Source organism: Phragmites australis, chromosome 22 (assembly GCF_958298935.1).
Source record: "Phragmites australis chromosome 22, lpPhrAust1.1, whole genome shotgun sequence".
NCBI lineage: Eukaryota > Viridiplantae > Streptophyta > Magnoliopsida > Poales > Poaceae > Phragmites > Phragmites australis.
This window is the reverse complement of record NC_084942.1, coordinates 4,036,030-4,108,118: the sequence shown is the minus strand read 5'-3', so window position 1 is coordinate 4,108,118 and position 72,089 is coordinate 4,036,030. Positions and strand designations below refer to the sequence as shown.

Sequence of the window (72,089 nt, the reverse complement as noted above, 5' to 3'; positions counted from 1 at the left end):
GGAGAGCCCGGATAGGATCGTCGGTGGAATCCAACCAAATCAAATCATACGAAATTGTAATAGATATCTGGAATATTCTATTCAAATACCGAACCGATCTGTACAGATCTGTCAACTCCGCTAACTATATATGATTAGTGATAATTAATGATTATTAATAGTTATTAAGGATTTTTTTAAATATTAGTTACAATTAGATATTATTAATCATAACTAATTATTATTGTGGGTATTTAGTAATAATTAATTAACGAGAATTAGTAATGATTAGTACTTAAATAGCCGTTTGTTGATAATATAATATATGGCTTTTAAGCAACTAAATATATTCTTGCCTCATCATATACATCCAACAATTAAGTTATATATGGAATAATACATGGCTTTTAAACAATTAAATAATTAAGTTATATATGAATATAATACAAATATATTTTCGTACCATTATATGCATCTAACTAATAACATATGTGTACCACCTTATCTAAAATCATTCCATTCAGATAGGTCCCATATCATTCAACTTCATTCAACCAACCAGACATTACCTAATCCGTTAGTCTTCCTTCTCCCAGATTCTAGATTTTTATTTTTATATTTTAATTTATCAAATTTAGTAATTTTAAGCAACCGTTGGAAAAAGTAACCACTATAGATGTCCACCGGCCGTTGATTGGATAAAATGTTTATTTTTTAAATATGTCGTTCATTGAAAAAGCAACAGGTGTGTATCGCTTCTCTATATTTTTTCAAGTGGTTATCTAAAATTATAAATTTAAAATATAAAAAATAAAAAATCCAGATTCCGAGCACGTTCCTGGGCTGGGAAGTCGGCTTCTGCGATGGTGGTGAGGTTATTAGCCAAGTTTTGTGACTATAATAAGTAGGCTTTTTAGTACTGTTCTTTAATGGGCGGGATTATATCATAAAGAACACTCTTGGAACAGGGTTGTCAAAAAAATCTTGAGATTCGTGAGTTATTTGAACTGGACTTGCTAAAAGCTCAATTCCAGATTGCTTGTCTAAGATTCAAGTTAAACTTGAGCCTGGCTCAAATCTTGCGAGCCTAAATGAGCCAAGCTCAAATTTAGCTCGTAGTTTACGAGACTCTTATTCTATTTAATAATTTAATAATTTATATATTTATTAGGAATAGAGAAGAAAATTTATAAATTTTAACTATTAATGGGTCTACTCAAGCTGAGTCAAACTTTAGTCAAGCTAAACCTTGCCTCTAAACTCGGCCGGCAACCTAGGGTCGCTCGAGCTCAGCTCATTTACAACCCTACTTAGGAATATAGTAATTAGAGAACACGGATTGGGAATTTTTTTTACCGGACGAAATATCACATATTATCATTTTTTGCGATTACATAGTGCGCACACCAAACTCATACACCCATAAGTGTATCTATCGCACACCTATAGATTTAACAAAAAAAACACTCGTGCGTGTATAAATTATATACAACAAGGATTTGAATCCACCGGCTCAGCATAAAGTGGTTCCCAAGAATGCCATATATTATCGAAACCTACATGATTTCAAAACGCATAAATAGGATATAATCATATGTACATTGTAAGATGCTTTGGCACAAGTGCTTAATGAGAGAGAACGTTGATTTATCACTAAGCACTTGTATAAAAAATTCTTCTATTCAACGCAACAGGTGCTTAAATAGATCGAACCGTCCTTGTTACACACCTGAAGCAAACTGAAGCATCCTTTCTTCGTATAAGCACCCACCCCATATAACAAGATAAAATAAAACCGCTTTTTTTAAGCACCTATTTTAAGCATCCTATTATACCTGCTCTAAAAATGTGTCATATCTATTGTCACATCCGGTTTCAAAAGAACAAATCAGATATATTCCACATATATGCTATGATCAAATTTCATACATACGGTGATTTCATAAGTGATAACATAACAATATTATTATATAATAATAAGATTCATTACAAAAGAACACGTAGGTATTAAAGAAAATACTAAGGTAACTTCTAGCGGTAGTAGGTCCTTTATCAATTCATAGGCGTTGTTCGGAGGAACGCCAACCTAGAACATGTTCATTCGCCTAAAACTCAGCTCTATTAGTCGGGATATCCTCGAAGTCCTCACCTTCTGAGCAGCATCAAGAGGTTGAGAGAAGGTAAGCGTAAGTACATGGAGTACTCGGCAATTGTGGAAAAACATAACATGAATACTTAAGATAAAAAAAGGCTTAACTCATATTTACTGCATCTATATCATCCTATTCTAGGACTCAAAAAGGACTTAGCAATCCAATTTACTTTATGTGACCACACCAACATTAAAGAAACAGCTCATCGGATTCTATCAAACTACCAGACTCACCAGATATTCCATATCTAGTTACCAACTTATTGGGATACCACCATCCGACTGCCCAAAACTAACCATCCAAAATCCCCACTAATCATGAAGAAATCTAAGTCCTCTCTTGACCATGAGCACGACTGATCAATCAGGGGTAAATTCTGCAGAGGTTGCACACTTTACCCACGAGTCGTGATTCCTGTTTTGCTTTACACTTCCGGGGTGTAGAGCCGGGGTCTCGGTATAAGACATTTACAAAGCGTCTCTAAATCCATATGCATCCTCTAAAGTTTCACCGCTACCAGGGATTTTATCCACTCCAGAGGCCCCCTCTTATACTACTCAACCTTCCATGGGTGCGTACAAAATAAGGAGAACATCTAATTAATTGGTCTAGCCGTATCCATATAAGCCTCATAGTTGCGCTGTTCAATCGGGTTACATGCTTCAAGAACCGATCCTTAGGATCTAAAGAAGGTACTCGCACATTTACAATGTGCACACAATAACCATACCAACCAAACCAACCTGCCTAGATCTATATGATCTGTGTTGCTACAAAAGATTACATAACTTGGTTCATGTTGCATAGACCATTAATCAGATTAACACTCAACCCACCCTACTTGACAACATGACTAAGCATTGCTACCCGTGACACATAGACTGCAACACAAGAGATAAGGATAATCACAAAAAGTACTAATAAACCATAAATATAGGATTCATATTGACAAGTATGCATGTAGAAAGTAAAAGATACACTTTCCTACAATAGGATCAATGTGATCAAGGACATTTGCTTTCAATAGCGGGTTGCTCAAACTCTTAAAGTCTGGTCCTGCAGGTTCACGAACTGCTTGTCTCCTATTGCAATAACGCACACCGTAAATAAGTAAGCATAAACATCTAAGAACAATACACCAATCAGTAGCAAAAAAACTACAAAAATCCTACTAACGAAGAGTACTCACTGCTACGATCGCGTGAGCGCAAGAATCACCTAAAACGGAGCTATAACAGAAAAGTTATGATAGTTTGAAGCTTTAGGGGCCTTTCTGTAAAAGAACAATAGCTAAATTGTAAAGATAGAAAGTTCCAGGGACTTATTTGTAAAATTTTAGGGATATATTTCTACTTATATAAAAGTTTAGGGGGCTACAAGTAAAATGACAATATTAACAAGGGATTTTTATGAAAACAGAAAAGTTTAGGGACCTAAATATAAGATTACCTAATTTTAGGGAATAAAAGGGTTTAAGTATTGAAAAATATATTTATTGTGTAAGCATGATGTCATCGTTGATTGGGCTTGCTGTCCAGGCTCAGGTGTGTCGACGTGGCTTGCCACATCGGACAAAGCTGCTGATGTGGCTACGACATGTGGCGCTGATGTGGTAAGGCCGACTGGGCTACCTCTATTTAAATTTAATCTGTTGATCTCACGACCGACGGCTACGATTCAAAGGGGTGAAGGGGTATTTAAACCTCTAATATTAACCGCACGCGATGGATCCGACAGCTCAGGGCGATTTTGGAGGGTTTAGCAGCCGGTGGTGATAGGAAAATGGTGGTGCCGCCATGGGCATTGCCGGAGCATCGCCAATCCAGCTATACGAGCTAGGGGGTCTCACTAAGAGCTTCGAGGCGGTCAGAGGTGGCTCGGTGGTGGCCGACGACGGTGAGATGGTGGCGATGAGGTCGGAGCTCAACGGGGGCTCGGCTGCGATAACAAAGAAGCGAAAACGGTGGTTGGGGAAGCTTTCTCGGAGTCCTACGGTGCCGAAGAACCGGTCAGTGGGCCTCGAGGTGCAACGAAGAAGGCGTGCGACAGTGCGCGGTAGTGAAACTCATTGGACTTTAGTGAAAGAGGTCATGCAGTGACGAAACATAGTTGAGGGGCAGTGGAGAAGACTCTTCGCGCTCCTGTAAATCCAATGATGACCTTAGAAGCACCAGCACCGGAGAGGGCTTGGCTACGGCGGTTGATGCTCGACGGAGCTCAGTGGCCGGCAATGGCGATGGTGTGATTTGGGGCGACGGGGTGAAGGGAGAATGGGAGGGTGACGGGGTGCTATGGAGGCCATTTTATAGCGCGAAGAGGGAGCAGGGCCGTTGTGGAGTCGTGGGGTGTGGAGGCGGATAATGGGCATGGCGGTTTTGGCTGGCAGTTGCAGGCGTAGCAGCGAGAGTGAACGTCAACGTGGGTGCGAAGGGAGCAGGAGGTTTGGGTTGACAGGCAGGCCTGGCTTGCTAGTGAGAGAGCGAGCTGGGGAGTGGGCTGGGCTTTGAGTGCAGGGAGATGGGTCGAGACGGTAGCAAAGAACGAGCGTCACAAACCTACCCCTTATGATGAATCTCATCCCCAAGATTAAAAAAAAATCAAAGAATAGATGGGGAAACCCTACCTTCAGATCCTCTTCCCTTTCCTATGTGGCTTCAATTTCTAAGTGATATCTCCACTTTACTTTGCACATGTGAATCCTTTTATTCCGGGTGACACGTTCTGTCATTTCGAAAATTTTATCGAATATTTTGAATAAGAAAGATCCTCTTTCACATTTAGCTCCTCTATTGGTAGCTACTCTTGTGGGACTCTCAGGCATTTCTTTAACTGTGAGATATGAAACACATCGTGCACACCGAAGAGCTAGGGTGGTAATTCCAGTTGATAAGCCACTTCTCCTCTTATTTCCAATATCTTGAACGGTCCAATGTATCAGGGTGCCAGTTTACCCTTGACTTTAAATCTACGAAGACCTCTGAACAGGGATACCTTGAGATACATAAAGTCTCCAACTTCAAAGGTCAACTTCCGACATCGATTGTCCGCATAACTCTTCTGTCTTGACTGCGCAGCCCGCAGATTGTTCCAAATTTCCTGCACTTGCCTTTTTGCATCCCTTAAGACTTCTGGGCCAAACACTTGGCTTTCTCCGGTCTAATTTAGGAATATTGGGGTTCTGCACTTCTTTCCATATAGTGCTTCAAAAGGGGCCATCTATAAATTTGCTTGGTAACTGTTGTTATATGAGAATTACGCATAGGGGAGATTCTTATCCCAACTCTTGTCGTTACTTAAAGTGCATGCTCTCAACATATCTTTTAGAACCTGATCAGTCCTTTCCGCCTGTCCATCAGTCTGCGGGTGATAAGCTGAGCTAAAGTTCAACTTGGTGTCCATGGACTCATATAGACGCTGCCAAAAGCGTAATGTGAACTGGGTACCTCGGTCAGAAACTATCCTCTTAGGTACTCCATGAATATAGACAATCCTAGATATATACAATTTTGTGAGCCTTTGTCCCTTATATGTCTTCTTGACTAGTATGAAGTGAGCTACCTTTGTTAGCCGATCTACTACAACCCATATGGAATCATATCCGGACTGTGTTCGAGGTAATCCCACTATAAAATCCATGCTAAATTCTTCCCACTTCCCTCGGATACTTATAGTGGCTGAAGTAACCCTGCTGGTCTCTGGTGTTCGGCCTTAACTCGCTAGCACATATCACATAAGGCCATATATTCCGCTACCTCACGTTTCATTCCGTACCACTAATAATGATCCTTAAGATCCTGGTACATCTTGGTACTTCCCGAGTGAATAGAGTAAGCTGAGTCATGGGCTTGTCTTAGAATTGACTCCCGAATAGACTTAACATTAGGAACATATATTGTTTTCTTATACCACACCACTCCTTGCTCATCTTCCGTGAATCCTGGAGCCTTATCCTCCTTAATGAGTTATTTGATATCTAGAATCTTCTCATCTTCTTATTGACCCTTGCGTATATCCTGCTCCAAGGTAGAAACCACTTCCATTACAACTACTTCTGTGCTGGATACAATTCCCAAATTAAGCTTCTCAAACTCTTTACATAATCCATGTTGTCTTTCTTGTATAGTCATCATACTGACATAGGCCTTTCTGTTCAAAGCATCTGCCACTACATTTGCTTTTCTTGGATGGTAGTTGATTCCAAGATTATAATCCTTGATGAGTTCTAGCCATCTACGCTGCTTGAGATTGAGATCGGGTTGAGTGAAGATGTACTTCAAACTTTGATGATGTGAGAAGATCTCGCATCTTTGTCCTATCAGGTAATGTCTCCAAATCTTGAGTGCATGAACTATAGCAGCTAATTCCAAGTCATGGGTAGGGTATTACGTGCTTCCTTAACTGCCTTGAGGCATAGGCTATTACGTGGCCTTCTTGCATTAACACACATCCCAAACATTGGCGCAATCCATCACAATACACCGAGAATGGCTTCTGTATGTCAGGCATGATTAGCATTTCTTTAATTCATTAAAGCTGGTCTCACAAGCAGGGGTCCACTTAAATTCTTTCCCTTTCTCTAGCAGTTTCATCATTGGCTTGGCAATCTTGGAGAAGCCTTCTATGAAGTAACGGTAATATCTTGGTAAACCTAGAAAACTCCAAATCTTTGAAATGGTCTGCGGTGTCTTCTAGTTTAGAACTTCCTTCACTTTCACTGGGTCAATAGATACTCCTCCTGCTAAGATGATATGACCTAGGAAAGAGACTTTTTTTTAACCAAAACTCACACTTGCTCATCTTGGCATACAACTAATTCTCCCTGAGTTTCTGTAGAACCATCCTCAAATGCTCTTCATGCTCTTCCTCATCCTTTGAGAAGACCATGATGGCGTCGATGAACACAACCACAAACTTGTCCAGATAATTCATGAAGACCTTGTTCATGAGGTATATAAAGTATGCTGAGGTATTAGTCAATCCAAAAGACATCACTGTAAACTCATACAAACCATAACAGGTGACAAAAGCGGCCTTGGGAATGTCCGATGCTCGAATCCTCAGCTGATGGTAACTTGACTTGTCGGAGGATTAACTCCTGTAGCAGGGATCCCGAGAGACCCCTTTTTAGAGATTCGGCCGGGGGGATGATCCTGAATAAGTTCGTCGGAGAAATAAATGGAAGTGGAAGTAAATGCAACGGGCGGTGGTGGGGGATGATCGACCTAGTGCAAAGGGAAGTAAATGCACCGGAGTTTAGACAGGTTCGGGCCGCACGGGGGCGTAATACCCTACTCCTGTATGGATGCAATAACTATCCTGGGGGTGATCCCTCAAGGATGTAGCTGGTTACAAGAATATTGTGTCTAACTGAAAGCTTGAAGCCCCTTGCTCTTGGGCAGGGACTACGGTTTTTGTTCTTGGTGCTTCTGTGCTCGATGCTTATGGTCTCTTCTTCGTTGGTTGCGGCACGGTCGAACGCTTGGGCTTGTTGATCTCTCTCTCTTTTTCTCCCTGTGTGCCGACCCTTTTATGCACTTGCCGGCCGCAACATACCCCGAACGGGAAGGAAGGGGCATAAGTTCCAAGACGCCATGACTGAGAGAGGCGTCATCATTTGCTCTGGGCGAAGTGACTGGGGCGGTGAAAAAACGCGGCGCGCGTCCGGTCACTTGTCACTGTGGACGCCCTGGCAACGGGCGCCGTCGAGAGGGCCCACCGGGCAGCCCCAGAGCCACCCGGCATGCCCGCCCTGTCTTGTTCCTCTGCCACGGCAGGGCAGCAGGTGGAACGCCTTGATCCTGGCAACGTTATCCCGAGATACACCGGATGATACGGGACGGGACCCGTGCAATTAATAGCCCCACGCCCCTCTGCCAAAACATGGCAGGAACTGACGCCGCGGTGGGAGCAGTTGGATATGTGAGGCCACACGCGCTCATTTAATGCGGCCTTGGACCTCTGACGGGCGGACACCTCATCTGTGGGCCCCTTGGGGCCTCTTTGGGTCATCGGGGAACCGAGTGCTCGGGGGTACCGTTCACCTCCCCGAGCACTCTCTCCCGGGAATGCCTATCTTTGTCTTCGGGGTACCGGGTGCTCGGGGGTACTGGTTACCTTCCCGAGGACTTTTTCCCGAGCATTCGCGCATGATCCTCCAGGGAACCGAATGCTCGGGGGCTGCCACGAGCAACCCCGAGCACTTTTGCACAGACCCTTCGGGGAACCGAGAGCCCGGGGGTTGCCACGCGCAGCCCCGAGCACTCGCTCCCGAGAATTCTCACGCTGGCCCTCGGGGAACCGTGCGCTCGGGGATTGCTGCGCGCGGTCCCCGAGCACTCTCTCCCGGAACTTAGCTCTTCTGATCGTCGGGGGACTAGAGTGCTCGGGGATGAGCGGGCACCTCCCCGAGCACTTTCTTCCTGGTACTTGGACTCTGCGGGTCATCGGGGAACTGGGGTGCTCGGGGACCAGAGACTGTGGCCTCGAGCACCTTCTCCCGGAACTTAGATTTTCCTCATCCTGCAGGAGGGACCTCGCGGGATGGTGACACGTGGCGGACGGCTGGCCTGGCCTCGGGACTCAGGGACCCCCGGTTCCTGATACACCGACATGACCGAAGACCAATCTTGGAAAAGATGCATGCTCCTTTTAGCTGATCAAACAAATATTCAATGTGAGGCAAGGGGTACTTGTTCTTAATGGTCACCTCATTAAGTGCACAATAATCGATGTACATTCTTTGAGTTCCATCTTTCTTTGGCATGAAGATAACCGAGGCTCCTCAGGATGTGGTACTGGGGTGAATAAACCCCTTGTCTAATAGCTCTTGGATTTGCTCCTTGAGCTCAGCCAACTCGTTGGCATCCATTATGTATGGTCTCTTATATATGGGGGCAGTGCTAGGTACTAATTTTATAATGAACTCAATGTCTCAGTCTGGTGGCATACCTGACAACTCTTCGGGGAAGACATCCAGGAACTCATTGACTACTCTGACTTCCTCCACTATCTTGGCCTGGTTGAGCTTGATATTCTCTCCTGATTCTGTTGTGACTTTGAACTCCACCTTGGTGCCACATGTATGTGTCAACTGAATTGTCTTGGTGGCACATCCTATCACTCCATTGAACTTAGCCAACCAATCTATTCTCAGAATAATATATATCCCTTTAGATTCCAAGATGATAAGATTTGCGGGGAATTCCACCCCTTTAATGGCAAGGTTATCTTAGGGCATACATACCCCGATTCTATTTCTCCGCCAAGAGAACTGACTATCAACCGATTTTTCATTATGACTATCAGCAGATTATGCTTTTCTACGAACTTAGTTGAAATAAAGGAATATGTTGCTTCAAAATTGAATAAAACTGCAGCAGGGTGAGAGTTGGCGGGGAATATACCAAGTACCACTTCTGGGGCGTCCTAGGAATCCTCCGATACAACGTAGTTGACTCACCCACTCATGAAGTTCTAACAAGGCTGTTGTTGTGGTTGACTTCCGAGGCAGTTCTGCTATTGGTTTTTGGTTTGACCCTACTATTTCTTGGGACACTTATTTGCAAGGTGCCCAAAGTTTGCACAGGTAAAGCATGGGCCAATGTTACTGGATCCCTAGCCAATGCTACCCTTTTGTTGTTGGTTCTGGTTCACTGGGCGTGGGGCCTAGTAATTGGAGCGCTACTGCTGCCTTGGCTGACTGAAAGATCCCGAAGTCTGGTTGGGTGCCCTCTGTTGCTGGTTCTGGCCTGCCTAACGGTACACCTATCCTGTGGGTGGTGGGTTGAAGCGAGAACGAGTGTTACTGCCTGAATACTGACCCTGCATCATCTGCTTGCGTTCATCTCCTAAATTATGTTTCTTCTCTAGAATGAAGGCTCTGTCAACAAGATTCTGGAAGCTTGGGTACTCTTTGGTTGAGAGGGAATACTAAAGTCCAAAGTTCAACCCTTCTAAGAGATAGTCTTGTTTCTTCTCATTAGTGTCCACATCTCCAGGGGCATAATGGGATAGCTACATGAATTTGGTAAGGTATTCACGCACTGACATGGGATCTTGCTTTAATCCAAGAAACTCCTTCTGTTTCAGTTTCACTTCCCCTGCTGGCACATGGTGCTTGAGAAAATTGTCCCTGAATTCTCTCTAGATGATATCTTTGGGTTCATCATGGGTTGCAGTGTAAGCTACCCACCAATATAAAGCGGGTCCTATAAGCTGGTGAGAAGCGAAGAGGACTCTTTTCCTGCCTGTGCATTGAGACATCTACAACTTGCTTTCAATTGTCTTTAACCAGTCATCAGCATCCATTGGCTCGACTACCTGTGCAAAAGTACATGGCTTGGTGCTCACGAAGTCCTTTAGCTTGTTATGCGGCTGCATTTGCGGTGGCGGTGGCAGTGCCTAATAAGCTGGGGGTGCCTGTTGAAGTCTTGCCACGTCATGCGCCAGTACCTGTAGAATCTGAGTCTCCATGGCCATCATCTGCATTGGGTTCACTAGGTTCCGGTTGGTCCGCCTGTTCTATGAGGGAAACATGTCCTTGTTGTCGTCATGGGGGTGAGCATTGGGGTTGCTGCCTTCGGCGTTGTTCCTGTTGGTGCCAGCATTGTTTGTATCCTTGTGTTCACCATCTGATGGTTGCAAGAACACGATATTGGAAAACTAGAACATGGCAAAGATAGATGAATAAAAACAGATACAACTGTGAAAGAAAAAACTTTCACATCGCATCTACACACACAAAGCAAACCTAATACACAAGTTCATAGCATAGAAAGCAAACATGTCCATTACATCATGAAACAAACCACTATAAATGACACTAAGCTTCTATTGGGGTAGACCACTAGCTCAGGAACTGTCTCCACCCTCAGAAAGGTCTTGTGGTGCAACACACAGAGCAGCATTGAGGCGGAGCTTATTGCGGGAGGGAGAGCGGGGCAACTCTAGCCTGGGCCCCTCCTCTGGGTCCTCCTCTAAGTCATCAGTCATCACAGCCTGAAGGGTGCGAATCCTCTCCTCTGCCTTGGCGAGCCTTAGGTGTACGTCGTCTAGCTCGTCAAGGGCTATGTCCAGCTCCTGGGTCAAGGTGTCGGTGAGGCGAATCTGCTCCACCAGTCTAGCGTCCCTATTGGTGGCGGCAAAGCTGACCTACAAGCTGCCACTCCTACGCTACGGGTACAAGCTATATTGTGTAGTTTGAATAGTACTGTGGTACTCTTCGTAGAGGACTAAAAACTGCCTGGCGAGCTGCATCACAAATCCCAGCTATAAAGGTCTCTCTCGGGGCTAGGGCTGAGTGGATCCTATACACCTTGTGGCCATCGTCGCTCGAGTGCTTCTCAAAGATTATCACCTCTACCATCCAAGCATAACCGTAGTTGTTGAGCGGGGTCCTGATTCATTTATAGATCGGGGCCTCTTGGTAGCCCAAACTCTCGAGGATCGTCCAAAGCTTGCGAGGAAACTTCCCGCCCGAAGTCCAGAAAGTGAAACTCCATGAGCAGCTGGAGCGCCCAAGTAGCCTATGCGGGAGCTCTAGCAGGAATGAAGCCTCCAACTTGCTTGCGGGGCGTCTGCTTCATGCAGGCCATCTAAAATTTTAAAAGAGAGAGAGGAGTCAGTAACAGTAACATCCTGAGCTTTAAGCATGTTATTTAATTACAAATTTCACTCCAAATTAAAACTTTTTATGATTAATTAAGCTAACTAAAGATAAGGAAGTATGTGTATGTATGCATTCATATATGTAATTGGACTAAGTATTCCAAGTTGAGCCAAAATTTATTCTAAACTAATCCCTGCATTGAATTCAAATTGGATTCAAATCATCTTCCAAAATCTCAGAGCTTTACTTCTAATTCATAATTCAAATAATTCCAATTGAATTGATCCTAATCCAAAGTCAAATACTAATTCAAATATCACATTTGAATTTATCCTAAAACCATTCTCTTTTTCCCTTTTTCCTTTTTTCACCAGGCTCAATCTCCCCTCGCCTTCTCTGTTCCAGCCCGCGAGCCATCTGCCCAACTCCCCCTCTCCTGCACGCTCCCTCGGCCCATCCCCCTCCCACCCCCCCCCCCCCCCCCCCGCGCGGCTTCCTGGGCCTGCCCACCCCCTGTGCCAGCCTTCTCACACACACACGCCCGTGCGCGAGCGTGGCCGTCCACGTGTCGACAATCTCGCCTGAAGCAGTAATTAATTACAAATTTCACTCCAAATTAAAACTTTTTATGATTAATTAAGCTAACTAAAGACAAGGAAGTATGTGTATGTATGCATTCATATATGTAATTGGACTAAGTATTCCAAGTTGAGCCAAAATTTATTCTAAACTAATCCCTACATTGAATTCAAATTGGATTCAAATCATCTTCCAAAATCTCAGAGCTTTACTTCTAATTCATAATTCAAATAATTCCGATTGAATTGATCCTAATCTAAAGTCAAATACAAATTCAAATCTCACATTTGAATTTATCCTAAAACCATTTTCTTTTATCCTTTCTCCTTTTCTCCTTGGGCTCAATCTCCCCACTCCTTCTCTGTTTCGGCCCGCAAGGCATCGGCCCCCCTCTCTCGTACGCTCTCTCGGCCCACCCCCACGCCCTCCCAGCCTACCCGCCCGCGTGCTGGCCTACTCACACGCACGCCAGCGCACGAGCGTGGCTGTCCATGTGTCGATGATATCGCCATCGCTCGCCCAGGCTCTGTCTTCCCTCCTCTAGCGCAACGCCGTGCCACCACGACGGCGGAAAGCCACTTGCCTCTCTCATCTGTCCCGTCGCGTTCCCGCTCCAACTCCCCCTCTCTCAGCTCACTCCCCCGCAACCCAAAGCCCTGGCACCCGAGACTTTCATGCCCGACACGCGCATGGATGGTGCAGAGCACCCACGCTTGGGAAAATGGTGGGTGTTGCCCTGCCACCTCACCACCACACTTGCTGCCCATGCCGCCGACATCACGAGCCGCATTGCCATGCTGTGCCTCTCCCTCTATAAATAGCACGCCTGGTCTCTCTCACTTTCCCCATTTCATCATCCACGTCACCGCGCCGTCATCGCCATTTATGCTGCCGCACCTCCGCCATTGCCAATCAGCCGTCCACAAGCCATCGAGGAGCTCTAGGGCCACATCACCATCCCAGTGCTGCAATCTGTCCACCCGGAGCCTGACGGGAGCTGCTTGTGCATGAAGCCGAGCCAACACTGTCACCACTGCAGCTTCTCACCACCGGCTGCCTTCCCGTTCCTTCGACCCAGATGCCGGTGAGCCTCCCAGTTACCCCTTGCGTCCGTGTAGATAGCATGTCGCTGCCCCGATCTCTCTGTTAGTGTGTAGCCACGCGCTGCCGTGCAGTGGTCACCGCCGGCGTGCTGGTGCTGCATATGTGTGGCTGGCTATCGTGCCATGAAGCCTAGAGGCCTCATACCCCTTTTTCTTTGTAGGTTGACACCTCCCAGTACACGGGAGGTGCTGCCCAATTTTGGCCGCGTCGCTACCCTTCTTCAACCGCCGTCTCGTAGCGCTCTTGCCGCCGGCCACCGTCGATGAGCCCACCGTTGAGTCTGCCTTGTCGTGTAGAAGCCCGGCGTCCGCTCATCGTCATGAAGCCCTGGCGGGAAACCAACTCTAGCAAGCTCTCCGGTGTCGTTTTGCCTCGATTCCTTACCGCCGCCCACTGATCCCCCTTCGCCATCGTGTGCCCCCACGCAGGTAGCCGGGCCGCTATTGCGCGCCGCATGGCTCGGCCAAGCTGTGCAGCCCAGCCGCGAGTGGGCCGGCCTGTTAAGGCGGCCCAGCCTCCCAGTGGTCGCACCCAGTGGGTCGGCCTAGCCTCAAAGCCCACCGCTAAGGTACGATAAACCACCAACCTAGTCCCGAGCGGGCTGGGACTATGCAGCCCGGTACTGTGCAGCCCAAGCCCAGCCTAACCCATCCAGGCCCGGACCCGGCCCAATCCAAGCCCATCTCAGCCCACCTGGTACTGTTCATGTAGGCCCATGCTACTGTTTAGTGGGCCTCAGCCGTGGGTCCCACCTATGAATAGTATTATTTTCATAATTTTCCAATTTTATTTTAGATTTAATCTTTTAGGAGCCATAACTTCTTCGTTCTGGCTTGATGATTCTTTCACCAATTCTTTCACCGAAATTCATTTAAATTCGAGAACTACCCATCTATCATGATGTGATATCTATTAGGGCTTATTTGGTTTTCCATTTTGTGTTAAATTGGTTCTTCTTTAGTATAGCCCGTATTGATCGTAGTCACACTTGCAGAGCCGCTAAAGTTTTGCGAGTGCTGCGCAGGAAGCATCATGAGTGAGGAAGATCCTGATTTCAACCAAGATTTTTAAGAAAACTCCGGAGAAGGCAAGTCCGATTTCCTTGATCATATTGAACCTATATTTTAAATAATCTATATGATCAACTAAAACTAGACTTATTATCGCATGTGCTATGTATTACGTTTTCTTTCAAACTATTTATAATAGTTAATCCTATCAACACTGCCATGCCTTACATGTCATCATCCAGAATACATATCACCCTAGGAGTATCTGTTGTTAAATATATTAACGATGGATGACGCCTTAATATCTAGCATGCTTAGGATTGAATACATATCCTCGGAGACGTCGCTTTTAAAACACCTCACCTTAGAGATAAGATTTACTATTATCAATAATAACTCATATACCATGAATCATTGATGGTTGTGAATTCCGTGATGAGTGTGAAATCCTTAATGTCACGTGGGATATGGTGGGAGATGTGTAAAAATAGGTGAAAACTATTTTGGTGGAGGCAGGTGGAGTAGTACTGTGGATGAGAATGCTCCTGGGGGCATGAGTCACCTCTGTGGTGTTCATTGCCGGAATATACCGGCCCTGGCCATTTAAGGATCGAGTCAATGCGCAGTCATGCTTAGCCACCCCGTGCAACCATGCGTCCTGTATGGGCAGAACTTGATTTCTCCTTCACTGGATTGAGTTGGGCATCATACTATGATGCTGGAAGCAGCGAGCAGTCAAGTAGTTATCTATCCCGTTGTTTGGAGGTTTCTAGAAGCGGCTTAGGCTTAAAAAGGCGGTTGTCCTTCAGTACATGGACTCTGACGCTTGGGGGTAAATCTCGTAGAAAAGCCCGGCAGGAAGGTGATTGGATGTGTCTAGATATGATTTATTCCTCCGCTTGCAACGGTTAGAGGCTGAGCATATCGCATGGGTAAAATGGTACAACCTCTATAGAGTGTAAATCTATTTGAATAGTTGTGTCCATGGTCATGGACATGCGTTAGCAATAACCGTTTTGACTAGACTTTGGGTGCGTGTGTCTTGACGAGTGAGTATGTGGACTAGATATCTGTGTGATGAGATTCCTGGCTTAATCCGTCAGAAGCTGGGTAGTACTAGAGGTACACCAGATGTGATAATAAGGGACTGTGGAGTGAGGTCTAGCCCCTCACAGGACCGAAGAACCCCCAGATACAACTTCATACCTTGTTTTGATCTATTTGAACTGTTTTTAAAGGCTATAGTAGATGATACAATTGAGTACCTGCATAAAACTGTTTTACACTAAAATTAAAACCATAAAGCCTGGCCCTTGAATTACTCTATTATGCATCTATCAAAAACTTTGAAGTAGTATAGGGCTTGCTGAATATCTTCTGTACTCACTCTTGCTGTCATCCAGATAAAGGAACTAATGCCGACTTCGCCAGAGATGAGGGCGGTGATAAAGAGTAGAATTAGAAGTCACGTTCGCACCCTCGCTGCTTGTGACTTGGGCTTTTGCTTTCCGTTGTGTTTTGTTGGCCGTTAGGCTAGGCTTGTATTACGGTATGGTTTGTAACCTTTTATACTATGAACCTTAATCCTTATGTATGAAGTTTACTGTTATATTGTGTGTATCAGCTACTTAATCCAGGGACTGATACAAGAGGCATAGGAGATCCCAAGAATGGGGTCCTACAATAACCATTTTACAAAGATTTTATAAATAACAACAATAGAAAGGAGGTTAGAAACGACACTGGTAGAGTAAAAGATTTTCAGAAATTAGTTTTTGATAGAGATATGTCCTTAATAACGACCATTACTAGCTAGGTTTGTGTCCTACGGTTAACACAGATCTAATACCACCTCTGTCACACCCGTTTCAAAAGAGCAAACCCAATGCATTCCACATGTATGTCAGGATGAAGTTTCATACATGCGGTGACTTTATAAGTGATAACATAACAGTGTCATTACATAACGATAAGATTCATTACAAAAGGACTTGTAGGTCTTAAAAAACACTAAGATAATTTCCGACAGTAGCCGGTCCTCCATCCATCCATAGGCGTTGTCTAGAGGAGCGCTAACATGGTCTTCAGGTCAAAATCTTCCTTCGCCTAAAACTCAGCTCAATCGGCAGGGATGTCCTCGAAGTCCTCACCTTCCGAGTAGCATCAAGAGGTTGGGAGAAAGTAAGCGTGAGTACATGGAGTACTTAGCAAGTGTGGAAAAACATGATATGAAGGCTTAAGGCAAGGAAGACTTAACTCAAGTTTACTGCATCTATGCCATCCTATTCTAAGACTCAAAAAGGACTTGGCAATTCTATTTACTATGTGTGACGACACCAACATTAAAGAAACAGCTCATCAGATTCCATCCAACTACCAGACTCACTAGATATTCTATATATAGCTAGCAACTCATCGGGGTACCACCACACGATTATCCAAAACCAACCATCCAAGATCCCCACTAATCATGAAGAAATCCAAGCCCGCTCTTACTGTGAGTATGGCTGGTCAATCAGTTTTATACTCTATAGAGGTTGCATACTTTACCCACGAGTCATTATTCCCGTTTTGCTTCACACTTCCGAGGTGTAGAGCCAGGGTCTCACTACAAGGCCTTTACAAAGCGCCTCTAAATCTATATGCACCCACTAAGGTTTCACCGCTACCAGGGATTCCATCCACTCCAGAGGTCCTCTCTTGTGCCACTCAACCATCCACTGTTGCGTACAAAATAAGAGGACATCTAATTAATTGGTCAGACCATACTCATATAAGCCTCGTGGTTGTGTTGTTCAGCCGGTTTACAGGCTTCAAGAACTGGTCCTTAGGATCTAAAGCAGGTACTCACACATTTCTAATATGCACACAACAACCATACTAACCAAACCAACCTACCTAGATCCCTATGATTCATGTTGCTACAAAAGATTACTCAATCCGATTCATATTGCATAGATCACCCGACTCGATAGCATGGCTAAACATTGCTACCCTTGATATATAGACTACAACACAAGTGACAAGGATAATCATGAAAAGTACTAATAAATCCTAAACATAGGGTTTATATTGACAAGCATGTATCTAGAAAGTAAAAGATACACTTTCCTACAATATGATCAAGGACACTTGCCTTCAATAGTGGGTTGCTCAAACTCTTCAAAAGTCTGGTCCTGCAGGTTCACGAACTACTCGTCTCATATTGCAATCGCGCACACCAGAAATAAGCAAGCACAAACATCTAAGAATGATACACCAAATAGTAGAAAAGCACTATAAAAAGTCTACTAACGGAGAGTACTCGCCACTACAAAAAAGTTATGATTGTTTGAAGCTTTAGGGGCCTTTCTGTAAAAGAATAAGGACTAAATTGTAAAAATAGAAAGTTCCAAGGATTTATTTGTAAAATTTTGGGAACCTATTTATAATTATATAAAAGTTCAATGGGCTAAAAGTAAAATAACAGTACTGGTAGGGGCATTTTTGTGAAGATAGAAAAGTTTAGGGGCATAAATGTAAGATTACCCAATTTTAGAGACTAAAAGGGTTTATTTTTGTATTGAAAAATCTATTTATTGTGTAAGCATGATGTCGTTGTTGACTGGGCTCGGGTGTGTTGACGTGGCTTGCCAAGTCGGACAAGGCTGCTGATGTGGTTGCGACATGTGTCGTTGACGTGGCAAGGCTGACTGGGCTACCTCTATTTAAATCTAATCCGTTGATCTCAAAATCGATGGCTATGGTTCAAAGGGACGAAGGGGTACCTAAACCTCTAATCTTGACCTCACGCGAGGGATCCGATGGCTCAGTGCAATTTGGGAGGGTTTGGTGGCCGACAACGATAGGAAAATGGTGGTGCCACTGCGGGCATGGCCGTAGCATCGCCGCAGAAGCTTGATCAACCGCTACAAGCTACCAAACATGATGAGAAATGACGCAAAACAGAGAGGAGGGACAAGGGGTCTCATCAAGAGCTTCGAGGCAATCGGAGGTGGATTGATGGTTGTCGATGATGGTGAGATGGTAGCAGTGAGGTCAGAGATCAGCAGGGGCTTTGCTGCGGTGACGGAGAAGCAAAAACGGGGGTCAGGGAAGCTTCCTTAGGGTCCTACGGTGCCTAAGAACCGGTTAGTGGGCCTCGGGGCGCAACGGAGATGGTAGGTGACAGTGCGCGGTGGCAAATCTCACCGGAGTTTGGTGGGAGAGGTCATGCGGCAACGGAACGACATTGAGGGGCAACGGAGAAGACTCTTCGCGCTCCTGCGAAGCTGATGATGGCCTTAGAAGCACCAGAGAGTGCTCGGCTACGGCGGTTGACGCTCGGCGGAGCTCTATGGCCGACAATGGTGGTGGTGCAATTTGGGGCGGCAGGTGGAGGGAGAACGTGAGGGTGGCAGGGTGTTGTGGAGGCCATTTTATAGCGCGGAGAAGGAGCGAGGCCGTTACGGAGTCGTGGGGCGCGGAGGCGGATGGTGGGTGCGGCGGTTTCAGCGGGCGGTTGCAGGAGCTAGAGCGAGCGCGGGCGTGGCCTGGGCGTGAAGGGAGTGGGAGGTTGGAGCTGACAGGCGGGCCTGGCTTGCTGGTGAGAGAGCGAGCTGGGGAGTGGGCTGGGCTTCAAGCGCAGGGAGATGGGCCGAACTGGCAGCAAGAAATGGGTGTCACATCTATTCTCATGTTCCAAACAACTCTTATAACATCTCAAGAAGAAAAAATACAGTTTATATATAGAAAATCCATAAGGAAATTCCTCCATAATTTCCATGAGAAACTTACAGTTCAAACCTCAAAATGTCGGGTCTGCTAGATAGTTCAATTATATCAAGGGCAAATCATATTCACCATCTCAAAATCACTCGTATTTGCGTATGGGCCGGGATATGGACCCCCAAAAGAAAAGGTATCCAAACTAAGAAGCCCAGCAGCCACAACCGCTTCCCTGGCCAGCTAGCCAGCAACTTCTTCTGCAGAAGTCTAGCCTATCCAAATGAGGCCTTAAGTATGGTACGTATCATCAACTCGATTATATAAGGAGAGGGGTTCGTCAAAGAGGGACATGCCAGAGAGACTAGATAAGCAATACATAGTTAGACATCAGTGATATGAGATTAGATATAAGCAGAAACAACCAATTAAAATTCACAACAGATTTAAGCCATGATCAGATTCATCGGATAAAAGCTTTCAAGATTTAGAATACGAGATAACTCATCTAAATCATATATATAGATCTAGACACACCACTATTATAATTATCTTTTTCTAAGATTAATAAAAATAATATATAACATATAGTTATTATAAAAAAATCCAAACCTAGATAAAATATACTCCATCCGATTGCAAATGTAGGTCGTTTTAGATTTGTGCATAAGGATTAAGAAAGTAGATTAAATGATCTTGTTGTCCTTTATTTATTCTGTATTAGAAAAGATAACGCATTTATTTGTGAGAGTGGTAGTATTTATTAAACAAAGGCAAGGCAGTAACAAAAGAGAAAAAAACACATAGAAGTTCAAGAATAATTTATATTTAGAGAATAATTAAAAAGATTAAAACAATCTATATTTATAATCATAGAGAGTATAATATATTATGTCCTCGTGGACACCTAAGATCGGACCCGGATGCCCATAAACAGGTTTACTCGGAACAGGAGGATCCTGCAGAGGACCTGGATTGCGAAGTTCGTGGCACCTCAACTATCGTGGCTTCGTCCCACCGCCATGACTTGCTGCTAGTTATCACCGAGGTGCCTCTTAAATTAATCCAGTGGGCTCCACCGTCTCCAACGCGTAAGGCCCAACCCGCCACCCGACGACCACAAGGCACGGCACGCCAAACGCGACTCACACTGGAAGTGGGTCCACGCGACAGCCACCGGCAAAAGGTCGCCCCCGGGCCCGCGCGTCCGCTGCCGCGCACTGCTCGCTGATAGGGGCAGCGCGGCACTCCTCCCTCCCGGACGAAATTCCCACCTACACCGAGTTCACACGCCGTTGCCTGATCGCGCCACCCAGCGCACCTGGAGATTCGCGTCATGTGGGTGTGATCCATACGCTGAGCTCACCCAGGCTCCCTCGCCCACGTCGCGTGCGCGCCATTGGAGATTCCCCATGCCCCTTTACGCCATCCCTACCAACCTAGCAGCGTATCCACCGTCCGTACGCCTCGAGATCCGTGTCCAAGCTGATCAAATCCATGGACCGGGACCACGCGCCCCGCGTCCTCCGCCTCTCTACTCCTCACTCGTACGCCCCCCAGGCCGATCCCGAGCTCTCACACACTTCACCCGACCGCCGCCGCCGTCGCAGCGAAGTGTAAAGGGCTAACGACCTCGCCGCCGGCGTTGAGCTACATGGACCCGCGCTTCCCGCTGCCGGCGGTGCCGGCGCCGACCTCGGGCAGCGGCCGGGGGCACCACCGGCGGGCCCACTCGGAGACGTTCCTGCGCCTCCCCGACGCGGACCTCCTCCTCGACCTCGACCCCGACGGCGACTTCTCCTTCTCCGACCTCGACTTCCCCTCCCTCTCCGACGACTCCCTGGCCGCCTCCGACCCCACCCCGCCGCCGCCGCCACCGCCGCAGGCCCTGGCCCCGGCCCCCGCGCCCCGGCACCCCGGCGGGGGTGGGGCCCACACGAGGAGCCTCTCCCTCGACGCCGCCTTCTTCGAGAGCCAAGCCTTTCAGGGCGGAGGAGGTGGCGGCGGGGGCGGGCATAAGAGGAGCGGGTCCATGGATGGGGTCAGCTCGCCGTTCGAAGGCGAGTCGGCGCTGTCGAGCGGCCTGCCGGACTACGCGAAGAAGGCCATGCCCACCGAGAGGATCGCCGAGCTCGCGCTCATCGACCCCAAGCGCGCAAAGAGGTAGGGAAATATTTAGCTGTTTCCTTTTTTCCGTCAATTGATATTTGATGCTTCCTAGATCCGGAAGGTGCCTTGTTATCCGATACTGTAATTTAGCGTGTGAAGCATGTATGTTCGAGTTATTTGTGATTGTGCTAGTGTTAGTGTGCTATGTGTTTAGAGATCTGAGCTATCGAATTGTCTTAGAGACAATAATTGCGAGATTTTAGGGTAGGAAGTGTATTGGGGTTGTCGATTTAGATTAAGTTTTTGTTATTGCTGGTGTGCAGGATTCTAGCAAACAGGCAGTCGGCGGCGAGGTCGAAGGAGAGGAAGATCAAATACACTAGTGAACTGGAGAGGAAGGTCCAGACTCTGCAGACGGAGGCCACCACGCTATCAGCACAGCTCACGCTTCTCCAGGTATAGGATTAGATTTGTCTAATCAGTTAAATTCATTGATTAATTGTTGCGTGTCTTCTGCAAAGAATTACAGTAACTCAGCTGCAACTTGCCTACATCTTTTGGTTGTGTAATGTGTACTTGTGTCATAGCATGTTGTCTGTTTCCTTGAAGTAGCTTAGTTCATGTATGGTGCGACTAGAGTAATTTATTGATGTGTTGAGTCAGTTAGTTAGTTTATTCTAACAGGATAACTGCATTAGAATTAAATCCATATACCACTGACTATTGAGTGACTGTTGCATCGAACAATCACTTCGGTTACACTTCTCTGTTATTTACTAGCTTTATTGTTGCCACTTCTGCCAGAACCCAGCAGTTTATAAGGAATTTAGCATGCCATGTAACACGTGTTAATATTGTGATTGGGTAGCCTGTTCTTTTATGGATAACATAGTCTTTTTCAGTTTGCATACGCGAGCTCTTAGCTGCAGAACAATAGGAGGCAAATTTTTCAAACTGGAAAATGGTCATTCAGGGCTACAAGTGCAATGTGCAGTTCTGAATACCTAATTTCTAAACATGAGTATGCACTGAAATTCGATCTGTTCATGGGAAGTGAAAAAGACATCGTAAATCTGTTTCCTTTTAAGATTCTCAGATCTTTTCTGGAAATTTTCAGGGCAATCTGTATGTTGTTTTAGGGTGGGGTGCATGGGTGCAGCATGTGTATACATTAATATTTGAAATGGAATTAGAGGATTTAGAGCTTAATCAAGCATTTATTTCCTTTTTTAACACCCTTCTACCTCTGGAATTGTAGTTGGCATGGCAAATGGATTAGGGTAGGATTCAATGTGCCTAGTAGTTTTAGAGCTAACGTGGATGTTTGGAGCCTGATAGGTCGCTGCTCACCACAAATGGGCTAGTGATGCTCCATTTCAGAGTATGATTTGATTGAAGTGGATAGAATCAGCTGATTAGTGTTAAGCTGAAGATTAAGTGGTCTCATATGGAAGATATGTCTCTACCAAGAAAACTTGGTTAGTAATCTACTATTTAGTTAGGCAAGGACAATCAACCAACAATCCCAATTGTAGCATTATGCTCTAAAAAAGAAACATGAAAAATGACGCTGAGATAGGTGGATTTAATTCAGCTTGATGCCTTGATGATTTGCAGTTGTTCATGTATCACTTGAACTTCTCAACAGCTTTCTACTGCTACTGATATGGCTCTGTGACAATAGATAAATTTTCACAATATAATGAAAGTTGTCCTGGCATTATTTATCAAGTATGTGAACTTCAATGCCTTCAAATGATATTGGTAGTATACTGTACGGTAAAATTGAGATAACTAGCAGTACTTAATACTGACTGTTATGGATTACACTGCTTTTGCGCCAAAAAGCTGACTGTTGTTTAAGATTATATTTTTGTGGAATTGCTATTTCTCAGTTTAGTAAAATTTTCCTGTATGCAGCATTGTTGTAATGTTTTCCATAGTTTACCATTATTGTTATTTTGACCTTGCTATCACACAATCTCCTTTTTGTATGTCTGAGAATTTTGATAGGAAATTGCTATTGAAGACTATCAGCAATATTTTCTTTTTCCTTTTTTCCCCTTCTGTGAATGTGTTTAACATTTTGTGATGAAACCTTTTCTTTTGTTCCACACATATATAATATTCTGATCTCTGATGTATTGCGATTTACTTAAAACCCAGAGGGATACAACTGGTTTAACTGCTGAGAATAGAGAGCTCAAGCTCCGGTTGCAGTCCATGGAAGAGCAAGCTAAACTGCGGGATGGTATGCTCTGATCTTCCTTTGGAACTTTTTCAGTTCTCCTGGTTGTTGTTATTTTATGCTCTGAAACACAAAGTTCGATTGCTACGAGATCACAATCTACTGATGAACTGATTGGTCTGTTATTGTAATGAAATAGAACAATTCAATTTCCAGTTCCTTACGGAAGCAGCACATTGAAATGTTTCATTTTCTACCTCACAGCTTTAAATGAAGCCCTGCGAGAAGAAGTCCAGCGACTAAGGATAGCTGCAGGGCAAGCCGCAAACATGAATGGGAATCCTTTCAACGGTGGTCTCCATCAGCAGATCCCATCCTATTTCTCTCAAGAGCAGCAGATGGGTTACTTTGGTGGACACCAAGCTCAGCATCACAATCCAAGCCATCTCCAGAGTTCATCGAACGGGGGCCAGTCGCTGAGTGGTCAGTCCCTAAACGACTCCATGGATTTCATATGAGTCGCTGAGTGGTCAGTTCCTAAATGACTGCATGGATTTCATATGAGTCGCTGAGTGGTCAGCATTGTAAAGATAGCTGATGTACATTGTATGCATATGACTCATTGATAGGGTAGTTAGCTCTTTGTATCATCAATCAGAAAGTAATCCTTGTATGACATATTATTATTCTTTTTTTTCTTTGTTGGTTTCTGGAGTAATGCGTTTTTTTCCTGGTGGAAGGCTCTAGTTCCCTGGTACATACGTAGTTCTGTTCCATTATGTGCCCCTTCACTGTTTTGGGTTTGTATACACGTTGCTATGTAGTACTGGATGCAGTTGGTGAGCATGGCCCTGATGTGCATCGAATTAGCACTATCAGGTATTAATCAAGTAATATTGGCGAAGACACGATGGCCTAGCTACGCCACCAAATACTGCTCCCTCAAATCACAAAAGAAAGGATGTTTTCGACTTCTACAGTGTCAGCAAAACACAATTTGGAGCCACATGTTTGCATTGTGATGTATTTTAAATTATAAATTGAGACAAATACATACAACAGAGTCTCCATTCTAAGACTAAGACCAATCGATTCTCTTTAAGATCTAGATTCCTGTCGTGAAGAGATTTTCGTTTTTTTTCAGCGTTTCAACGGGTTTCCGTTATGAAGGGATTTTCAAGGTCATTTCCTTGAGGACGAGGACGGGATTCTCCCTTTTTTCTCTTTGCGATTTCTCTCGAAGGGAAGTCGTTGAAGATGAAAGAAAATAAAGGGAATGGTGACTTAGAAAGAGGATAAAATAAAGAAAATATGGTTAGAATGATCTAACCATCTTAGTGGATAACTAGAGTTTAGAAGTGTTGAGCATTCACTTAGCCTTTACCTATGGCAGTAACCTACAAGTTCAGTGACAGTATAATTAATCTGAACTTACTTTTGACATTTACTACTTGGGAAGGAGATCTTAAGCTCTCCTACAACATTCTTGGTCTGGATCTCACCGGCCAGGCAAGTGGTTGGTGGGTCTCCCTCACTCCTTTGATAAAACAGAAACAGCATATTGGATGTCGATGGGACATGTCAATGCTCTCTTCTCACATCTTACCTTTCCTCCTCCTTCGACAGTGTCATTCTAACTGATAGTAGACCTTTAACCTTTATTTCCTCTTATGCCTGACTTTAACTTTTGGACAAAAATATCCACCTTCCACTAGATAATTGGGACAATGACACCTGTGGTGTTTTTTTTAATAAAAAAAGCCCAATCTTATTCTTTTTTACAGTAGAAAAGGAACATGTTCTGACGGGCTACAGTTTGTAGGTTCTTCGGTAGCTATCAGTTACCACATTTTCTTGTGACTGGTGTTAATTACATGCCAATAAGTTGTACATACGAAACGAAACCGAAGTGATGTTTTGAATAGGATTTATCCAACATGATAACTTGATCTGAAATTGCACCAAACGTACATGGGCTTTTGAGGAACAGGAAACTATTTTTCTGTGAATAATGTTTTCTATGGCCTTGGTGACCTTGGTTGGGGATGACAATAATACTAAGTTTTGGTTAAATTGGTGGCTTTATGGTCGGACCATTGGTGAATTGGCTCCTCATCTCTTAGCGTTGATCCCAGGAAGAATTGTTAAGCAAAGGTCTATTGCAGAGATGTTGGTAGATCTCAATTGGATGTCTGATATCAAGGGGTCCTCTCTGTTCAGGCAATCATTGAGTATCTCCATATATGTGACTTACTTGACGGTTTGGTTCTTCAGTAAGGTGTGCAAGATCAACATATTTGGAAGCTGTCAGGCTCGGGAGTATATTGTAAGTCGGCCTACAATGCCTATTTTGTTGGTTCAACCAGGTTTGCTCCTTGAAAGCAGGTTTGGAAATCTTGGGTGCCGCTGCGTTGCAAGTTCTTCTTGTGGCTTGCAATTCTTAATCCTTGTTGGACAATGGACAAACTGGCTAAACGTGGCCTACCTCATCCTCCTGCATGCCCATTCTGTGACCAAGTTGAAGAGACTATTCAATATTTGCTGGTTTCTTGTGTGGTTGCTAGACAAATTTGGTTCAACATTTTTCAGCGGGTCGGCTGCAGGTTGTGGTGCCATAGCCGGACATGATGTCTTTCTCAAGCTGGTGGTTGTCGAGGATTTTTCCCTGACAATATATCCGTAAGAATAACAGGGTTATCTTCATGATTTAGGAATCGAACAGGAGACGAGGCACACACGATGTATATAGGTTCGGGCCTCCAATTGGAGTAATACCCTACATCATGTATGGTCGATGATGTATCTGTATTCACTCAAGTACAAGTAAGGTGTTTAGATCTATTACAAGGAGTAGATGGGATCTAAACTAGAATAATGAGGAAGTCGTCGAGTATCTCCTGTGGCCCTAGTGCTTGCGTTGAGTTGCAGATGAGTTGTCCTCCTTCGGGAAAAGAGAGTCTCACTCGAGGGTCTTGTACCATCTCCTATCTCGCCGTAGTCGATAAGAAATCATTCATCTTATCTACCAAGAAAGATTAGATAAATCCGGCTGGGATACTAGTTGTTCTCGAGTTGCGTAACCAATCGAGACCTTCATATTATACGCCTACTAGATCTCCAGGAGTATTAGGTACCGTAGATCCGGTTCCGTAATATCCAGAGTTGTTAAATATACGCACGGCATAACTTATCCGTATATGGTATACTCTTTATGCGTATATACCCCATAGTTAGATATTCAACGGTGATATCGACTGTTGAGTGCTGAAACAGGATGACAAGCAGCACAACAAGGGACCAAATTCACTAATCATTTTGGTCACTTGGGAAATTTGGAAGCGTCACAATGATTGTGTGTTCAATGAAGCTTCCCCGATTTGGAAATGGTGGTTTGTGCCGTGGCTGAGCAAGGAGCACTTTGGTGTGCTGCCAGAGCAAAGTACCTTCAAGTCCTGCTAGCTGGTATTAGGTTTCATTTCCTAGCGACTGTTTGGTCATCTTTATTTTCCGGAGGCACGATAGGTCTATTTGTTTATGTTTTTAAGTGTTTAGGTGGTTTATGTTGTACTTTGTTACTCTTCTTCAACAAAATGACATGTACCTCTCCTGGGCATTTGAGAAAAAAATAATATACTTTCACTTTCATTCTAGATGGCAAACTCTTCAAAAAAAACTTGTTTTGAAGTCAATATGAAAAATCAAGACGATACTAAGAAAGAAAAGTGCATGTTTTCTCCCAGAATGTCTTGTCATTGCACTACCACCAGCACGGATGCCCTGACCCTGAACAGCCATAAACCTGATCTCTATTTGTAATCTTGTTAGGTCTACTCGACAAGTGAACATGGCAAATGCTGCCTTTTAGGTCCATTGATCTGGTTACATATTTAGTTCGTGCGAAAGATGAAGATTAACCTTATTGATCATAGGCTGGCAAAGCAGCAGGATCCAAAGGCCATGTTGTATTTATGACAAACATGCCACACTAACGACAGCATTTTGTTGCAGGTTGTGAAGAATATAGGCAGGCATGGACCAAGGAGTACGATTGACTGCATCCAAATGTCATCCTTAATTTCAGTAAAACTAAATGTGGAGTTTCTGAAAAATGGTTACTTTGTTTTGCAGTTTTTCCGAGCCTTATTTCTGACTGAGCACACAAGCCACCGAATATGTAAGTGAGATGATCAAATTGATCTAGCTTATTTCAGCTTATTGGGAGTTCTTGTGCTTCTGTTTAGTCTTCTTATTTCATACTTTTGTAATGGATGTGTTCCATTTGCTTTCTGAACGTAGTCCCTTTTTTTGGGGATGTGTTAGCTGCACGTTTTGTAACCATCATATCCATGCTGATGACACCAATTTTTTTTTTCTTATCGATTATGCAGGAGAGTTGCGTATCTTTGTATTAAGAATGTAAAAAGGTGTTTGTTACAACGACCGTCAGCCGGTCAGCAGAGATCAAATGAAACTAGAGAAATAATTGAGAGCTATTACACACAAAGGGAAACAACCAAAACAAGAAAGCCAAAACATCGTGCTCAGCTATAAAATCGATCCGAACGAATAACACCGTTGCAAAATGCAAGCCATCTTCTTTGCTCCAGCAGTGCACCATTGCTCTGCATCCTCCCTAATGAGGGCCATGAGAGCGTCTGACGTGCTTCGGCAGCCATTGAAAATGATATCGTTCCTTGAAAGCCAGATATGCCAAGTGGTTAGAAGGATCAAAGAGTCGAGGCCGTCGCAGAAGTCACCGGCCACACGCCCACGAATGTCGAACCATCAGTTGATGAAAAGGATGTCCTCATTAGGAGTGTGGACGCCCAGAATGCGCCACCAAATTTCCCGAGACAGCACACAGTGTAAAAACAAGTGGTTGGTAGTCTTTGGAAGTTGAGAGCAATGTGTGCAATCGTCCTCTGGTTGAAGTCCATGCTTTCTCCTTCATGCTGCAGTCCATTGGCGACTGTGAAGGACAAGCCAAATGAAGAACTTGACCTTCAAAGGCGCCCAAGTGTGCCAAATCGAATCGGCACTTGCGAATTGGATGGACCCAGCAAAAAAGAGGTGATATTCTGATCTTGCCAAGTAGACACCAAAGGGGGTCCATCTCCAGATGATGCAATCCCTTGTGTCGGTCAAGATAATGGTCTGGAGCAAGGACCAAAGGTGCACGTATTGTGCAATGGCTGGAATGGTTAGAAGGCCTAAGATGTCCGATATCCATTGACGATCAGACAGAGCTTCTTTAACAGTCCTGGTCATCAGGCACGATGAGGTGATGCGGTGAAGAAGGTTCGGCGCCAAGGAACGAATGGAGCGACCGTCAAGCCAGGCATCATTCCAGAACATCGTGGACTCACCATCGCCCACTTTGAAAATAGTTGATGCATTGAAGAGAGCGATGGCATCTCGTTCATGGTGGAGAGGGAGGACTGCCCATGGTTTGGAAGGATCAGTCCTTTGGCTCCAAATCCAACGAAGCTGCAGGGCGATGCTGGCCCTTTGAAGGTCCACTGGCCCTTTGAAGGTCCAAGATGCCCACACCACCGTAAGCCACTGGACGGCATACACGCTGCCACGCAAGAGCATCGGCCCCCTGATGTTTTCCTTTCACTAGTCCATGAGAAAGCCTTCCGAATCCTATTGATTTCCTTAATTACCCAAGGTGGAATGCTTATAGATATGAGCGTGTGCAACAGGGTCGAAGAGAGCACACATTTCACCAAAGTGGCACGCCCTGGCTTAGAAAGGAGCTTAGCTTTCCAGACAGGTAACTTTGCGGCGACCTTATCCACCAGAGGTTGTAGGTGTTGCTGATGAAGTCGACCAACCGTCAGAGGAACGTTGAGGTACTGAATGGTAAAAGCGAAACACCACAAGGCAAATTGTCATTGATAGGCCTGATTTTGCCTTCATCGCAGCAAATTGGGACTGCAGCGCATTGAAGATTCGATAAGAGGCCAGAAACAAAGCCAAAGAACTGCAGGATATCCAAATGCATTCGAATGTCTTGAGGTGTTGGCGAGTTGAAGATGACAACATTATCGACGTATAGCAAACAACGGTGAACGATGGAGCTATGACCAGTGTTGTCTATGATGCTTGCCTCACCTGCTCAAGCGAGGAGGTGACAGAACACATCCATTACCATGACGAAGAGAAAAGGAGAAAGGGAATCTCCTTGACGCAAACCACGGGCTTGGCGCAATGGTTGTCCTGGTAGAGAGTTCAGAAGAATTCGAGTCGAGGAAGAAGAGAGGACGGCTTTGATCCAACCACACCAGCGTTGACCAAAACCCCAAGCTCGCAGCAGCTCAAGGAGGAAGGCCCAATTGACAGAATCAAACGCCTTTGAGATGTCCAACTTGAACAAAACCTTTGGTTTCTTAGCCTGCTTGAGCAGCCGCGCCGTAGAGTGAACCTGCCTGAAGTTGTCATGAATCGAGCAGTCGGCAATTAAAGCACTTTGGTTGCTTGAGACAAGCTGGTTTAGATGTGGCGCAAGGCGTAGCGCCATGATCTTGGTGATGATCTTTCCAATGCTATGTATCAAGCTGATTGGGCGGAATTCGGATGGCAAAGCGGCACCTTCCTTCTTGGGCTGGAGAGTGATGAAAGCATTGTTGAGATGCTGAAGCCCGTGTCGGTCGCCGCTACCAAAGGCACAAATGGTTGTGGTCACCTCCTTTTTTATGACAGGCCAAGCTGCTCGAAAGAATTCGGCCGTGAACCCATCGGGGCCCGGCGCTTTGTTCAGGGGTAGGTATTTGATCGCTCCGATGATTTCATCTTCACTGAACAGAGTGTCCAAAGCTTGCATGTCAATAGGGGAGATGCCAAGGCGAAGCAAATTGATACTGCGCTCTCTAATGGGGGTTGTGCCAAGAGTTGAAAAGAAGTGTGCAAACAATGCCTCCTCCATATCTAAGTGCGAAGAGACTGCACTGTCAGCCGTGCTCAAGGAAGCAATAGTTTTCCTACGCGCACAAAAATTGGCGAAGGTGTTGAAGAGCCGAGAATTAGCATCACCCTCTCCAATCCAGGCCAGCCGAGAGTGGGATCGGGCAATGGAACGCTCGAGCGAAGCAAGGCCTAAGCATATAACTTTGAAACGCTTCCTCAGCTCAACTTCCGCAGGTGAAAGGACTTTGGCCTCCTGCACGGTGTCCAGCCATGAGATGATCTCCCGCGTGACCAACAACTGCTCTTTGATATTGCCTATCTGTAAGTTATTCCATCTTTGCAAAGCTTTTGAGGTCTTCCGCAGCAGAATATCGAGCTGAATGAGAGGAGGCCGGAGCATCTCATCATTAGACAACACCCAAGCATTGTGTATAGTCTCAATGAAACCGGGCATTTTGGTCCAAAACGCCTCGAAATGAAAATGGCGCCATCTCCGAAAATAGATCGAGGACGATAACAACAACAGGCAGTGATCTGAGCAATCAGAAGAGAGAGCTTGGAGTAGGCAGTCAGGGAATGTGGCATCCCATTCCGGCGAGACCAAGGCTCTATCAAGCCGAACCAGGGTGGGGGAGGCTCGCTCGTTGGACCAAGTATAGCACCGACCAAACATATGCAAGTCCTTCAGTTCTTGCTCTAAGATGAAGTGCCTGAACTTTGCCATCATCCGGCTGTTAAGGTTATTGTTGTTCTTGTCAGCCACAGCGCAAATCATGTTAAAATCCCCAATGATGAGCCAAGGTCCCGGCAGCAACGCTCGCACATTAGCAAGCTCGGTGAGGAATGAATCCTTTCGACCATCCTAGGTGGGACCATACACTATGGATAGATGGAAGGAAGGCCCTGCCGGTGATGATATCATAATATTGACAATGTATTGTAGCATCTGCACAGCCGTCAACTCGAAGGAATGGCGGCAAGTAACAATGATGCCGCCCCTTGTACCGATTGCAGGCAAGAAAGAATAGCCGGAGACTGCAGGGCCGCAGATCTCGTTAATAATAAAATTGTTTACAACCTCCAGTTTGGACTCGAGTAGGCACACAACATTGGTATTATGATCCGAAACCAAAGTACGAACAGCGTCTTAGCAAGCTTTGAAGTTAAGCCCGCGGACATTCCAACTAAAAACATTAAAGTTATCCATGAACGGTGTGCACAACTAGGCTCAAGCGTCTAGCAATCTAGAGTCTCGGCTTCCAGAGCAGCATGCGTTATGGGGAGAGTTTGATTGGGGAAGAGGTCTCGAATGGCCTACAAGTGCTGCTCGGATAGAGGCTTCCTGAAGAGCTGGACAAGGGCTAGCTGCATTTGCAGCGTGACGCATTCGTCATCCTTAAGAAGGCCAAGATGGCACATAAGCAAGGTTTCTCCTCGCTTGGACGGTCTGACAGCGGAAAGACTGTTTTGTGCTGCAATGCGGCTCCTTCTGCGCGGGACCTGAACCTAGCGCAATCCGGGTGGGTCGCAGCGCTGAGGAGGAGCCAGAGGAGTGGGAATCTCTCCGGTAAGCCTGTCGATGAAGGCATGCACAACCGCTTTATCCGGGTTGGCCATCGGAGCAACCATGGCAGATAGAGCATCATTATCGATCACAGAGTCCAGACTGACAACAAGCCAACGCGAAGTGGATGGGCTGTTGGAAATCTGACAACAGACCCACGAGGTGTGTGAACCCAAATGCCGAGTGGGCACGCTTCTTCTAGAACGCGTACTAGGCCAGCAACGATAGTGTCACACCCGGTTTTAACGACCAAAACCAGATGCGGCTTATGTGTGCCCAGGATGTTCAACACATATAAGGACGTCACAGGTGAAGTAACAAAAGCAATACTTTTATTAAATAACGTTAAACTCTTACAGCAATTGACATATATTATCTTCTATGAAGATATCTGCAGCGGAACAGAAGCACTGGTGCCCAACAACACCGCAGGCAACTGACCGGGAGACACGCGCCTAGAACGTCACAACCTCGTCTTGATAGTCTTCAACATCTTCACTCACTGAGCAGCAGCATACATATCGCATGGTATAGGGAAAATAGCAAGTGTGAGCACATAGAGTACTCAACAAGTGGGGGAAAGTAATGATATGCAGGCTTATATCAAGAATAGGCTAACAAATGGTATTTTTGCGTAAATGCGAGTAATGAAAACATTTTTGGACTCAAAAGCATTAAGCAATTATTAAGTGAATGTAACCCATACAGTCCAACACGCAGCATACAAGGCTCCCCACCTTGCACACCATAACCTTCTAGTACTCCCTGTACTATAACCAAAATCATCTAGTACTCCCTGTACCAGAATCATAACCACAACCAAACTCATAACCACAACCCAACTAATCATGTGAGGATCCAAGTCTCTCATAACCGTGAGCACGGCTGTTATAACAGTTTTACACTCTGCAGAGGTTGTCCAGCTTTCCCCACGAGTCAGTGAATTCCATGTTGCCGTGTTCGCGAAACACTTAACACACGCCAGTGGTGTGCCGCCAAGAATCACTGTATGACACTTTCCACTAACCAGAGACTAATCCAGTGCATGTCTGCCCACTAGGTTTCACCGCCAGGCTTTACGCAAGCAACAGCTCCTACCCAGAAGCCCCCTTTTGTGCTGACCCAACACACACTGGACAGACTCTAATCAGTATGTCACACTTTACCCATATCATCCTCGTGGTTGGTACGTTACTTCTTGGGTTGTCGCTCCACGAACCGGTCCTTACTTAGGTTACTTGAGCAAACACTAAACCAACATCATAACCATGACAACCATCAAAACCACTTTGCTCAAGGCCTAAGATTCCATGTTGCTAGACCATTAAAACATTAACGACTATTGTCGCATATGTTCATTAGTTATGATTATGACACTTCCCAGTATCCCAAAAGCATGGCTAAGCAATCTACCCACAAAGGATACCTAACCATAAACCATCTAGGTTCCAAGCGATGATAAGGGAAAATCTAGGGAAAACCCTAACATAGGTGACTACCCATCATATTGACAGACATTGCATGCAATTTTGTAAAACAAAACATTTAAAACATAGGTTCAATATGATCAAGGACACTTGCCTTTTTCCCAATGCTGCTCAGTGTTGTCGAAATCTTGGTCTTGAAGTCCCTCGAACTGCTCCAGAACGTTATCGACTAATTGCGAGAACTACCGACAAACAACACAAAGGAAAACACTAAGAGCAACATACCAAACATCATCAAAATACTTTAAAAAACACTATGGTTGGATATGGATGATTTCAGGAACATTTAGACACAAGAATCATCTAAATCAGAGTTAAGATGAAAAGAGAATAGCTTTCGAGAGATGGATTAGACTAAAAAGGAAATGCTGATTTTCCGGAACTATCTTCCTATGGAAAGGACATTATTGCGCAATCACTGTGTCAGGCTTGACAACGTCATTGCGTAAGATTCAAGAAGTGTAGGGCAGACTAGACTTCACTGGCTAGGCTAAGTAGAATGATATGACTCTGACTTGGCATACTATGCAAGTACCATCTTGGATTAAAGAAGGGATACGCTGAGATCTAGTATCGACCACCTATGATGGATCAAAAAGGCTGAAGGTTGAGCTTCTAAGTTAAGGATACTACTGGTGACTCTATGTAGCGATGGTGATTCGGGTTTCGTCGAAGATGGCGATCGGGCATGTGGTCACAGACATCAATGTCGGCTTCAGTGGTGTTTCAGTGAAACGAGGGGAGCATGGCGTAGAACGCGGAAAGACTAACTCAGTGGTATGGTTGGTTTTGGAAGGGGTCATCCGAGGTAGCGGCAAAACAACGATGACTGCTTCTAGGTTTGGTGGTGACCGCGAACAGATGTAGGAACGAAGACACTCGCGTTCCAGGAGATTGGCTATGAATTTTGAGGAACCGTTTGAACAAGGATGTTCATATAACCTGGGAACACAATGCTATGGCATGGGTTTTGGTAGATCATCCACTAAGAGCAAGAACGATCAGCATAGATGAAACGGGTGATGGCTGCGACATGCTGTGGTTGGCATTGGCGTCCTGGTCATGTCGCTGCACAAACGGGGATGGGCTCTTAGGGTAACGTAGAAGACTCCATGGGACACGCCGTGACGCGGTTGGTGCATCCATACGGCTTTCGGATTGACGGGGAACGCGAATGCAAATCCACTGCGCGTGCTGAACACGTCCAGAAACCGGACAGCGGGTATGTCGATCTTGATTTCGATAGTTTGGCTAATCTACTGGCCAAACCGGTTGGTGAGGGCGTGGGGAACATCATGGAACATGCACCGGTGAAAGGGCTTGGTGATTTGACCACTGGTCGGTCGGGAACATCAATGCCAATCAGCTACAGCGTGGCTGTTTTGCTGCTGTCCGCGACGGTGACGACCATAGCGGCATAGATCGGGCTTTGATCGGGGCTAGGGCTTTACTAGGGACTTAGTATGATGCTAAAACAGTAGTAAGGGAGGAGAAGAAGAGGTTCTCACGTTGCTTTGGTGGTCGAGGAAGAAGGATTCGCGGAGAAGATGACGTAGCGCATCACGGGCGGCGGCGGCGGCGACTCCGGCGAACGGCGGCGCTCCGGCGACTCACGAACAGAGCACCAGCGACTTCTAGGGCTTGAGGACGTGAAATAGAGGTAGGAGAGGGCGTGCAACTCATATATATAGGGCTAGGGACGGCTGGATGAGGTAGAGTCCAAACCGAACACGAGTTGGATTCGAGTCCGAGTCAGTTACGATTTCCTTTTTCGCAGCTCTGTATTGCGAGGATGATATCTCCATCGTCCGGACTCCAAATTGGACGTTTCTTGATTCTAAATTGTATTACTCGAAAAGATCTACAACTTTTGTAGTCATTTGAACTTCTGAAAACGTCATCTTGATTTCCAAAAATGCGCCACAAGATAAACTGTCTCAACTCGGACTTCTCTGCGCAGCACTGATTTCGGGGGCCATAACTCCCAGCTCTATTATCCAAAAGGTGACTTCCATAGGTTCAAATCGAAGCTCTCGACGAGACCTACAACTTTGGTATTGTCAAGATTTGCATTTGAGGCCGTTTTAAACTCCAAAACGTCATGCGAAGATGAGGCTGTCCAGGACTCCGCGAAAATTTACAGATTTCGTGGATCCTTTGTTGGGCCATCTAGAAGACTTGGCTAAGGGTTTGGACTTGATTAAGATTGAGCCCAAAGACACTTTAGGTATATCTAGGGTTTAGAAAAGAAACTTTTGCCGAGAAATTTGAATAGGATTTGAATTTGAATTGAGTTTGGAGTGAATTTGAGAGGAACGAAAAATGAGGTTGATCAAGAATAAGAGTAGGTGAGGAATTTGAATTTTAGATTTGGGTAGAATTTGAGAAAGAGGAAAGATTGGATTTAAACAAGGATTTGAATAAGATTTGAATTTAACTAGAGAAGGATTAGGTATGATTAAGGATTGAATAGATGATGAATTCAAAGATTTTGAATTTCAACCATTAAGATTCTTAACTTATTCACTACTAAGTTTTATAAAAACCTTTTCAAAATCTTTTTCACTCAAAACACCAAACAAAAAGAAAAGAAAAAGAACTCTAATGCATTTACCTGGCTCCTAACAAAACTCAGCATGCAATGCACAGAAAATAATAACCTATGTTGATTGATTGATTAAGAAAATAGGTTTTAAACCTATACTACTAGTGAAGCTATTCAATACTCTTAGAAAATTTTAGAAATTTGAGAAATCTGAAAATCAGGGTGTTACAGATAGCCCAGCGAAGATGTGCCCATAGAGGAGCGGCCTCCAGGAAGTGGGGCAGGAGAGGAGTCCGAGGCGAGCTGTTAGGCGGTCCCAGGGCCCTGGTCAACGGGACGAGGGGAGATGGCAGACCCTTGCATCGGCCCGTGCATGACCAAATGAGCAATAGCTTTGGCCTGGCGATGATGTTGCGAGTAAACCAGGGAGATGCGACGAGACGACATGGGTCTGGCCGACACCAAGAATCCTGCGGAGTGACAACGTTGCAGCTCGCAGGACATAGGGTCAAAGGCTCTGAGCCCTACGATGTCACGGGTGTGGAGAGACAAAGCAACCAGGTCTTGTGCCCCAATCTGAAACACACCGAAAGGCGACGGTATGGCCTCTGCACCCGCCTACGAGGACATGTGATGAGACGTCGCCTCGGGTGTCTCAACGAGGAAGGAGCCGAACCTAATGCACACGGAGCCCGAGGACGAAGGCCGAATCCTGGTCGCCCAACGAACGCCACGCACACAACAGTGGGCCAGCGAGCCATTTCTGAAAGTGCGAGCACAAGGCAAAAAACGACCGGAGCCGACGAGGTGGCGCAAGGCAAAACCAGAGACGCTGAAACCACCGATCGAGGTGCCATGGATCTCGACAACATGGACGGAGTCACCGTAGGCCGAGAAGGAGCAGGCTGGGATGTCGTGATTCCAAACGCTGAGAACCCGGCCGCTGTGGCCTGAGGCACAGACAACCGAGATGTTCCAAACCCATGCGCCATGGACAGTAGGGGTAAGAACGAGAGCCTCCGCCCACAAGGAAGGCCAGAACGGCCCATGCCAATAGCGAGCTCCCCGTCCAGACCATCGCCGCCATCACTAAAGGAAGCCCCACCATCACTGTCCGAGGAAGAAGGAACATGGTACTCCGCCAGGGAAGAAAGGCGGACATAGACGTTGTATCTCAGCATTCGTGACTCCATGACAAGCAGCGGCATACCGCCGAACAGTTGCTGCATTTCAAGATCATCATAATGAATAGCAAGGGCCAGGTCCGCAACCTCCATGATCACCTGGCTAGGGATGCGAGCCAGAAGATCAGTCCAAGCAACAACGCGGAGCTCAAAGAGGTTCACTCAATCTGCTGGGGCGGACTGATCCTCAAGGCGCTCCACCCAGCAATGGCGGTTGAGCAGAAGTTGAGCCGTTGAAATGGACCAAGTGTGGGGTGATACTCCATGGAGGGAGATGACAACACGATAGGCCAGAGCCCCGCTGGTCGCGTAAGACAACCTTGTCCATGGCCTAAAGAACCACATGACCTCAGGGGACACCGAATTGTCGCTAGCGGCGAGGATGATGTCGCGCACGGCCTGAGACCGGCATACGACAATGAAGTTATCCGGAGAGAACGATGCCACTCTGAACTCCTCCACAGGGATGCCAATAGCACCAGTGATGACGTTGGACAACGCCTGAGCTTGGAAGACTTGATGTGTGTGGTCTGCATAGGCGAGAAGCGCCCAGTGGAGCCGGGAATCTTCCGCGGCGAAGGAGTCAGACCATGGCAGAAGACAACGCTCTGGCACCAGGGCAAGGCGTGGAGCAGCATTATCCTGCAGGCAACCTTGCGGCGAAGTAAGGACCGCCGACGCCATAGGAGACGCAAGAGGTGTGGGTCCTAAGGCCACCGAACCAGAGGGAGTGGAGCGGCTTGATGAGGGATGAGGACCTAGCTTGCCGAGAGAAAGTGGTGTGGCGGTGCAGGCCACCGAGCCAACCGGGGTAGAGTCGTCGGAGGAGATGCGCTGGAATTGGTGACGGCGGTCAAACCCATCCGAGGCAGAACCAGATGGTGATCTCCGAGGTCTCTTGCATTCCTTGGCGTGGTGACGAAAACCCTTTGAGAAACCAAGTTGAAATGTGCCTTGGTTTTCTTGTGATGAGTGATTGACATTGTCATTTATTTGATTTGATGATCTTCGGTTTTGCATGAGCTTTGATGTGATTTGAATTGATTTGACATTTTATTTGAGCATAATGATTATGGACTAATTGGAATTGGAGTTGGAGATATGTGTTTGCTTGTCTCATGGTGTGCAGGTGATGGATGCAACTTGGCGGTCGATGGCGGGATGATCGGGGCCAAACGGAGTGCTTAGTGCCAGACGATCAAGGAGGCCGGACGGAGTCAAGGGTGATCCTAGCTGAACACGTGGAGGTCAAGCAAAGCATTGAAGGCGGATGGAGACGGCGTGTTGATAAAGTCAAGCGAAGGGGATGCCGGTGCAAGTAACAAGGTGGCCCGAGGGATCGGGAACGGGAGAGACTTACCGGCGGTCAGGATCGCATGATAGAGTACACGCATCGACATCGAAGCGCTTGCTTAAGGTGTAAGCAAGGCGGTGAGTTACGCTTTAAGAAGCGTGCAGGCAGTTTCGCAATTTAGTCTCAAAACCGTGGGAGGACTGGAGGAGTATGTGGCACTTTCGCTAAGCTTGCGACAAGGCGAAGCTAAGTCGAGAAGGCGCCGAGGCCGTCCGATGAATGGAGAAGAAAATAGACCAAAATGCCCTCGGTGGTAGGTAGGAGTGCACTACAAGAGAGGGGTATTTTAGGGAAAAGCTAGGAAATTTAAGGGCCAAGTTTCCTAGGCTTATAAATAGAGGGTAGGGCTAGAGAGAAAGCTTTGAACCAGCCACTTGAGCTCCCTTGTGCTACTCATTTGAGAGTATTAGAGCTAGGATTTTAGAGGAGAGAAGGATGAGTGCTTAGTCTAGGTAATAGGCGAGAGTTTTGAGAGATAAATCTTTGTAATCTGTCTAAAATAGGGCTGACCTCTTTGAGTAATTTATTTTATATTTTTGCATATGCTTGAATTCCCCTCCTTCTAGTTTCCCTCTATTGGTTCTCTTGTAAGTTCGCAAGTTTTTCGGTTTTTGGTTTTGATTTTTGTTTTGGTTTTTGAGCTGAAATTTTAGCACCTTGTGAGATCATTCTTCTTGCTGCTAGAGGTATAAAAACTCACATATGAGTGTATGCTCATGGGTCTTGAGCACCCTTGCCTCTAGACCATCAACTTGGAGAGGTTCCTTGCCCGAAGATCTTTTCTTTGAGCTGTAGTTTTTCACCTTTGTAGGGTTATTTTTCTTGATGCTAGTGGCTTAAACACTCACATACTCATGTATTTGAGCAGGTCTTGAGTCCCCTTACCACTAGACTATCATCTTGGAAGATAACCTTGTTTGGTGTCCATCTTATCTAGTTTCTTTGGAAGTTGCGAGTTTTTGTGCACAAAGACACATGGAATGGTCTTGAATGGAACATATGGTTCATATTCTATCTGTGGAGTCATGTTGCCATGAAAGTAGTCTTCTTGCTTTGTCTCTCTAATTATTTTGCTTCCGCTTGAGCATTTTGTGGTGCGTTGGGTGAGAAATAGAAAAATACCATCTATTTCGAAAGAAAATTATTGATGCGCTTATTCACCCCCCTCTAGTCGCCATTCTTGTTCCTATACCCTTGCAGCGGAAGCATCTGGGCGGGAGGCGACAGTCTACCCGACGATGGGTCCAGAACAAACAATTGAGACAACGACCGTTGAGGGTTGCCGGTAAACTTCGTTTCCGGGGTGCAGAGGAGTGGCCACCGGCACCACGCGGAGAGTGGCGAGGGCGACGCCGACGGATGACTAATGTCCAGCCATCGTCAGGTGCCGGGCCTAAGGTGGTCTTGCCGGGCTTAAGGTGCACTGTAAAGGAAACACAGGGAGCAGGTTGCTTTTGTTCGAAAAAAAAGGTCATTTCAGCTGTTGCCACTATTTGGTTTTCAACCTGTAGGTTGCAGAGTTCATACAAATTGCTATAAGGAGTTTTTGATGTTATCTTTCACCTTGAGAACTCATTATGCTTCTGCTCATTTTTAGGCCAACTTGCCTGTTGCCCAAAGTTTTTTTTTTTTTTTGCATATTTTATGGCCTCTTGTTGACATTAATCAAATGGAAGTCATACAGTGCTGGATTGCTACATTATGCTTCCCTTGGGATTCAAGTATTCTTTTATTTGTTCTTGATTTGAAAATTGACTGGAAGCTCTAAAGAAGGAGATGGGCACCCGAGTTGGTCCTAGGACTCAAATTAACCCGGGTGTATTGACAGAAGCTCCAGCACTCCCAGAAGAAGGAGATGAGCACCCAGCCGTTCCTTGGACTCAAAACCGGTTATCTTACCAAGCTGTGCCGGAGATGTCAAACAGAAAACAAAAGGTTGTTCTTCTATCTCCCTTTCCTTCTATTGCTACAAGGCACGTCCTGCCTTCTCCTCAACAACTGAATGTTTCCCACTAAATTTTTTAGGCTGTCAGCAGAAATAGTTTCCGCCACTCACATTTTGACAAGTGCTTGAAGATCCATTTTAAGTTATGTTTTTTAGTCCGGGAAGGTCAACTATTTGCATTTTTTTTTCTGATTATTTGATTCTGTGATCATCGTGTTGGCACCTACCTCAGGAGAACGAAACAGCAGCAAAGGTGTGTATGTCTCATGTATACTGATTCCATGACCATGAACCAGAATCATTGGTCTGATGGAATCATTGATCCAGTGTCGCATCTATGATTTGTTCTATTCTCTAAAGTATTGTTTCGCTTCTTTCTCTGGTATGATTAGGATGACACCCAGGTCTCCATCTGCCGGCCTTAACTCATTTGATGCCATTGTTGGCAGAGTATTTTACATAAGCATGGAACCTATACTAAATGGACTATGAAGTCATTTCTTTTCTCAGTTTCAAGATAATTACTACTATGCTCTATGATGGTATCATGAAAGTCCGAGTTATGGCACTTGCATTACTTTTACTTCATACTTTACAGGCTGTTCTCTTGTCTCATGGAGTTCTTCCTGGTTTTGGTTCATAGTTGTGATGATCAGGGTAAGCTTCTTACCCTTTTCATTGACAAAATGAACTATGAATTCGGATGCTTAGTTTGCATGTGTTCTATGCTGTCAAGGATATTTTCTTATAGAGAATCTCATTTAGATATATTGGTCAGGTTTCGATTCTCACTACATATTAATGCTAGGATGGATGTCTCTCCTATCGAGTTTTTTTAGTATATTTTCTTATAAAGAATAAATACTTCACTTTCTAACTGTGCAAGTTTGTTTTATTGTACTTCGATATACCTTTTGTTCTGGTTGATCATGACAACGAAATACTTGGTGATAAACAATGCATGGGAGTACCGACACTGGACTAATCACAAGGTACTCCTTGTTGGCGTGTGGATGGTGACATCGTATCTTGTCCTCGAATAACATTCATTTTTGTGCCTCTTGGCAAGAAAGGAAGAAATGTTATTTTATTTGCTCAAGTTAACAGCTTATCAAAGCACACCATTTGTGCCTTTTGTATCTGGGCTCCTGTATTCAAGATCGTGCCTTGATATACTACTCATGATCTCAACATGAAACACTGCAGATTTTCAGTTATTTTGGAGCTCCATTATGAAACTGCTAAGAGTATAATACCAATTTGCAATAGCGGTACTGTATGGCCAGTAATGCAGATACAAATAAAAGAATTGGGCATGGCAGCTGGTCCGTGTCTTAAGCTCATTGGACAATCATTATAAAAAATGAACACACAGTAGCATAAGAAAGTAACTGCACTTGGCCTGGTCTTAAGTAAATTGTTTTTTTTTTAAAGATCTGGTTTAAAGTAAATTTGCAATCTTGCAACATCAATCTGGAGCTCATGACAGAAGAATATCTGCTTACCCAGAAGAGAGCATGAAATTAGTGTCTTGTACACAGACTTATAGATCATAAGTCTCTTCTCAGGATTTCAACTTAGTTTCTGATTTGTGGAATCATTAGCGTTGCTACATGTCCATGTTTGCTGCAACATGGATGGAATACTTTGTGCATATGACTCAGAACCTGACCACATGCTGACACCTATCAAGAAGCATTCCAGGAATATGCTCTCCCATACACTCACTTATTTCTGTTTCGTTCTGATTGAATAGCAAAATGACACAATGACACATCATATCCTCTGAAGTTGGATAGAGAACTGTACAAAAATGCAGACATCTTCTGTTGGATCAATGCCCCCATTGGGGCTCCAAGGTAACTAAGACAATTTAGCTGACACTAGCCATGAAGGTCCACATATAAAATTCTCTCTCCTCTTTAGAAATGGTCCTAACTCTCTTGCCTCCTTGTGTACATAAGCTCTATGAAACCACAGATTCCAGGCAGTTCTTTCTGAGGACAGCAACCAGATGGAGACCATGTCATACCCTTCCTCCCCTCTCATCCCCTTCCCCACACAACATGAAGAGAGCAGCTACCTCCTGTGGTCTCCTCAAGTAGTGATTCCCCCTGAGAATGCCAACATGTGTGATGGTCATGCTGATACTTCCCCTGTTCAGCAGCAGGATCATGAGTTCATGGACATGCTGATCCAAGAAGCCAATGGATTGCTTCAAGATGATCTCTCCAATGGTGATCCATTGGCGGATTTTGATGAGAGGCTGGTAGGGCAAGAGAATGGCAACTTGGTGGGTACAGTCGAGGAGGAGCTCATGGAGAGCAGTTTAGGCGACCTCCTCGTCGCCGGTGCCAGGGCAGTCGAGGCCGGGGACTCGATCGGCGCCTCAGCCATCATGTCAAGGTTCGATGATCTCGTTCCCGGCTTCACATACAGAAGCTATGGTGCTGCAGTCAGCCCATCCAACCATCTAGCCTGCTACTTCGCCCGGGGCCTTCAGTCCCGGATCTCCGGTGCGCGCACCGAAAGCCATCCGACTGCTGCACCAGCACCGGAGAACCGGATGCCGGCGTACCGGATGCTGCAAGAGCTGTCGCCGTTCATCAAATTCGCGCACTTCACCGCCAACCAGGCCATCCTGGAAGCCACTGTGGACGACCCGGACGTCCATGTCGTCGACCTCAACATCGGCGAGGGCGTCCAGTGGGCGTCACTCATGTCAGACCTCGTGCGCCATGGCAGCAAGCCGTTCCACCTCACGGCAGTCACGACCGACGCCGATCCCGATGCCGGCACACGCAGTATGGCTGCGCGGTGGCTCTCTGAGTTCGCCGAGTCCCTGAGCCTCCCCTTTCGGTACAGCTCTCTCCACCTACGCAGCGAGGAGGACCTGCATGACTTCACCAAGAGCTACAACGGCTCAGTGATCGTCTCATGCGACACGACAGATAAATCTTACAGCTCCCTGATCAAGCTGCAGACGCTGCTTGTCGTCAGCGTCAAGATTCTACAGCCTAAGCTGGTGATCCTAACCGAAGAAGAGCTGTTCAGGATCGACCGCAAGCCGTCCCTCGGCGTCGCCTCCTTTGCGGAGTTCTTCTGCGAAGCACTGCCACACTTCACCGCAATGCTGGACTCCCTGTCCAGCTGCTTCTGTGACGGTGGCTATGGCGTGTGCCTGGGGCTTGTGGAGAAGGAGATGCTGGGACCAAGGATAGAGGAAGCTGTGGGGCAGTATGGGTCTGTGACAGGTGGGGTCAGTGGGGATCTGGAAGGGTGTAGGCCTTGTGAGCCGAGCAGTTTCAACATTGCTCAGGCCAAGATGCTGGTTGGGCTTTTCAGTAGGGGCTTTGGGGTTGTGCATGAGGAGGGCAGGCTTGCATTGTGCTGGAACTCTAGGCCTTTGACCTCAGTCTCTGTCTGGAGCCCTATGTGAAGTGAAAACCGAAAAGAAAAGAGAGGAGCTACGGTCAGTGTCCTTTGTTCTTGGAATGCTTTTTGTTACAAAAATTTTTGCAGTGAGGATTTTTAGTTGGACAGCTGCTTTTACTTTTACTTGATAAGCAATGTATGTGATGTGCATGAAGTGGAAATGACAAGATCATGATGCAACAATTTTTTTAATCAGTACTCCCTCCGGTCATAAAAACATAATATTTTGGACAAAGTTTGGTCAAACTTTTAGAACTTTGACTAACAATAGTTTTCAAAATATTAAGTTATGAAACCTTAAAATCATATAGGTAGATTTATATTAAAAAATGCTTTCATAGTATTACAAATTTATTAGATTTTATAAACACATATCCTAATAGAAAATAGTGATCAAATCTATGAATGGAAGACCATGTCTTGTCTAAAATATTATGTATTTGTAACAGGAGGGAGTAGCTTCTTTCGTGTTTGAAAATGACTGTACAGTACAAACTTTCTAGGGCATACAGATCAGTGAATTACAGTACCTTTGTTTCCCTATCTATGACTGGGCATCTGTTGTAACTTTCTTCAGGTGTCAATTTCCCTTTTCTTGCATGGATAGACTGAATCAACCAGCCGGCTGATTAGATGAATGAGGTAAGTGCGAGGATTTTACTGCATGCAGCACTCGTCGAGATTTATCTTGGTGTTCGTTTTCCTCCGAGTGATCCAGGTGTCATGATGCCATGCTCTCTTAACCGCAGATCAGAGGTGCCGGTTGATCGATTCAGAAGTTTCTTGAACCAAGTTATGGTTTTCAGGTGATTCCAATATGATTTTGAGCTCTTGTTCTTGGTCCCTTTGAAGAATCTGATGCTGTCTTTTTTTTGGATTTTCCTGCATGTGGGGATGTGACATATATTCAGGTGGCACGATTTAATCTGCCAAACAAGCCCGGTGAGAAAAAAAATCTGCGCACTAAGAGAGCAAGGAAACGACATGGCCCTGTCATACCAAAAAGGTATCCCCTCTTGGTACATTTTTGTTCTGCACAGCTACGGTCCTGTGTGGAATTGTACGGATCTCGATCGATGCGTTGCAACTTGCAGGAGGCAGATTATATTTCTGCCATGCCATCCATGCATCCATGCAGGATTGCAGGAGGCAGATTATATTCCTGATGACAAGAGAAAAGGCAAGACCACAGCACATGTTGCTTCGTGACTCATGCATCCTCCATGGCATTGCTATAATTCTATTTCTTCAGAAACGGTAGGAAAAATCTGTCCCATGCATATGTTGCTGAAATCGTACTTAGCATCCTGCATCCAATGCATATTTCAAGAATTTGATAGGGAAACAATAACACTGTCAGTGGTGTTGATGAATGTATACCTCAAAAATATGAAATATCCCAGAATGGTTGTTCTAATGAACATCATTCCTTTCTCAAAGATGTAAATCAGTCAAAGTGAGTAACAAACTGCAGGGTGAGTACTCTGTGGAACAAGCTTCTTTGTCGGTCCATATGTAAATCAGTCGAGCCCGCTCGGATGTAACTCCCTCGCGTCAAACGTATTTTGAGCCCAGGCTGCTGGTGCTTCCAACTCTTGAGGGAATTGCCGATTGTGTTCCGCACAGATCACAGGTTCATTGGTTTCTTAGACCATATCCAAACATATTCCATTCATTTCATTCTCTTCCCGCTTCCACTTCATGTTCTTATTTTTTTTATTTTCTTTTATTTACAACAGTTTTTTTTTTTTGAAATAATTCGTGAAAGAAAATGAGAGAGGATACTGTTCTGAAGGGAATGACTTTGAAAATTCTTTCGTGACAGAAAATATAAAGGGAAATTGTTGGAGCACTAAAGAGAAAAAAATCCCTTCGTGAAAGGATTTTTATCCCTGATAGGAATCGCTTGGAGATGATTTTACTGGACGGCAATCACGGCATGATTCTGCTACACCGATGCTGTTTATTTCAGTTTGACGTATCTTCTTTTTTATGAATAGTACTCCTTGCAGTAAAGAAAAGAATTTGTGTTTTGGACGTCGACATAGTCACCTGCGTCATACTTTGGTCACTAACTTCTAGTATAAAACATATGCAAAATAGAGCAAGTCTAGGATTGTAAAACTACCCAGGGCCGGTCTAGAGATTTCAATGATCTGGGACGAAACTAAAAACAGAGCCCTATTGAACATAAATATTAAAATATTTATATATCAATTGCAAAGACAATATTTCAGGTAGAGTCCGCGAGCATTTATGATAAGATGAAATAATTTAAAATGCGTCTGTTACAGTAAGCTGGAACAACTTGAAATGCGTCTGATCGGACGTATTCTAGGTTGTTCCAGCTGATGATCAGATGTACTCCAGGTTATTCCAGCTTATCGTAAATGCTTGCGAAAACAAAATTATCGTAAATGCTCGCAAGAATAAAATTGTGAAAGATTGGAGTACACGTACGTATTCTTGTGTTAATACATGCTAGCTAAGTAGAGATACTCACTCAGTCAGCTGTATCTGCATGCCTATATACAACTTGCTGCGTGCAGCTTTAGTTACTCACCAGTACATACAGCAGGTAGCTTGCAACCATAGTATGGCTTTAGAGCTATCTGTCAGGTGCCAGCACCACAGCACAAACGCTGCGCTGGTAGGCAGCTGCTTACTGCTAAACGGCTAGGTTCAACTACTGGTGGTCGATTGGCTACGTGCTTCAATAATTGGTAGCGTGAACGATTAGGTTTTGTGACAGTGATGATTGGGCGCACACAGGAGCCGCCCTTGTACCATGCAACAGAGCCAGACCCATCTATTAGGGGAAGGGCCCAAGCCCACAAAAAAGCCCATGTAACTAAGCCTCCCATGTAACTAAGCAGCCCATGTTAAGGTTCAAGGGTTTCTTTGTAATATTTATACCCTACCAAGGAGTGGAGAGAAAGTTTCACCTCTCCTACTCACCTATATAAAGGACCCAAGAGGTCAAGAGGAGGGGGATTTTCTCTCTCACATGTGCACTCCTCTCTCTTTACCTGGATCGGACCCTTTCGGTACTGTTCATGGCTGCAGTACCCCTTCGGCACTGTAGCGGGAAATAGTTTGCATGCGTGCATATCCTCATTACTCATCATCACATGGGAATGCATTCGCTTCGCACGTTTTGCATTGCATAAGTGCATCGAGATATTTATTCTTCGCGTATGTTTTTTTTTAACACTTGCATAACATGTGTGTCAAATCGTTTATCCTTGGCACAGTTGCCGAAGTCCTCTTTACGCTTGCCTTATTTATTTGCATCGAAGCATCTATTCTCTACAGATGCAAGAATCTCACACTTCGCGAGAGGGATTATTTATTCTATTCATTATTTACTTTTATTTTGTATGTCAAAGCGTTTGTTCTTTGCATATGCATGATTTTACCCTTCGCTCGAGGGAATAATTATTCCTCATACAGGTTTTTAACCTTCGCATGAGAAGGCTCTTGTTGCTCATATACAGGAATTTTTAATCTTCATAGAATGGGGCTTATCCCTCACGCCGAAGGATTTATCCTTTACTGCTACATTTATTCTTATGCCGAAGCATTTATTCTTCAATTTGTACTTTTCTTGCATTAATTTAACACATGCATACAAGACGAGGCCTAAGAGTGCCTACCCTCACTTCGAAGATTCGATTGAATCTTCGGATCATAAAAAGATGGGGGCTAAGAGTACCTGCCCCCACACCGAAGGCAAAAGAGACCTTCGGGAACAAAAGCCAAAGTGCTTCTTGTCCTTTAAAGCAAAGGCATCGCACCTCTCGACTTAAAATATGGGGGCTAAGAGTGCCTGCCCCCGCACCAAAGGCAAAAGAGTCATTCGAGAAACAAAAGATGGGGGCTAAGAGTGCCTGCCCCCGCACCGAAGGCAAAAGAGTCCTTCGGGGAGAAAAAGGCCGAAGTGCTACTTGACCTTAAAACAAAGGCAGCACACCTCTCGACTTAAAATAAAAGATGGGGCTAAGAGTGGCTGCCCCCGCACCGAAGACCAACCATGTCTTCGGATTACATCAATGCATTCAATTATTTATTCTTCATGTACACACACTTAACATACTTCGATTATAATGTGTTTTTCGTCTCGAAAAAGGATGCAAAGCACCCACTATCCTGTAGGACAGGAAGTCGAAGTGCCACTAGTCTTTAGATAAAGGCAGCGCACCAATCGACTGAAAAGGCAGGCGAAGGACCCGCCAAAGAGGACTGAGATACCGCTCACCATCAGGCAAAAGCAACGCTACACTCGGACCTCAGGCAGTAAGTCTTGAAGACATGGCCCTTTGCGCTCCATGGATCCGAAGGTCCCTTCGTACACGGTGCATTGCCGACCACCTTCGTCGATAGTGGCTACTACTTCGGCCATGTTGGCACATTCGACATCGATTCATCGTCACCTTCGGCATTGGCATCAACTCAGATAGAGTTTCCCTCACCTTCAGCTTCGACAACGTCGATAAGACTCCGGATGGAACCCTCCATGGCTTCGCACCAGTCTACTTCAGCTAGAGGGGCCTTCGGTCGCAACGACGTCGCCTGCGTCAATTCCGACTACGTCGACCAAAGGGGCTCCAGTCATGACATCTTTGCCTTCATCGACTTGTACGTCGACCAGAGGGGCTCCAGCCACGACATCTTCGCCTTCATCGACTTGTACGTTGACCAAAGGGGCTCCAGCCATGACATCTTCACCTTCATCGACTTGTACGTCGACTAGGGGGCTTCGACCGACGCCTTTGGCCATGTCGACTATGCCTCCGTCAGTTACGACTATGTCGGTAGGATGACCTATGGCCACGGCTACTACGCCTTTGTCGGCAACGACTACGCCGGCCAGAGGGGCTACAGCCGCGGCGTCTACGCCTCCATCAAATCCAACTTCATCAGAGGGGCTTCGGCCTTCGACTATGGCCGTGGCATCTACGCCTCCGTCTACTCCGACTACGTCGACCAGCAGGACTTCGGCCGACAACTACGGCTGCGACGACTTCGACTCTGACGACTCCAACTACGTCAACCTGAGGGGCTGCAGCCACGACGCCTACGCCTCCGTCGGCTACGACTACGTCGACCAAAGGGCCTTCGTCCATGACACCTTTGCCTTCATCAACTTCCCCTCCGTTGACTTTGCCCACCTTCTACGTCGACAGAGGGGCTCCGACCGTGACGACCTCGCCTACTCCGAACTCGACTATATCAATTGTGTGGCATCCTTATCACTCACGAACACCGGCCAGAGGGGCTACGGAAGGTACCCGGTTTAAAATCTCACCCAGGGTCCCAAGAGTTTGACCGGTGCACGTGAGCGGAGATGAGGACATCATCTACTTTGGCAAGCTACATCGTCAGCCTTCAACCTCTACTACGTCGGCTACGTAGAAGTCGCGCCCGCCGGAGCCTCAGCATTAGTCTTCGGCCCCTGCCTTCGTCGAAAATCCCTTCGTCGAACCGGGCAAAGAACTTTCAACTTCCACTACGGAGGAGCACCTCCCGAAGCCTCGGGAATAGGCTTCGCCCAAAACCCCCTTCGACGAGCAAGACGAAAGTGTGCCTTCAACTTCGGCTATGGAGGAAGAAGTACCTTCGCCGAGCACCAAAGCCCTCAGCCTTCGCTGGGCAATACGAAGCATAGTTATAAGAATGTATCTAGCTATGGCAACCATGTAAAGAACCAGCGACATGTACGCGCTCTTTTCTCCATGCCCTTTTTTCCCACTGGGTTTTTGGATGAAGTTTTTAGCGATGCGTACATGTCAGCAATAAACCTAGGCCCTTTCCTAGTTGTAGCTATTCGTCCCGCTGTCCCATCGGAACTTACAGCTGAGGGGCTACTGTTGGGGGAAGGGCCTAGGCCCACAAAAGAGCCGATGTAACCAAGCCTCCCATGTAACTAAACAGCCCATGTAAAGGTCAAAAGGTCTCCTTGTAATATTTGTACCCCACCAAGGAGTGGAGAGGAAGTTTCACCTCTCCCACTCATCTATATAAAGGACCCAAGAGGTCAAAAGGAGGGGGATTTTCTCTCTCTCACATGCACTCCTCTCTCTTTACCTGGATCGGACCCTTCCGGTACTGTTCATGGCTGCAATACCCCTTCGGCACTGTAGCGGTAAATAGTTTCAACACCATCGATCACCAGAGCGAGCGGAGACTTTTTTATATTTCAAACGTGCGATCTCAGCAAGGGTCTTATCCATTTGAGGTGGAGTAGAAACTATAAAGGACAAAAACCAACGACGAAAACTCATATGGCAATGGCTGATGCCTGTCCTCAATCGAAACTGCGCGCATTTGGAATGCCTTGGAGTCGTGGTTTCACGAAACGTAGAAAACTAGACTGACTGGACAAAAGAAAATATGAAACAGGCAAACAACTAAATGGGCAAGGCATGGAGACATGTCACTTGATTTTTTATGGATCGAAGGAACCAGGCCACATGCGTCTTACTATACAGACTATTAAGCCTACCTATTATTTTAGACCTAGTTCTATATGTTATCATACGGATTGTTATATATATATATATATATATATATATATATATATATATATATATATATATATATATATATATATATATATATATATATATATATATATATATATATATATATTACACATATATATGAAAAGGGCTCCATGGTTTTGGGGGCCCGGGGCGGCCACCCCGCTTGACCCCCGTAGGGCCAGCCCTGCTTGGATCTCTTTTTAACTAAATCAAGACGGGTTATCGCATTTAGGATGAGTTGATTGCTTGAACCCGCGTGGCTAGAGTTCAATCTACCATCTTCTCTCTCAGCCTTGTGCATGCAAGTTGAAACATTTCTAGACATAACTGCAGCAGCACATGGTTTATATATATATATATATATATATATATATATATATATATATATATATATATATATATATATTTCTGAGATATATATATTTCTTTATAAATGAAATATTTTTTTCTAAGGTGTATATACTACTTTCTAAGATGTACATACTCCTATATATATAGCACGTGAAATAATGCTACTGTTAGGTTATGACCCTGTTTGGCATAGCTGAAACTTGTGGGCTTTTGCTGAAAAGCAGTTTTTGCTAAAAGCTGCTTATGGCTTTTGGCTTTTGACTGTTAGCTTTTACGAGAAATTTTAGGTCCTTAGTATACCAAAAGCTAGAAAAGTCACTCTCAGCCAGTTTATTAACTTTTAGTTCATTTCATCAGAAGACAGCTTTTCAAAAACCAACAATAAGCTAGTCTGTTTGTTTCAGCTTTTGGCTTCTAAGAAGCAGAAGCCAGCAATAAGCTAAAACAAACAGGGCCTATGTTCATTGCTTCTATCGGTGGATCTATGCAGTGCGGCAACGGGTCCCGCACAACGGCTACCTTCTCGGTGCGGTGCGGTCGTCTTCGCGACAGCTTCCTTTACGCTTGGTTAAGACCGGGGTTTCGACGCTTGCAAACACGAGTTGAGTTGTGTTGGGGCTGGCGATGGCTTGGCGCCACGACGGCGGCTAGTCCGGTGCTCGGCGATCTGGCGATATGGTGGTCAGATGGTGCTCCGTCGATGGCGGCCAGTGTCCGGTGGTTGCGATGGTGGTGGCTCTGCGAGGCACGGTGGCTCGACGGCAGCCGGCCCTACATGGCGGTGGTCGGTTCGGTGGAGGGCAGTCGTGCTCTTCGGGACGGCATGTTGGTGATTGAGGTGGTGTGGCGCGTGTTGGGACTTTCGTCCAACCGGCCGTTGTTGATAGTCGTCGTCATTGTTGTTGTTTTTGTCATGAGCATTGTTATTGTCTTTTTGCCTTAGTTGTAGTGGTTGTTGTTTCGTCACTTTCCCCCTTTTGGGGTGTTGTTTTGCCCAGTTTGGATCTTCTTCTTTATCAATATAATCGGCAACTCTCCTGTCTTGTTCGTTAAAAAAAGGGGTTATGTGGTCCACTATCACACCTAATCTATTTTAGACTGAAAACTGAGGTATGGTCATATGGATAGGAAAAGGAGCTGCAAAGTCCTTCCTGTGATCCTATCCATCATGCTATTCACGTGTGCAGAACTCAAACAAGAGTTGGGAGAGGCAAAGTTGAGTGGCAAGTGTACGATCATAATTTGTTTTCCTCGATCGCAGATCATAATTAGTTTTGGTCCATGTGTACGATCTTGGTTAATTTTGGCAGAAAAGAGAGGTGTTAATTGGGGCCAACCAAGATCAGACCAACAAACATGGGGGTAGAACTTCCTTCTAGAAAGGCTGCCCATGCATATGATTGACTGCAGCAGGCCTCACACCTCAACCTTTGGAAAGCTTATTGCAATCCCTTGCAATCTTCTCCAAGTCCCAACCTTTCAAGCCTTCTCTGCACAAATGGATAACCATGACACTCACATTTTGCTGCCTATTAAACTGGCTTGGGTAGGACCGGTCATCCACTACAAAATGTACTAGCACTTCCTGCTAGCTGAACCAACCACGTATGCCGATATGCATGCTTCGACCTTTCACCTTTACCAGTGAAAGGGAAAGGTTTGGAAGAGACTTTTGTAGCATTCAGCAGCTTTCATGGCTTCTCAAGTGCCTTGCAGCCACGGCAAGGCACTGGTGTCTGAATTCGTGTTGTGTCTTTGATGATTACTCGAAAGACCCGAGTGTAGTAGGCATTGCTGCACCTTGTGGATAAGCTTTTATGTAGGCATTGCTTATCGAGGGAATGTTGTTTTTAAGAGAGTTTTTTTTAAGGATATCTGGCCACGATCGCATTTCATTTCTCCTCCTTCAACATGACCACTCCATTAAAAGATGTATGATGTTTTTGGATCGACAAACCTTATCAACTTTGACTGCTAATATATACTAACAGTCTGTATTTATCATGTGAGGTGATGCAGTTTGTTGAAATTTGCTATGAAGAGGCATTTTCAAAACATAATATCTTAATAGTAGGAGTCTTAATTTTATTTACCTTTCAATTTGAATCTCGAGAATGTACATGGCATAACAACAACAGCACCATACCTGACGTACCATGAAAATGAAATGTAGCTTAGTGAGTTTTTGTACTCCGCCATGTTTGAAGGATATATGGTTTTTCGCCAAGCAGGATTGAGAAGTGATTTCAATCGATCCGTACAACACAAACCAGGTACGGATTGTCGATTCTTGGATTGTATTGCGTCAGGTACGAATGTTGATAAGTTTTGTAGGGTACTGACTGTTGGAATGTGATTTATTAGTCAAATACTAGCTATGTCCCCGTGGGTTACAATAAAAATATAAATATTAGATACGGTACCATTAATTACAAATTTAAGGTATGGAGATGTGGATATGTTATGGGAGCGTCGCCGAATAAATACGTCAAAAGCGATGCTGTAGTTTGATTTCAGATGGAATCTGAAAAAAAAGAGAAGATTATCCGCTAATTTTCCTTCTAATTTCTTTCTTTATTTTTATTAGTAAAACATGTCACGTATCCGTAGTCGGTAACAAGACAGGGAGGCTGGAGGTGACTAAATTATTCGAATTTTAGGAATTTTTATTAAATAGGAGAAGAGTGTGAGAAGATGTGACATATCAACTAACTTGTATTTTATATAATAGAAATTTCTTTATTAATTTTTAATAGTAAAACATATCACATATCTGTAGCTGTTAATCAGATAGAAAGGGTAGAAGACAAGAATAAATGACAAAAGTGAATAAATTATTTAAATTTAAAAAAAAATCGAAGAAGAGTAAGAAAAGATATCACATATAAACTAACTCATATTTTATATAATAGAAAGATACGAAAAATAGTATTATAAAAAATGGCTCTCCTCAAGTGACACACCAAGAAGGATAGATGCCATCTCTTTTTGTCAAAGAGGCCAAAAGGAAGGAATATTAGTAGGAACGGGTGAACCATGTAATGGCCGACAGCAGTGCTCCTTCAGTCCCAGGCTTACGTAGCCTGCCCATCAACCTCGAGAGCTTTATGAGCAAATTCTCTGCAACGTGATATGCGTCTCTGCCGTAAGCCTCACCAATGTTGTGCTGAGCACCGTGTCTATTTTTTTTTTTATCGAATCGGATATCACTACCATATAATTGGGTTTATATGTCGGTTAATTATTATCATTTTTTTAATCGACAGTGATAAAACATCATTATTGGTTCATTAGCCGCAAAAGAAGAATCAGTCATCGTGGCTTATAAACCGATAGTGATAAATGTCATCACTGTCGGCTGATGGATTGAGCTGATAGTGATGCACATATATCTCATCACTGTTGGTTTAATCTACTACCGACAGTGATATCTCTACATCACTTGGTGTGTCGGTAGTTTTGTAGCAGTGATGAATCTTAAATCCATTTGTGTATCTGTATCTCGCCATGAGAGGAGATTATAGAGGAAATGGACGATAGGTGCAAACTCATTCCACACTAACAACTCCGTTTCATTCACGCAAGCACATTTCGCAGTTCTGCAATAATTAGTTATAGTGGACCCATATGTTGAAGAACACCAGAAGATGCTACCCATATCAGTTGAATATGTTGGCTCACGAACCGTCAACTACAATCTTCACATTCCAAGGGTATAACATAAATGGCTATACATTTTATACGAGAACTCAGGATAATAAGAGCTACAACCAAAATAGTGGTGTCTGTATATATGCCTACGACTATAATGAAAATAGGGAGACCTACTACGAATTTATAGATGAGATCTGGGAGCTCGACTATGGAGTATTAAATGTTTCTCTTTTCCGGTGCCAATAGATCAAACTCCTAGGGGGTCTGAAGATCGACAAATACGGTATGACTACAGTGGATCGAAAACTTGTTGGATACAGAGAAGAACCATTCATACTTGTGAATGATGTTATACAAGTCTTCTATGTAAAAGATCTGGACCAGGCTAATAAGGAGAAGTGCCACGTGGTTCTTTAAAGAAAAGAAATATTATCGGAGTGAAAAATATTATTGACGAGGAAGACTACAATCAACTCGACACGCTACCTCCTTTCGGAGAGGACATCGACCTAGGCACCGATAAACCTCCCTATGTACATCGTGATCATAATGAAAGGTGAATCGTTAAGACAAAGTAGCTAAATTGTATTAATTACTATGTATGAATCTGTTTTAGATGTAATTATATCTCACTTTTGTTATGGAAGCTTCAATTTCTCTTTGCGCGCGTGAAACTAAAACAAATTTTTTGCACCTCGCGGTACCAACAGTGAAAAGGGTTTCACTGCCGGTGGACATATTATGCCAGCAGTGAAACTACTTTCACTGACTACCGGCAGTGAAAGTAGTTTCACTGCCAATCGTCCTATTGAGCTGGCAGTGAAGATACTCTTTCAAATTTAAATAAATATGTATTAGGATTTTAGGTAAACAGAATGTTATTAAATATAGATAGTGCAAACTCAATCGAAAACTCTTGAGTAGCCCAACGGTTTGTTCGTTCTTACTTGGTGTGGGTTGTGGGTTCGATTCTCTGGGTGCGTGCGCGAAACTAAAATAATTTTTTTCATCCTAGACCAGTAGTGAAACTACTTTCATTACCGGTGGATTTATTGCCGGTCATCCTATTGAGCCAACGTGAAGGTACTCTTTCACTGCCAGTGCTCAGATTGAGCCGGTAGTGAAAGCCCTCCCCTATATAATTGCTCGACGCTCGCCCTTTGACACTTAGAAAAATTTTCCCTACATGAGCCCTCCGCGCCGAAACACCTCCTGCCGCCTCCTCCCTGACGCTGTCATCCCCGTCGCCTCCTCCCCAACACCGTCGTCCTCGGAGCCCCGTCGTCCCCATCCTGGAGGCCGCCGTCTCCGTCCCTTGTCCCGCTCGTGCCTCTGTCGTCCGCGCCCGCGCGCCTCACCGACTGATAGAGCAAAGGTAAATTTTATCATCACCTTCCTCCCTACTCTGTTAATCTGGACAACAAGTTACATGTGTTTTATGCTCTATGATGAAAGAATGCACTGAGACTAGGCTTGATTTCTGAGTACACTAGCATAGACTTGGATGTTACTTGTTGTATGTTCAGTTCTATACATGTACACTAAGAAATCCATATTGGTTTAGCTATCCAGTGCAATACATATTAAATTGATCCCTAGATGTCTGCTGCTATGAGTTCAAAGTTTGTCTAATATACTTGATACTTGGTAAATTGTTATGTTAGCTTCTCTGAGCAGTCATTTTGCAAATTGATATTTAGTTCTCCTGCATCGGTACTTTTTTATTTGTTCTGTTTAGAGTTTCTGCACTTTGTTAGCATAGCAGCCATATCCACGAGGATGTCTTAAATTTTGAAGAACTAGATCAAGCTCTATTTGCTGGCTAAAATATCAGAAACATCGTCATGTCTATGATATATTTACTAGAACAATTAGGAAGTAGAACTTTAACAGTTCTAGGGTCAATTGTTACTCGATATCTGAGAGCACTTTTACATAAATTATGTTCCTATTGTCCATTACTTTCTATATACATGATGAGAGATATTGTATTTTATGGCTTGTTGTCCTTTTATCTCAAGATCATATGTAATGAATACTCTTGAATATTCTCTTGTATTTTGATATGCTCAAACTGTACTAGCGTTCAGGAGTCAGACATCGATGTCTTCTACACGCTGGTGAGCCTGGAGCTTAGGCGACGCTGCGGTCGATCAGGTGTGGCCAGGTCCTTCGCTCCACCACCATCGCCCCCACCCCCCGCGTGCCCGCACGTACAGACGCCATCAGCCGTCCGTGCGGAGATGCGATCCTCATTGCGGGAGAGATAGAAGAATACTGGACTGGCTCAACTCTGGTGACATGTGAGAACTATTATGTATACATGTGTGACATGAATTACTATGTATTAATAAAGGTGCATTTATTATTGATTTACATTACATATATCTCATTGTATGCATGTATTGAGTGGGAGAGAGACGGAGAGATCGAGGAGAGAGAGGGAGGACAGGGCCGGAGTAGAAGGGGGGAGACACAACATTGTCGGCTGAAGCTTTTAGCCGGCAGTGATACCTTGGGAATCACTGCCGGCTGAAACCACCAGCAGACAGTGATACCCAGTGCGTCACTGCCGGTCAAATCCTTCAGCCGCAGTGATAATCCCTTTCACTGCCGGTCCACGGAACCAGCAGTGATAGTCCCCTACTATCACTGCTTGTTAACCACTGTCGGCTCTAAAACCGACAGTGACAGAGGTTTCGGAGCCGGCAGTGAAGAAGGTTTTTTAGCAGTACATCTTAATTCTGAATTGGACTTTGATATTTATGTCGGATTTTAAATTATATTTCGTGTGTTCAAATTATCTTTACTGAATCGGACACCGAATTCGAGTATGATTGCAACATCCGTGTCAATGTCTAGCCAACACTGCACACAACAGTGCACGCCATAGTTCAGCTCACCCAAGATGTTGCAAATATGCCCCATAGATGTTAGTTAGATATTATGCGGGCCTGATTTCGTTTTCGTATAATCTTTCCATGAAGCGGGCGTTCACTTTGAATCTATACGATGTTACATCAGTGCGACTCACCTCACTTAGTTTTTGCCCCCTTGAGCATGCAAGAGAACCGTGTTTCGATGCATTAATAGAAGACAAAGGTCTTATTGCACGAAGTGCTCGATCCACGCCTCACTTAGAAGAATAATCTAGCTAGTTATGGCAAGTTGGCAACAAGTGTATTATTTGGGTGTGATGATGTACGTGCATTTTTAGATAATAGAATAAAATTTCAGCCTCTACATCGAACGGTGCACACAGCCTAAGTCGTTATTATAGTCATACTACAATACATATGTAACCTTAAGAGAGCAAATAACATATAATACGTACATGATAGTGTATGTGAAGATGTACGTGTATGTGAAGGCCTAATACTACTTAATTATGCATGGCAACTTAGGAGCAGGTGGTGATTGCTATATATCATACTTAATTAATCGCCCATCACTATGTGCTTGTGTTGGCTTGTGTAACAGATAACCACGAACATTAGATGTGGCTGTCTTTATTTAGCTGATCCTTGCACATTGAACTACACTCATCACTTTCGGTAATGGACTAGAGTATATCTTGCTTTGATGCGATTTGTGAAAAAGAGATCTTGCTTTGGTGCTAAGAGTACATATGCTTCATGATGTCACCCAAGCAATTAATGAAAAGAAATGAACACATAATGAGACAATCTTAGGACTAACAAGGGCAAAGATAGCTCATACGCATAATCAAATGCTGCAAAAGGCAAATTTACCTGGACATAAATACTGCATCCAAAAGTGTATAATATGTGGGAACATGCTGTAGCTCGTTTGGTAGCGAACAACTTGAGGGTTTCGTCCAACTAGACTTAAGCCCGGCTGTACATTCTCTTCTTAAGTTTTTTTTAGAAAGAAGGAATGTTTTTATTCCTGCCACTGCATAAGGATTCTCTTCTCAAGTGGACGCCAAATACCTTAAAAATTTAAAAGTACTTTGTGAACATACAAACTATGAGCCCCAGTCACTACATTACCTCGATCATAAACAAAATCTCCCTCTAACAATATAAATAACCCGACACCCTTTCTACATCTAAAAGCAACAATAATCTAGCAACATAGTAATAAGAAGATTTATAGAATCACTTAAAATTAAGCGTCTGTTTGTTAGAGCTCTCCTTGATTCAAATTCTCTATGGGGAGTGATTCTTTGGAGAAAGTGATTCTGTAGCTGAAAGTGATTCTCTAAAATAAAATATATGGAAGAAGTGATTCTCTGTAGGAAGTGAATCATGGAAAGCTGCTTTTTTCAACTCCCTAACTTTTAGTTTATTTCAGAGAATCACTCCCACAGATTCCACTTAAGGAGCTAAAAGCTGAAAGCTGTTGTTTGGCAGAGCTCCCCTGATTCCAACCGGGAAGCTGCTCTAGAAGCACTGCCAAACAGGTTCTAATTTGTACAAATCCTTCTGCACTTAGCAAGGTGACGAATGGAGCAAGGGATGAGACATGCTTGCGTGAGAATAAGCATGGCCCCAAACGAGAGATCCATCAGCTGAGCTGCTGAGGTTCTCCCCTTCCCTCCCACTTTAAGCAGATTCCATCCAGCACTACTGTGGCTTGGTTCTAATCCACATTTTGGATAAAGCAAATAGCAACGTTAGAGCAGTCCACATCAAGGGCACCTTCATCTTTTCCTCGTAAAATTCATATAGAGTATTTAAAGGATTCCTCCTTTAATTTGTCTGATCCGTTCAATTTTCATGTCATGAATGAGGAAGAACGCGTGGGAAAATGAAATATACTGGGGTGTCAATGGACCTAAGCTAATGCTGGGACTTTGTCTGCTCTATGTTGATATCATTTGTTATTGTACGACTATTACAATCTTAATTTGAAGATCAAAGAATGTGCTTAGGATAAACCTCGAAGACAAGCAATTTTTTAGTTTAATAAGATGTGGATGCTTATCTAGATTACCAATTTGATATTCAAATGTTTGAGAGACCGACAAGGCAATTGCCAATGTTCCAACATGGAGTTAGATACACTTCTTAGTCGGTCTGGGGTATTGAATCCCGTGGCATATCCAAAGTTTGAGGTCGCTCGACGGTTCCGGTACAAGGATTGTTGTGTGATTGTGGCATTCTGCGTTGCTCCGTCCACCCAATGCGATAGAGGTCATGGAAGATGAGATCAAAGCGGGAAGGGCTTGAAAGCTTTTTCTATGTAATTTTCTTATTTTTTTGATGTTATTCATGAAATATGGAGATGTTACGTGCTTCATTAATACAATCACATTCCCTTGGCAAAAAAGGCAAGACTTGTGAAATAAAAATTTAGAACACAATTATAGTAGGGGTGAATATACAAAATTAAAAGAAAAGGCGACCATAGTCTCGGTAATCCTTCCATCAATAAACTATACTTAATTGTAAGATAATTGTTTGATAAAGTTGCTTTAATTGAGATATCAGTCACGGACCGCCATGTTGACCAATTAGTGGGCCATACCACTTTGACCGGATAATTTATTCTCGATTTAACATGGATGCACACAAAAATGGGCTTACGTCCGGCTCACCGGAGAAGTTTATTTTTCAAAGTGAGTCATTCATATCCATTTATAATACATCTCATTTTGCATGTCAGACACGAGAGACATGAATAATATATTTTAAATAGCTAGTGAAATATGATACGTGAAAAAGACATTATATCATATTTTAAATCTTTGAGATGATATCAGAATATGATTTATGTATGCACAAACCTCGGTTATAATAAATCATATGTGAAAACGACTTATATCTGAGCCCAGTACTCCAGGAGATAGAGAAATGGTTTGAGAGTACTAAAATATTAGGAATATTAGAGTGCTAACTAGTAGTACTAAAAATCCCTTTAATACATTGCTCTTATCCACTCCAATGGTACTAAATACCACTGGACCCACCTGTCAGCTGATGTCCCAAGCCTGCTAGAGAACTTCGTGGCGTGCACGTAGCAGCACTCGTTCAAAGAAAACCACATCCACGTCCGACTACCAGTCCTCTCCGTACACCGCGTCCACTAGACCCGTCTCACTGACATTCATACCCTACATTAAACCATCGGCAAGGACGATGCCCACGCAGCCATTCTGCGAGCCGCGCATTTCGCCACAAGCCCCCCAAGGTCCAAGACATTCTCTCCCCGCAACCCCATCGCGAAAAGACGCTTCTGCCCCTACATTGGCTTCTTATTCTCTTCCCCGTACCCCGCGCCTCTCTTAAAGCTCCCTCGTCTTCTCCCACTCCTGTCCTTCAACTGCCCAGTGCCCACCGCCGAACCTTCTAGAACACGCGAGCGAGCGAGCGGGCAAAACCCTACACGAGCCGAAACTTTGGAGGAGGGAGGGGCGGAGATGCGGGGCAGGTGACCTGCAGCTCAGCGGGGATGGTGGCGGCGGCTGCGGCTGCGGCTGCGGGGAGTGGGCCCGGTGGGGGCATCGAGGAGGGAGTCGGGGAAAGCTCGTCTCCGACGCGCGACGCCGCCGCCGCGCCCGCCGGCTCCGGTGGGAGCGGAGGTGGTGGGGGAGGGGGAGGCGCCCGCGACATCTGCGGTCAGGTGTACGAGCGGCTCGTCGCCGACGGCCACGAGGAGGCGTCCGACCCCGAGTTCCGCGACAGGATCGTGGCCCATTTCGCGCGGCTTCCCCACAGGTGATTTGGTTAACTCGCCCTGCTCTTAGCTGCCACTTAGGTTTGCCATGGTTTAGCGCTCGTGGTTGTGGAATCTGTGCTCATTGTTCCGATCAAAACTCAAAAGGGGTAGCGTGGTCGTTAAGGCTTGGGATTTTGGGTGTGTTTGGCGAAGCTTATTGGTGAGGTTTGTGTTAGTGTGAATTTGTAGCATATGTGACCTTTGAGTTACCTTTCACTGGAATGTTGTTTGACTCGGCTACGGAATTGGAGTTGACTCTGAACTGTATGCTTGAGGATTGGATGTATTTAATCTACTGTGATGATGGAATAGTGGCCAGAAGGTTGTGTCTTGCTCGATATTGATATAGTTTCTTCTGGGATTAAGCTAAGGTTGGAAGTAAATGCAGTGATCAGGTTTGTTTATTTCTCTTGCGGGCTGGGCTCACGCTCTTCCAAAAAGGAAATCTTTGATCCTCATTCTGAATTATTATCTTTGACTTAGCTGGTTGCCTCTTCTGATTGTGTTTATGAGTTTTTCCCCTTATATATATTTGGATAGCATTGAGGAATAGTTAACTAAATTGTTGTGTTAGTTGAAAGCATCTCTTTTAGAGCCATAACAGAAATTTGTACTGGAATTAGTAAATATTCTTGGAAATAACTATATTTGAGAGCACAGTGTGGCACAACAATCGCAAGCTGGCCCTTGGTCTTGTAGTTTGCCGTTATATTGAGCACATCAGTCGCTAACTGATCCCTTTGTCTTGTAGTTTGTCATTGTATTCTTCACTTGTGGGGATGGTTCTCTCTTATGATATTTCATATTTGAAAAGGAAGCTGGTAGCTGCAGTCACTGTTTTCGGATTAGCATTGCTAGTCCAATTAATTAATTCTTTATTGTCACATTGGTTCTTCTTTTGTTTTCCCATGCTATAGCTATCAGCTGGATATTAATGTTGACAAAGCAGTAGATGTCATAGTCCATCAGAAGGTCTTGGCAGAAGCGAAGGATCCTGATAGGCGTCCTGCCTTTCATGTCCGTTTCTTAAAGGTAAAGCTCTTTCTTAAGTTCTTTTGGGCAGTTCTTCAAGCTACTAATATGTGCTATGTAGCAATGGTAGCTACTTTTAGTGGCTAGTGGTTGCATATCTGAACCACCTCAGTGCCCCCACACAGCAGGACTTTTGTACCAATTGAATACATGCTTGGTCATTACAATAACTTGGCCCATATGTTACAACTGGTTTGTAAATTAAAACGTTTGTTGTATATTTACGTTGTTTTTGTGCATAGAATAAAATAGCTTTTAATATTTTGAAGTATGAAGGAGAAAGTAGAAAGCTATAGTCATCATATAGCTAGTAAGAATTTCAGTCGCCAAATATGACAGGGACAGTTTTATGGAAATTTAACTAAAATAGGTAATCTAAGATGTAATTAAGACTGTTTGCTTATTTTGTAGGTTCTATTGTGTATTTAAATTACACTTAACAACTTGTTTGCGACATGTGAACAGTGTAAATTGGTTTAAGGGGTAGAATGACTTGCTTTGATTGATAGATAATCCAGACAGGGCCAAAACCTACCTGAGCCCGGCCCAGCTTGCTTCCTACTTTTTTGTTGCTGTGATTTTAGCTTAGATAATGAAGAGCCTTTACTGGCTGTTCATCTAGTTCTTTGAATATTTTGTTGGTCGAGATATAGTGATTAGGAATAGACAAGGTTCATTAGCTTGCAGACTTTACTTTTTTCCTTTATCCCTTATCTAGGCTAAATGTTTTTCCATGCATTAATGATTGTTTATCTTTAGTATCACCAATAGAAATCAGAGTTGTATTGACTCTACACTTTGATCAAAGATTGAAGATGTGGATCCAACATACGACTCTGATGCATCTGAAGAAGGGGCTGATGATGGCGATGATTTCTCTGTAAGGTAGATGCGCTATGCTATGTGCACATTCACTTTTGGCCTTTGCACTAAAGTGCATGTTCACTTTTGTAGTCTGTGCATCAGACAAAACGAGAATACAGATACTTTTCTCACATATGCCCGTAGTATGCCATCCCAAATGGCTCCTAATTCTGCATGAGCAAAAATTAAAATTGCTCATGCATTTACACTTGCATGAACAACTATGATATGCCCATAAACACAATTGTGCCCCTTCTTTCACAGAAAACTTTCTATGTATAAACCTTTTGTGAATGTACTAATCTTGACTCTGTATATTTCACAGGCAGGACACAGCATACACTCACATTCATGAGATAGTTTTCTCCACAATTGACAAGCCAAAGCTCCTTAGTCAGGTCAACAGTTCTGTGTGCCTCTTAACTTATCCTCAACCTCATGATACCTTTTTTTAATCTTTCCAGATGTAAATGCATTTTTCGATCAATCTACAAAGCTTAGGAACTCATTTTGTCATGCTCAGGTTGTTTTATATCCAGACGTCAAATTTGAACATTTCAGGTTAATTGTTATTCATGCTTATAGCCTTATACTCTAGGCATCTTAGTAAAGGGCAATTTTTCTGCATTCAACCATGTACTAATTAGACTATACATGCCAATAATTGGTAAGAGTAATTCAACCTTTTGTTCACAGGATAGCATCTAACTGAAACATTTCTGCAGCTGTCTGCGTTGCTATCTGACATTGGACTGAACATCAGAGAAGCACATGTTTTCTCAACCTTCGATGGCTATTCTCTTGATGTTTTTGTTGTTGATGGTTGGCCCATTGAGGTAATTTTAGGCCCTTATCATGGCATTGATTGAATTATTTAAGTGACAAGATGTATTGGGACTTTATATTGCTTCAGGAGTCCAAAGGATATCTTCTTTAGAATGATATGATAAAGTTAGCATTGCCCACTGCCAATAATAAGATTCGTCTTGAGTGAGGCCAGCCTTAGCAAATGAGTGCATGGTGCACATTAAATTGGCACATAGTTTATTACGAATAATTGTGTCAGTAACTTATCTAGTGTGTACAGTTACGCCACTCACTTTGTGAAGCAACAACCCCAATGAAATATCCAGCTACACCTTTGCAATATACTTCCTGAGACATTAATCCTTTGCAACATCCTACTTATAAATTTGATAGAAATTTTTTCTGGGGCTGAATATGGAATGTGGAAGCAATTTGACATCGCACAAGGTTGGTTACCTGTAGGGATGCAAGTGGGTTGATCCAAATCCACTCGACTTAACCAACTTAATTGATAGCTCATGTACACATTGCTTGTATATGTAAATAAACAGAACTACGATGCGTCAACGGACCCTTTCCACTTGCATCTCTAGTTACCTGGATCTACTTAATGTAAGATTAGCACAATTTGCTTGTAATATTGCATTGGAGGTGTACACTGTTGCCTTGACTGGAGTTGTGGAGAGAAGAAGATAGGCCAGAATAATATGTTACCATATATATACTTAACCCCCCCTCCCTCCTCAAACTCAAGGTGGTATAGGAGGCTTAGAAACAAGTTTGAGGAGATGAAGCCGATGATGCGTTTGAGTTTGTGCTTTGGTGAAGAAGTCTGTAACTTGCAACTCTGATGGCACATACTGAAGAGTAGGGCTGGATAACAAGCCAGCTCGGCTTGTTACGGCTCGTTTAGATAACGAGCTGGCTCGGCTCGGCTCATTAACAAAACGAGCAAAAAAGCCAGCTCGGCTTGACTCGTCATGCTCACGAGCCAGCTTGTTTGGCTGTCGCAGGACTATCGGTGACGTGAACAGAGGTCCGCGATGACGCCGAGTAGCCGAGGTGGATGGGGATCTAGGTGGCCAATAGCATGGATGTCGTGGACAGCCGACGGGGGACTGAGGACTGCTGTGGACGGGGGATGGCGTTGCCAATTCACCGCTCACCGAGTCACCGGCTGCGGGAGAATAGAAATGGGATGTTGCATTAGGGTTCCTAGGAGTGGGGGTATATATTTGGTTATGCAAACGGGCTACTGGGTTTGGGCTGCATAATATTATATGGGCTGCCTCCTGTCTCGGTTGGCTTGAGAGCTAGCTCGTTATCTAAACAAGCTAAAACTTTAGCTCGGCTCGGCTTATTATCTAAACGAGCCGAGCCGAGCCGAGCCAGACACGAGCTGAGCTAGCTCACGAGCTTCGAACTTTTCGTCCAGCCCTACTGGAGAGCAATGGTTTTCTGATGACAATAAGACCGAGCAAAGGAAGCATCAACACCGATATGCTTTGTAAGTTCATGCTTGACATGATCATTTGCAATTTGTATAGGGCCAGTATTATCACATAGAAGAGGTGTGGGTGCTTCACAAGAAAAGACTCCAAAATCAATCAACAATCAGCGACGCCGTACAATATCGGAAGTGGTAGTGGCAAGAGCTTGAAGTTCTTCCTCTGTACTGGAATATGACACAACAGTCTGCTTCTTGGACTTCCATGCAATAGAAGTACTAAGAATAATACAATAACCAGTGACAGAACGACGATCCATTAGATCACTCGTCCAAGTGGAGTCTGAGTAAGCATAAAGTTGAAGTGGACTCAAACGGGCATAGAACAAGCACTGAGATGATGTCCCCCTTAAGTAACGTATTACTCGAAGCAAATGACCTAAATGCATAGACGTTGGAGCACTCACAAACTGACTCAAAATATGAACTGCATGAGCAATGTCAGGTCTAGTAACAATGAGATAAACAAGACTCCCCACCATACAATGATATTGAGAGGAATCTTCAAGGGGTGTGCCATTAGTTGGACGTAGCTGCAAATGAAGCTCCATAGGTGTAGCAACTGTCCGAGTATCAGTAATGTCAGAGCTAGTCATGAAATCCTGAATGTATTTAAATTGCAAAAGATAGAAACCCTTTTCAGAAGTTACAACTTCAATCCCCAAGAAGTAACTAATAGGGCATAAATCAGACATAATTGTTCACTGAGTTGCTTCTTCACATGAGCAGCATGCTCAATATCATCTCCTGTAATCAACATATCATCAACATATAGAAGAAGCAAAATACGCCTTTTTGGAGATAAGTGAATAAATAAAGCAAGATCATGATCACTAGGTGAAAAATCAGCAGCCCGTATAATAGAAACAAACCGCTCAAACCAAGCACGAGGAGCTTGTTTGAGGCCATATAAAGCACGACGAAGACGACAAACATCCTAAAGGAGCATCAACACCTGGGGGTGGCTACATAGACTTATTCATGCAAATCACCTTGAAGAAATACGTTTTTAACATCCATCTGAGAAAGTCCAGGAACGAGTAGCAGCCACTGCAATCAAAGTACGAACTGTGGTCATATGAGCAACAGGAGCAAATGTCTCATCATAATCGCGACCCTTAGTCTGCTAAAAACCTCTGGCGACAAGACGAGCTTTGTATCGTTCAATAGAACCATCTGTCTGTCTTAATTTTAAACATCCACTTACATCTGATAGGAACAACATGAGATGGTAAGCGAACAAGATCTCAAGTTCCTGTACGATCAAGTGCAGCAAGCTCCTCAGACATAGCAGACTGCCACTCAGGAATACTAGAAGCCTCTTGATAAGTAGATGGTTTCTCAACTACAACAGCACTCGTACGAGAAAATCCCACCTGTCAGGAGCCTCAACAGTGGCACAATCACGTAGATTATAATGAGGACCAATAGGTAGCTCATCAATAACATCAGAATCAGTAAAGATAGGAGCATCAAGACTGGATGATGAGGTGGGAATAGACGGAGCATCAGGACTGGCCCTTAGCCGTTGCTCGGCTCCGAAGGCAATCCGTCTGGAGCCTGGCGTCAACGTGTCGGAGGCGAAGCCGAAGGCTAGGTCGGGAGAGGCGCTCTGCGACTCCCTCGCCCCTTAGTCATTGCCTGGCTCCGGAGGCACTCCGTCCGGAGCCTGGTGACGACGTTCTCCGACTCAGTCCTTGTCACTGGGATATTGTACCGTCGGTGGCGGAGTTGGTGGTGACGAAGCGGGGTCGGAGGGCCAGAGATTTGCCCGGGAGCTTGCCTCAGGTTTACAACCCTGGTGCCATCCTTCGCCGGCTCCCTCTGTGGCCAGGTATCTAGGGATGTCAACGGGGAAATTTCCCGCGGGGAATGGGTAACCATCCCCGCCCCGATTGGGGGAAATTTCCCTCGTCTCCGTCCTCGTCCCCGCCCACGGGGGAGAAAATTCTCCCATCCCCGTCCCCGCGCGGGGAATGTATACCTGACGGGTTCCCCGTCCCCGCTACGCTAGCACGGTGAAGGGCCCGCTGGCTGACGGGCTTTGGTGGATTGGGCTTTAGTTGGACCGTTTCTTGCATATATGGGCCATGGGGAGTTTAAGAATTTTGGAGAATCGGCCCCGCGGGGAAACAGGGATGGGGGATAGAGAACCGTTCTCGCCCCCACCATACCCGACGGGGGAGACTTTTCTCCCATTAAACCCCCCGCGGGGGAAAAATTGGCCCCATCCCCATCCCCTAATAGGGAAATTCCCCGTCGGGGAACGGGAATCGGGGCCCTGTTGACATCCCTACAGGTATCCTGCTTGTCTTCTGAGATATTCCTCTTAAAAGATCGTGAGGGTTCGGCAGTCATCGATATTGTGGCCGCGCTCTGGCCTGTGCAGGATGCACTCGTATGCTTCCGAGGGTACCGGAGCTTGCGGTTGTCGTCGAGGTCGTTGCCGAGGGCTGCGTGCCCCGAAGCCCGTGGTTTCCTCGAGGCCTTTCCCCTTGGGGAGACCGAAGAGGCCGTCCGGTGAACCGGCTCTTGGAGCCGGAGTGGCATCGACTACACCTCCCTGAATGGGGTGGACTTAGAGTTCCCTACGCGCGGTTGGCGTCACGAGGGCTACGTCGAGGGCGTTGGCGGGGTCTGCTCACTCCGGAGACCTGCGCCTCCTCGGAACCCTTTTTTGCTTGAGGGGCCCAAGGAGGACACTAGGCGGACAGACCCTCCGAAGATGTTGGCTCGCCTGGGGCCTCCCAGGTGCTGTCAAAAGAGATACTTCGGGACCAAGCCCAGGCGGGAATACCCCTGGGTTCGACCGCCCAGAACCACTGGAAGGCGGCCTGCTTGGTTGCGGCCTCGGCCACGACCTCTCCTGGCGTGACGAGGTCTTCGCCATGTAGATGCTGGAAGGTCTCTGCGCCGTCTTGAGCCTTCGTATTGACCCAGGGTTCTGGGCATGGTGGTATTTGGGCTATTCCCTATTGCATACTGCTATCTTTTACTTTGTTTCCACTGCTATTGTTATGCTAGTCGTTGTGTGGTGCTGCTTCTGTGCTAGGCTTGTGCTACTGGTACATCTCTATATTGCTTTTGTCTCCACTGCTAGTACATGCTATTATCCCCTGCTGCCGGCAAGTGTCTTAGTCTCATATTAGAGTCTTTGCTATTTCACTGCATCCACATCTAAGTCTCAGTCTCTCTTTGAGTTCGTCTATGCTGTACGAGTTCACATATTCCTTCGTCCATTCATCGATTTCTTTCGTGGTTAGCTAAATTATGTCTTTGTTTGGTTAATCCTTTCCCATCGTTATTGATGCAACTATATCATTTCGATCTTTTCGTAGCCTTAGTGACAACTTATGTATGATGTCTTGCTACTCGATATTGATTTGTTGCGATTCTTGACCAAGGAGATTCTTTTGTTGTTATCATCACAACACTACTCATGTGCGTCGCTATACACTTCTTCGGCTTGATTCGGCAGGATTACAAGGCTCCACTCTACAACGGCTTTAAAGAGACATTTTTTTGATGTATTAGTTTAAGTTTATTACTTAGTATCACCTCTTCCAAATGCAACGCTATTGCATACGCCTTGCATTTGAGGAGGGTATTAGGAATATAAAGTCATTATCCATTACGTATATGTTACCAGAGTTCTTATCATGTACTCCCTCATGTACTCTCTATATATTGCCCTCAAAGGCTACTATTGAATACAAGTTGTTATTCCTAACAAACTGAATTTTGTACACACCTCTCAAGTGATGCTAACTTAAGAACATTATGGTCAGGATACTGATGGCTTGCACAAGGCACTGGAAGCATCCATTTTAAGAAATGAGGTAACTTCTGAATTATTTATATACAGATAGTCAGATACAAATTATGATGCCTAAGCATTAGGCAGGCAGGTCCTGTTTTACTAGTGGTTGATGCAGGAGGCAGTATACATTGTTCCATTTTCCAAAACTACCAACACATTTGCTGGTTCCTTCTGAGCACAGGGTTCATGGTCTGGTTCGTCCCACTCCTCAGCTGCGGAAAGAACACTTCCCTTCCAAGTTAAAGGTGGTGAATGGGAAATCGACAAACGACTTCTGAAGATGGGAGAGATGATTGCTTCTGGTTCTTGTGGGGACTTGTGAGTTAACTTTATACTGCTGATAACTTAATTGTTGTATTTGGTAGTGCTTTTGTTTTTTCTTATTGTGTTGTGCTTATGTGAAGGTTTCATGGGACTTATCTTGGTGAGGATGTTGCTGTTAAAGTTCTAAGAGCTGAGCATTTGAATAAGAATGTTTGGAATGAGTTTACGCAAGAAGTGTATATTCTAAGGTATCTAACATTTTATGGAACCACTTGTGACTTTTGTAGTTGAATATCCTATATCCTTCTTATAACTTATTTGAAACAATTTAATAATGTATGGCTTGCCTTCACCTTCCACACTTTTCAGAGAAGTTCAACATACAAATGTTGTGCGATTCATTGGTGCGTGCACGAAACCACCACAATTTTGCATAATTACAGGTGAGCTTTATGGTAGCATTTGCTGGATCTAATAGGAACCTGCAAAGAATTGTTTGTACAGATGATCTGACTTGAATATGTGTGTAACACAACACCCTACTTTTTCATAGCATTTTTGGACAGAACTATCAGGGAGTTCCCTACAGTAAGGTGATTTTATAAAGGTTGACCAACTATAGTTTGCAGCTCCAGGGATCATGCTTGTTGCTTGATGAAAATAATTTATTCCTTGCTTCTTAACTGATGTCTTTGTAGGTTTTAGCATTTTCCTCTTGTAATACCCGCTGAACTTGTTTTTAATACCTTACAGAATACATGTCTGGAGGAAGCCTGTATGACTTTGTGCACAAGCAGCATAATGTCCCGGAGCTCACAGCTCTCTTGAAGTTTGCAGTTGATGTATGCCGAGGAATGTGCTACTTGCATGAAAGGGGTATCATCCATAGAGACTTAAAGACTGCCAACCTTCTGATGGACAAAGATCATGTATGTAGCATATAAATCTTTAATACTTCATTCGTGAAGATGTTTAGGGGAGAAAATGGGATGAAAAGAATGCTAGTAGTGAAAATGAAGGATATTGTTGGTGCACAGTGTGCTTATTTGTGTGTCATCTGTTTTGGGGCTTGGGGCCATGCATCATACATTTATTTATACATTAATTTATGACAAAGACTACTCCAGTTGATAAATGATTTTATTGTTTGCTTCTCTAGGTTGTGAAAGTGGCAGATTTTGGTGTAGCTCGGTTCCAGGATCAAGGAGGTATCATGACAGCTGAAACTGGAACATACAGATGGATGGCACCTGAGGTACCTCTATTTGCTGGTGCAAGTGTGATTGTATGCTAAAACTGACCTTCGTTTGAAACTTAGCTCTGAATGTGCATTGTAATGTTGTTGTTTTTGAAGTTTGAAAGGAAGCTGCTGATAGAAGCTTCCCATATCAATTAATTCGGATCAATCTACTATTTCAATGATCTGACTTTTTATTCGATAATTCACAATATGTCATATTTACATAGTTTACGGAGATAGTAAAGAGATTAGCAATATATCATGTGTACATAGTTTATGGCGACTAGTAAAGAGATGAAAATATAAAATCCCTTTCTGATATATTTTTGCTGCTGTGTGCTTAGGTTATAAATCATCTACCCTATGATAACAAAGCAGATGTGTTCAGTTTTGCTATCGTGCTTTGGGAGCTCATAACATCTAAGGTATTCATACTCTTATTTCTGTGACTAGTTACCTATCAAAACTGATGCATTCCGTCATTGCAATTGCTGAGTCTTGTTAAATTTTTCATTTCTTGTGTTCCCAGCTACCATATGATACCATGACCCCTCTCCAAGCGGCTGTAGGTGTGAGGCAGGTGGGTAGGAAAGAGTAGGCGCTGTAGTATACTATGTGCACTGTGAAATGTGCTAAATGTACTGTCATACCAGGGCTTGCGTCCAGGACTCCCAAAAAAGGCACATCCAAAGCTATTGGACTTGATGCAGAGATGTTGGGAAGCCGATCCATCTAACCGGCCTGCTTTCCCAGACATATTAGCCGAACTAGAGGATCTTCTGGCACAAGTTCAGGTATTTCTAGAAGCACTCACATTTGCCTCTCTTTACAGAAAGAAACCCTATCCAGTACAAACAGAGTAACACTACAATGTTCTGCAACCCTTGGACAGGGAACTTCGGAAAAGACTACCCAAGAACCAAAAGAGGACTCAGGCGCTAAAGATTGACCCCCCCCCCCCGCCCCCCGCACATACCTGACATTTTTCTCATTCAGCAATCGGCGTATTTAGGATTCGGGTCACTAATTATGAGGAATGTAGCTTATCATCTTGTGCGTGATTGGTTTTGCTTTTATGTACATTTAAACAATCATCTTGGGGCCTAGTTTTTTCGGTCTCCTTGTTTAGATCGCCTACCCGTGATTTAACTTTTTTCGCTTCTAATGAGGCTGGGTGTTTTTGATGTGTAGCTCAGTAGCTGACATTCCTTGCATCATCCGTGTCATACCCCGGCCCAACACATCTAGGTCACATTTCTTGTCTGTGCTCAGTTTAGCCCAAATAACCTCATGTCCCTGAAATTCCAGAAGTCATAAGCATATTTTTGGATCAATTCCCAACAATGTTACACCAATCTTGGAGAACCATATTTCATTCCCTTTACTCTTGCATGGCCTCATTACTTCTATGCACTGGTGCACGTATCCATTGACTGATACGAGGTACACAAAATGGGGTCCGACA

General features: G+C 44.6%; 3 protein-coding genes across 3 annotated transcripts; all 3 read left to right on the top strand.

The window, feature by feature from the left end:
• The first annotated feature begins 20,704 nt into the window (after positions 1 to 20,704).
• On the top strand, positions 20,705 to 24,179 carry LOC133905055 (transcription factor VIP1-like). Its single transcript, XM_062346751.1, has 4 exons — positions 20,705 to 21,299; positions 21,569 to 21,701; positions 23,412 to 23,496; positions 23,698 to 24,179. The coding sequence occupies exons 1-4, from the start codon at positions 20,791 to 20,793 to the stop codon at positions 23,949 to 23,951; spliced, it is 981 nt and encodes a 326-aa protein (XP_062202735.1). The 5' UTR covers positions 20,705 to 20,790; the 3' UTR covers positions 23,952 to 24,179.
• An 18,256-nt stretch (positions 24,180 to 42,435) lies between these two features.
• LOC133905416 (protein NODULATION SIGNALING PATHWAY 2-like) lies at positions 42,436 to 43,860 on the top strand. Its single transcript, XM_062347178.1, has one exon. The coding sequence runs from the start codon at positions 42,436 to 42,438 to the stop codon at positions 43,858 to 43,860; it is 1,425 nt and encodes a 474-aa protein (XP_062203162.1).
• Positions 43,861 to 60,648: 16,788 nt separating this feature from the next.
• LOC133904442 (serine/threonine-protein kinase STY46-like) lies at positions 60,649 to 71,814 on the top strand. Its single transcript, XM_062345948.1, has 15 exons — positions 60,649 to 61,089; positions 62,008 to 62,122; positions 62,931 to 63,007; positions 63,312 to 63,384; positions 63,712 to 63,822; positions 69,089 to 69,139; positions 69,302 to 69,438; positions 69,525 to 69,632; positions 69,754 to 69,827; positions 70,138 to 70,313; positions 70,544 to 70,639; positions 70,969 to 71,049; positions 71,154 to 71,204; positions 71,278 to 71,418; positions 71,517 to 71,814. The coding sequence occupies exons 1-15, from the start codon at positions 60,824 to 60,826 to the stop codon at positions 71,571 to 71,573; spliced, it is 1,614 nt and encodes a 537-aa protein (XP_062201932.1). The 5' UTR covers positions 60,649 to 60,823; the 3' UTR covers positions 71,574 to 71,814.
• Positions 71,815 to 72,089: the final 275 nt, after the last annotated feature.

Excerpts from the sequence above, each read along its gene's own strand:
- LOC133905055 (XM_062346751.1), top strand. The coding sequence starts at position 20,791 with ATGGACCCGCGCTTCCCGCTGCCGGCGGTGCCGGCGCCGACCTCGGGC. Across the intron at positions 21,702-23,411 it reads CACAGCTCACGCTTCTCCAG|AGGGATACAACTGGTTTAAC; the intron begins GTATAGGATTAG and ends CTTAAAACCCAG. Across the intron at positions 23,497-23,697 it reads GCAAGCTAAACTGCGGGATG|CTTTAAATGAAGCCCTGCGA; the intron begins GTATGCTCTGAT and ends TCTACCTCACAG.
- LOC133904442 (XM_062345948.1), top strand. The coding sequence starts at position 60,824 with ATGGTGGCGGCGGCTGCGGCTGCGGCTGCGGGGAGTGGGCCCGGTGGG. Across the intron at positions 69,140-69,301 it reads CATCCATTTTAAGAAATGAG|GGTTCATGGTCTGGTTCGTC; the intron begins GTAACTTCTGAA and ends TTCTGAGCACAG. Across the intron at positions 69,633-69,753 it reads CAAGAAGTGTATATTCTAAG|AGAAGTTCAACATACAAATG; the intron begins GTATCTAACATT and ends CACACTTTTCAG.
- LOC133905416 (XM_062347178.1), top strand. The coding sequence starts at position 42,436 with ATGGAGACCATGTCATACCCTTCCTCCCCTCTCATCCCCTTCCCCACA.